General features: G+C 39.1%; 2 protein-coding genes, 1 long non-coding RNA gene and 1 other non-coding gene across 13 annotated transcripts in view; all 4 read left to right on the top strand.

Annotated features, from left to right (window-relative positions):
- Positions 1-16,602, top strand: part of ZFN2 (zinc finger nuclease 2) — an 18,388-nt gene extending 1,786 nt beyond the window's left edge. For 3 of the 7 annotated variants that reach the window (XM_006829436.4, XM_020661785.2, XM_011630866.3), the window contains 4 exons: positions 846-962; positions 1,109-1,426; positions 15,577-15,867; positions 15,962-16,602. In XM_006829436.4, coding sequence (XP_006829499.2) covers positions 846-962; positions 1,109-1,426; positions 15,577-15,867; positions 15,962-16,258 — 1,023 coding nt within the window. In that variant the 3' untranslated portion in view covers positions 16,259-16,602. Of the gene's footprint in view, positions 1-845; positions 963-1,108; positions 1,469-15,576; positions 15,868-15,961 lie in introns of all 7 variants that reach the window. The other 4 variants (XM_088849811.1, XM_088849810.1, XM_088849809.1 and 1 more) reach the window with 2 other exon arrangements.
- Positions 16,603-32,938: 16,336 nt separating this feature from the next.
- On the top strand, positions 32,939-58,854 carry LOC148780097 (uncharacterized). Its single transcript, XR_016042844.1, has 2 exons — positions 32,939-33,656; positions 58,231-58,854. It is a non-coding gene; the product is annotated as an uncharacterized LOC148780097 (long non-coding RNA).
- A 4,781-nt stretch (positions 58,855-63,635) lies between these two features.
- LOC148780096 (U6 spliceosomal RNA) lies at positions 63,636-63,743 on the top strand. The gene has a single exon (XR_016043474.1). It is a non-coding gene; the product is annotated as a U6 spliceosomal RNA (small nuclear RNA).
- A 3,980-nt stretch (positions 63,744-67,723) lies between these two features.
- LOC18424859 (inositol diphosphatase DSP1) overlaps positions 67,724-72,089 on the top strand; it is an 11,882-nt gene continuing 7,516 nt past the window's right edge. The window contains exons 1-3 of one of the 4 annotated variants that reach the window (XM_011630864.3): positions 67,724-67,956; positions 68,247-68,420; positions 68,692-68,785. In XM_011630864.3, the coding sequence (XP_011629166.1) occupies positions 68,254-68,420; positions 68,692-68,785 (261 nt within the window). In that variant the 5' untranslated portion in view covers positions 67,724-67,956; positions 68,247-68,253. Of the gene's footprint in view, positions 67,964-68,246; positions 68,421-68,691; positions 68,786-72,089 lie in introns of all 4 variants that reach the window. The other 3 variants (XM_020661814.2, XM_088849806.1, XM_020661813.2) reach the window with 3 other exon arrangements.

Genomic DNA, 72,089 nt, shown 5'->3' with positions numbered 1-72,089 from the left:
TGCAATATGATTTATCAGACTAGAACATGCAGTGGCATTGGAAGCAAGTGTTTTGTATTATTTTTGTCTTAGATAGTTACCTCACTAGTGGTATTCTTGATGCACAGTTTGAGAGTTTCATCAAGCCCCTTATGTTGTATACTTTGTATTCTTGAAATAATTTGCAGTATTGTCATTGACTTCATAACTTTTAGCTCCCAATATTATGATTTGCTAAAAGACTTCTATCCTCGAGCATATCCATTTCCTCAAACGCATTGTTGGGTTTTTTACAGAATCTATGGGGTTTGGAATTGCAATCAAGCTTCTCTATTGAAACACTAAAGTTGTCTTACATTTCCAGACTGTAGAATGCATTATTTGGTACCCATTGTCCTGTACCCATGCTTATGATGAGACATTTAAATGTTTGCAATTTGGGTTTCATATTTTGTGAAGAAGAAACTCCAAGCGTGGCTGTTTCGTGGATTTTGGCTTCCCCATTAAACAGCTATTTCATAAGAGTTGCAAAATGATTGTTGTGCAGAGCAAATTTTGCCAAGGAAAACTTTCCTTTTCATTCACTTTGAGACAGATTACCTCTCTTGTTTGCCTGGCCCGACTTATGTTACCACTTCAATGCTTAGGTTGATCCATTCAGACTTTTGAACATGCTTTCTGAACTTCAATATTGGAACACATTCAGCAGTATGCTTACTAGACTGCAAAAGTGTGCTTCAGAGTTAGAAGAGCATTTTTGAATTAGGTCTATCTATTGTCTTGTGACATTCTTCCAGGTTGGGGTTTTTCAAAATAAAAGAAACAAATGGGCCTGTACTGAAATCTATTTGTTGTTAACTGAGCAGTATTTCTTAAAGACTGGAACTTGCAAATTTGGGCCAACATGTAAATATCATCATCCAAGTGACAGGCATGAATCAGGACCTGTTCCACTGAACGTCTCTGGTCTTCCCGTGCGCCAGGTTCCCTTCCCATTTTTATTTGCCAATTTTTCCTCAAGAACTTTTCTTTCCCCATATATTTCATGAAATTAAGAAGTAGTCATGGTGTTTTCTTATTAGAAATGCTTGACTCTTAGCTTCATATGAAGAAATGATGTTCCTTGCAGGGTGAGAAAGCCTGTGCATATTACTTGAGAACTGGTTCATGTAAGTTTGGAGTTGCCTGCAAGTTCAATCACCCCCAACCTGCTGCACTTTCACCTGTTTTGGCAGTTACAGGATCCTCAGGCTATGGATCTGCAGGTTCATCTCTGTCTTTGCCATCAGGTCCGCCACCATATGTGGGTGGACTTTCGGCATGGACTTTGCCAAGGGGACCATATGTTTCCAGTCCTCGTTTACAAGGCTCACCAACTTATATGCCTATAATTCTGTCTCCTTCACAAGGGATGATATCTTCACCACAGGGTTGGAGCTCATACCCTGTGAGTTCTGATACTTCCAACTCGTAACGTATCTTACAAAATGTATGCATTGTATTGATCTTTCACTCTCTCTCCTTCTCTCTCTCTTCTCTCTCTCTCTCTTCTCTCTCTCACTCACTCTCACTCTCACTCTCACGCTCACTCTCACTTCACTCTCACTCTCACTCTCACTCTCACTTCACTCTTACTCTCACTCGCACTCACACACACACATACACACACATTTATTTTTTACATTGCTGCTTGAGGTCCTCTGTATAGGTCATATGTGCACCTTGTGGTGAAATTGTTCCTGCTTTCATAATAAAAAACTCCCTCTTGTGATACATCATACCCTTATCTAAAATTGGAATGTTAAAGGGTTTGACTGTGCATGGAATCTATATTATAGAAAAGAATCCAGAAACTTTATATCTTATAGTTTCGTGTTACTTGTTGGGTGTGCTAGCTTCCTAAATTACAACTAAGTGGTAGACTCCTCCAAATGTTCTGGATTCATGTTCATGTTTTTTTGATACATGCTCATGGATCTTGGGAGGATTTCTTTTAAAAGATTTTAGGTTGCTCTAAGTTTTCATATTTCAAGAATTGTACCATATTCATGTGAAGTAGGACATGTTAGACAATAAAGACAGCCCTGAAGTAAGAGCTAGATTTAATGGAGGACCCCTATAACATTTTTCTCTATTCTGCTGATGACCTCTGGAACGCTGTGGTCTAGTTTAAACGGTTCAGTGGTCAATGGATATCTTGCACAGTAATGTGCCTTGTTTTCTGTGAAATTTGATCATTATAACTTTCTTACACTAACTTTTCCTCATGCCCTTGAATTCTGGTTTTCCAAGATCCTGTTATGGTAGTGGCTCCTCTTGAAGCTAATTTGAGATTCAAAACATTTTTTGTATTGATTGGTTACTGAGAAGCTGTTTTGGCCTTGAGGGACTGCGTGAGATAATAAATACCATGAGTGCAAGGATGGAATTTTTTTTTTCCATGGCGAAATTGACGTTTTACAGTCTGTATTGGTATCTTTGTTTTCTGTCTAGATAAGTGTTGGTTAGATATCTTTTAGTTTCTGGATATTGTTACTTGAGTGGTTTTGGGGAATGGCACACAACAATAGAGCTGATAATGAAATGTGAACATAATTGCTGATTTTGAAATTCCATTTTGCTGTGACAAACCTTAATCATACATTACCACATGTTTGTGTGTGTGTGACTCAGTGACTCTATGTTTTTGGCAAATCATCTAGACTGGTCTAAACTTAATTTAAAGCATTCTAATAGTTTATTCATGGGAAATCATCTATGTGGTAAATAGATGATTGCTACGGTTCTACTTCTGAATACTCATCAACCAAGAGAATTGTATCTGTGTTTTTGGAAATATCGTTCTAAGTTTATATGTTGAACATTAATATATTTATTTATTTAGAAAATGTTTATTTTGATTGATGTGTTGAACATTTAGTTTGTAATAAGAATACACTAATTTCTTGAAGTTCCTTTCCATCCAACATGACATCCTCTATTGCATTAATACGATCAAAACTTAACAAGTGCTAAAATGCATTACTGTATTGCAAGAATGGAAATTTTCTCTAGTGCTATCAGTACCTATTGGAGATTGAACTGGGGAGGGGTCTCGTCTGGTCTAAATCGGTTGGACTGGCTTTAAAACATAAAGAAAAGAGATTCCAAAATCTTTAAAAATTAATTCTTGACAAATCTGACTGGCTCATCACTGCCTTTACTAGCTTTCACCATTTCAGTTGTAAGATAGCATTGGACTGGTTCTAGGCCTGGTCCCCAAATCAACTGTTCAGACCAGCCGCCCAGGTCCAATCCTTGTTACAGTAATATGTACAACCTTCCTCTCACTGGTTCCAAACATGACCTTTTTAGGCTACATGACATGTGCAACCTCCTTCTCTCTTGGTTCCTTTAACTTTTTCTTCCTTTGTTGCAATTGTGAGACATCTTTCAGAAACTTTTAGGCATACCATGAAGCATCCTTCGAGCCTTTTTTTTAGTGTCCCACCGAGTTTGTAAAGTAGAGAAGGAAGAACTTGGTGCTCTTAATGTATCTTACTTGCGATCATCCTCTCTGTTGGAAAAGAGGCAATGAAATGAAAGTGTCTATAAATCATTACCAAAGCAAATATGTTGGTAGATTGGTGGGCTTCACATTTCTAGCTATTGATTATTAGTGGCTGATGACTAAGAAGATAAGTGCATGTACTATTGGAGCCATGTCTACAGTTTGTAAGTGGCTTTATATAGGAAAAAATACTTTTCTTTTGGGCAACTTGCATATGGCCTACATGCAACCCTCTGTAGATTCTTACTTTCGGATACATTTTGGTTTGCAGAACCGGAAGTCCTTTTTTTTTCCCTTCTTCAAAATGTCCTTTTTTTTTTGGTTTGTCACGTTCGTGAGTCTGTGTGGTCTTTAAAACAATAATCAACCATAGCTTGAGAGATAAAAATGTGGGTTCTCCAATCAGGTGTTCTCAGAGTATACACTATTTGTTGATCATTCATATAGGAGTGACTCGTCGTCTGTATCATTGTGTTTTGTTTTTGCATCTAGTGATGATTAGATCCAGACCTTTGGTTCATTGTAAATGCCCATGCCATCCTAAGGATCTGGGTGTTGACATTACTTGGCCTTTAGTGGTGTATTTTAATTCTATCTTGGAACAAATGTGCACAAGATTATCATTCTGCATCTCTTATTGTAAACAACAAAGCAATGGATACTCTAATTGAGTTAAATGCAAGATTTTCTTCTTAGATGGGAAATTCACTAGAGGTTACAACCTATTATAATTTTGATATCCAATGGTTTATTAATGGTTTTATATATTTATTTCATCATTGGTTTCTTTGAAATGTAAGAAGCTAGATACTTCTTCCGAAAACTAATACTAAATGAGAACACAGATCAATGTCTATGACATGCAGCCGATGATTTGACTTTGAGTACCAATAGTGGGTATTTGTGTCCATATGAAACATATAGAGATGCTTAAGTTGTTTCTAATCCGAATGGATGACCTGCAATGGGATTACTTTGCTTGATCACTACTGAAGGATATTGTATGTACTTCTATCTTCTTGAACTCCTTTCCATGGTGAGTTGGTGATATTGCTCGTGTTATTCACATGGCTTCTAGTCCAGTTTTTCGTGAAGGGATGGAGCATTGTGTGAATTTGATTATCATTTCACTGGAAATAAGATGTTGATGAGGGTTCTAACACCATACAGCAATACAAAAGTTAACTTTCATCAAAAAAAAAAAGAAGATGTTGATGAGGGTTATGACTCTTGCTTATGTTTAATCATGTGACCAAATCATATAATTATTTTGCTGAAGCTGCTGTTTATTATTGGTTCTTAGTGGGCAAACTTTCCTTCTTAATGTTATTCATCCAAGTTGCATTGAGGAAGGGGCATTTGAATCTCTCTTTTATGGATAACATTCAGAATCTGTCATTTTGTACCCGAGTACTTTAGTTGATTCTCCAAATTAAGTTGTATGTAAACTGTGTTAGCTCCCGTCACAGTTTAGTGAAATTATTTTTGCATTATCTCTAATTCTTATGGTAAACTCTATTCCTTATATTTTCCCATCGAGATCCTCTGCCTGATTTCAAGTTGTCTTTTCCATTTCTTATTAAGAGGGAGGGATTGGTCTTCATTGTGCATTCTCTAATTCTTGCATTAATATGTTCTTCCTTATCGTCTTCCTGTCGAGATTTAAGATACAAAGCTCTGCCTTATTGGAATTCTTCTTATCCTAGCTGAGAGTGCATATGGTTACGTCTGCACTTGAATTGCAATCTGCCCATTAAATTTATGGTAATGTGTCGATTGAGCAGTTACAAAGTGAGCACAATTCAATTACGCCGTTAGGAAGTCAGAAAATGGGTGACTGTTGGCATAAGTTCCTTTACACTTTGTACTCCAGATCAAGTGTGTGCTATGGGTGGCAATCCTTTGTTTTACTTTCACTAAGATCCCTTTTCACTAGTTACTCCTGTAGTGCACCTTCCTGTCATGCTAATGGCTGCTTTTGGCCAGCCTTGTCCCACGAAATAACAAACCAATTTATTGGCTTTGCTGATACCTAGCCAGGTGTGTATCCTGGATCTGATGTGCACTGCCAGTTTCTTTAGTCTTCTATCCTTATAGACATAGTTTCAAAAAGCGCTAGGCGGCACTCAGGCGGCCATGGGGGTCCGGGCCGCCTAGCGCCTAGATAGGTGTCTAGAACCTAGGGGGCCCAATTGAAAAAAAAAAAGAAAAAAAGATAGTCTAATTCTAATAATCCATAAGAATTTTGATAATCTATAAGACCATAATCCATAAGAATTTTAATAATAGATAAGACCATAATCCCAGTTGAAAAAAAAAAGGATAGAAGTCGAGAAGAGAATTTTGATAATCCATAAGACCAGAATCCATATTTTTATATAATATTAAAAGCCTAAAACAGTAAAACCATACAAGCACACGCTGATAGTCTGATACACTGTAGACTGTACACACAAAAGTTAGATAGTAGAACTAGAAACTAGAAACTAGAAACTAGAAACTAGAAACTAAAAATAAGAAAAAGAAAATATATAGAAATTCAAAAAATATATAGACTTACAGTCTAGGACACAATAGTCAACATTCAACAATCAACAGTCAATACTCAACAGTCAACAATCAATACTCAACAGTCAACAGTCAACACCAAGAGTCTGCAGTCAGCATCATCATCATTATCATCAGAAGGATTAGGGTAAGCATCATCATATGCATCAAATTCGAGGCCATCATAATCAGAGTCATCTCCTTCTTCAATATAACGCTTGTCTTCCTCTGTTTCTTCTAAATCGACATCTTCTTCCTCCTTTTCTACCACCCTTTTACTAGTATGGGCAGATGAGGCCCTAGGAGTCTTGGATGCTCTACCATTTTCTATCTTTTTGTGTTTCTATGAACTCAAATATTGTATAATCTCCTCTCTGGTAGCCTCAGGAACATTTTTACATGGGGCAACATCCCCTTTAATAATGGCAAGGTGTTTTTTAAACTGGTAAATGCTCCCATTAGTATCATTTACACAATAATTACATTTAATACGACTTTTATCATTCGGATTCGGGTAATAACCATACTTCCAACCCGGATCAACACTTCTAGAAGAACCTGGAGAAGATATTTCCATAGAACAAGACTCATTTTCATCATTTTCTGGTTCTTAAATTCAGAAATTGTCTAATCTCATCCCGAATAGCTTCAGGAACTTTTTTACAATAAGCAACATTCCCTTTAATTCCAGCAAGGTGTTTCTTGAATCGGTTAATACCCTGGATCACTTCTTCTAGAAGAAGCAGAAATAGATCTATTCAAATGACAAGGATTTTGTTCTTGTTTTTGTGTTACAGAACTCATATATTGCTTAATCACCTCTCTAATAGCTTCAAGAACATTTTTACAAGGGGCAACATCCCCTTTAATAAAGGCAAAATGTTTCTTAAACCGGTTTATGTCCCCATTTGTATCTTTTTTACAAGAATTGCATCTAATGCAATTTTTGTCATTTGGATTTGGGTTATATCCATATTTCCAACCCGAATCTCCACTTTGACTAGATCTTGAAGAAGACATCTCAAGATAAGCAAGCAATCTAAAAAATAAGAGAAATGATCTAATGCAACGGTTGTATAGTAGTATAATGCAACCACACCTCTAGAAAACCATATTTTTGGCATTAGTATGACCCCAAATTTTGCACACACATTCTCTTCATCCTCATAATAAATCCGGCAAAAAAAAAATTCAATTTGCACCCTAGATATGGTCAAAATTAGTACCCATCCAACAATGAATCTCGACCATCCATTTGGTGAATTTCAAGATCTAGGCCTTAACAAATTCAAAATCACTTTTTTCTTTTTTAGCATTATTAATCTAATGATGATAACGCCATGTAAAAATTTCGAGAATAAAAAAAATCATTCTGAGGCCTATATCTAACCATCTCAATAAAATGGACGACTTATATTAATTGGACTAGAATGAAAACTCTCTAGAGCATTTTTACAAAATTTTCTTTTTTGTGATTGTTCTTCAAAGTGAAAAGAGTGTACATTTAAAAATTCGTGTCAAACAAATGCCTTTAACATGGTTTTTGAAGATGGTTGCATTATCTACTATACAACCATTGCATGAAATCATTCCCCAAAAATAAAGTTTTGCACTTACTTTGATTGCTCGAACTCCAAACTCCCACCTCTGAGATGTTTTCAAGTGCTAAAATAATAAAAAACACCTTGTAATAGGATTATAAAACTCTAAAACTAAATCTAATACCTGGGTGATGTTTGGATCCATTTTTTGAAACTTTGAGAAACACTTCGATCCAATGCAAATCACAAAATTTAGTTTCTTAGAAGTTTCTCTCTCTAAAATGAGTTCTTGTGGGTTTAGGTTTTAAATGAACCTAAACCCCATCCTTAAAAGCCTTTATGTTTAAAAAAAAAAGCAATAGAAAAAAAAAAAAAAAATTCCCCCCCTAAGCTGGGCGTTGAGCGCGTCGCCTAGGCGGGTTCTGTACCGCCTAGGGACTGCCGCCTAGTTTGACTGGCTAGGTGCTGGGCGGTCCGCTTTTTTTAACACTGCTCATAGAAGAAAAGATTCTCCTCCCATGGTTTCTAGATTGTTGATTTAATAAGCATGCCCCATACTTAGTCCTTGTTTTGCGATGTTAGTAAGAGTCCGCCTTTTTTTTTCTTTTCTTTTTAGTAATATAATTTCTGTAGCATATTTCTATTTAGATGTTGCTGGCCTAATTAGTCATAGCTACGTTCACTATGGGAATTCATAGTCTTGCTTGACAAGTTTGGCTCATTTACTGAGTAATAATTGGGGAATTTGCTCATGTTCACCTTTATAAATAGAACAATACTTTGATTAAATGTATTTCTTTTATTTTAGATAAAGAATATGTTGGAACTTGCCTAAGTAGGAAAATTGCTTCAATTGTTGACCTTCCTGGCATAAAACCGAACTGATTTTATGATACGATCACGAGTTTCATATCCTAGTCGTCGCTTAATCAACAATTACTGAGCTAGGGAGGTCAACAATTGAGGCTATTTTCCTTTTTAGGCAATTGATTAAGAACTTTAGGGAGAAGAGAAAAGACCTCCACATGGTCTTTATTGATTTTAAAAAAGCATGCGATAGGGTACCTAGGGAGTTAATTTGTTGGGTGTTGGAAAATAAATGAGTATCTAGAGGATATATTGACATGGTGAAAGATATATGAGGGCATGTAAATTAGTGTGAGGACAACTAGTAGAGAGACAAGTGTGGTTTCAATGACAATAAGCCTACATCAGGGGTCAATATGTAGCCCATATCTCTTTGCTTATGGACGAATTAACTAAGCATCTACAAGATGAGCTACCATGGTGTACATTATTTGCAGATGACAGTTTTGATTGATGAGACTATAGACGACATTACTGTAAAGTTAGAAACTTTGAAGGGATACTCTAGAGTTAAAAGGTTTTAAAATTAGCCAGACTAAGACATAATATATGGAATGCAAGCTTAGTAATAATATAAATAAAAACAAAAACAAGGAATTAGTTACGATTGATGACCAAGAAGCACCTAAAAGAGATTATTTTTTATATCTTGGGTGATAATCCATGAGAATGGAGAGATTGAAGAAGATTTCGCGCATAGAATTAGAGTTAGGTAGATGAAATAGAGATATCCTTCCAAAGTCTTATGTGATAGTCGCATACCAATAAAATTGAAGGGAAGTTTCATAGGATGGCTGTAAGACCAACCATGTTGTATGGGATGGAATATTGGGCGGTCAAGGAACAATCATGGAGTGAATGTATCTAAGATGAGGATGTTGAGATGGATAAGTGGCATGGCAAGAAAGTTTAAAATTCGGAATAAATACATCTGAGGGAACTTAAGGGTGGCTCCAATAAGCAATAAGATGAGAGAAAGTAGACTTAGGTAGGCTGGCCATGTATAACATCGACCTAGAGCAACAATGGTTAGGAGGGGTGTCAAGTGGAAGTCTCTAAAAGAACAAGGGGAAGGCTCAAAAGGACATGGATGGAAGTAGTGAGAAGAGGTATGGTGACTTATGAACTGACTGAGGGTATGGCCCCTGATAAAGCAGAATGGCAGAACAAGATTCGTGTAGTCGACCTCAAATAGTTGGGATAAGGGGTGGATAATGATGATGATGATGATGACGACGACGACGACGACGACGACGACGACGACGATGACGACGACAACGACGACGACGATGACGAGTCACAGACACACACTTGAAAGCGTCAAACACATTTTTCAAGCCTCTAACACTTATTGGCAAACTTTTGCTTGCCATACTTGGCACCTCGTATGCTAGTTGAACATGCATACATATGCAATTGTTTCAATGAAAAACTGAGTAGGATAAGCAAACAAAGCAACCTTGCTAGCTGTTGATAGATCCCTAGAGTTCAGTAATCTCTCTATAATGAGAACTGATTGCTCATGGGCATCAACCTCTTTCTTCTAATTTATTTGGCGTAGAATGCAATAGAGGATACTCATTACAAAATGATTAGATGTGACCATTTTACGGTTAGATTTTGTGACAAGTGATATGATGCAATGCAGAGAACTCTCGATAATCTAATCCACCTGTCAACGACCTAAAATATTGCAGGTCGGTCTTGTGATCATCCAACTTATGAGCAGGGTCCCTGCATCTAGTGAAGCTTGAGGGGTTCAAATGGTCAGCTTCATAGGAAGAACTAAATGAAATCTGGATTTAGTTTTAACTACTTTTTCAAGTTTTAATAACATGCCTTTAAAGACTTAAATTTTTTTTTTGAACCTTCCAAGTGTCACAGGCACAAATAAGAGTCAAGCTTTGGATTATTTGCCTGAAAATGTATTGTAAGGGTACTTAAAATATGCTAGTGATACCATCACTAATTTGACATCATGAGAATGTAATTTCCCATTGAAGCAATGTTATTTTGCAAAATTTTGTATTGAAGTGAATTTTTGGGAAAGTTGCTTTTTCAGAATTTACGATAGTGATCGCATGCTTTGATTGTGAAATTCTGGAATGCAATTTTTCTTAATGACCTTTGGGTGAATTGTTGCAATTTCCCTTTTGACAGTTTTCACTTGTTAAGTGGATCTGTGAATTTACCTGTCAAACTTTTTCTGTAGCACATACTAAAAAAAAACAAAACAAAACATTTTTGGTAGTTGTGTGACAAATTTATTAGATCATGATATTCCTTGATACAGTGTTTTGAAACCTGCCTCCTGCCAGTTCAGGAGGGCCCCAAACTGTAAATGAATCTTCATATTCCTAATAGTGATTTGGGTGATTTTGTATTGGACTTGGGTGAGTCCAAGAGAATTAGGCGATGCCTCCAAGTCTCACGGGGTCTCTTACTTCCCTGTTTATGCAACCCTAGTTCGATTCACCCTTGAAAATTTTCTCCCAAGCATAATTTTGTGCTCTTAATAGAAATTCAGCCAAAAACAAACCCTTGAAATCTTGAATTTTTTATATTTGAATATCGTAATAGGGTTTGGCCGAAAATTTCATGGGCTTTGGATCAACTAGATAGTGAGTCAAGGAAAAAAATTACTTTTCAGCATTTATAATCTTTTTGTATTTTTCTTTTTGTTGATTTTCTTTTCTTATTTTTCCTATTCTTTTCCAGTATTCTTGAACCTTTTTCTTCAACTTGGTCAAGACTCTGCTAGTCAACTCGTGGCTTAACGAGCTGATTCTAGTCAGTCACTCGCGAAGTCCCATTGGTGCTTGTGTTTTTTAGAGTATTGAATGGTGATCATAACGACATGTTCATCATAACTTTCTTCTATTGTTTCTTTTTTTTTATATAATTAACGATTTGATTAAAATGATACGATAGTGTGTAAGTTCCACAAAGTGGGGTGAAAAAGTTGAATAAACAAAATCTCTACATAGTATATGACTGAATTGTTTGTGTTGAAGGTTATTAGTTGCGTATGGCTGGGTGGGTGATTAGCTTTGTCAATTGGGTGTTGGGTCGATCTGGCCTGTGTTCAAGTCTGGCCCCTCCTTTTAGACCCAGCGATAGGTCCCTGTCTAGCTATAATTTGGTCCCGGCCAAGTTAGGGTATGGATCCAGGTCGGGTCAGCCGGAGCCCTATGGGTAAGGGATGTTAAGTCTGTCCCTTTCTTTGCTAGGGAGTCCACTGCTTGGTTTGCAAGTATGTTTGAAAGTGACCAACTGACCATAGGTCCAAGCATAGATGGTGTAATTCATTTAATGCTTGGTTGAGCATCTATTGAGTTGAGGTTTCACTTTTTCCCATGAGATTGTGTTGGCTGAATCGCCTTCAATGACCAAGTAGCTTCCCCAACTTCTGTTAAAGTTATGAATTCCAACAAGAAGGATGAAGCAGCTTTCATAGAGTCGCATATGCCAAATTCTCTAGCGTACATTTGTAGTATATGATCTCGGTGATCTCTAAATTGACCTGCACACCCTGCAGGTCCTGGATTGCCTCTTGACTTCCATCAAAGTTTAGTTTAGCTCTTATTTGATACTCAATTTTTTTTTTTTTTTTTCATATTCATACATCTCGATTTCGAGGTGATTAATTAGAGGGTTTTTCACCATTAAAACAACCTTTTCTGATGAATTTTCGATGTGCATCTTTAATTCTACATTTTAAGGTTGCAACCATATATAAACTAATTCTTTATATAATATTTAGATTTTTGCATTCTTTTAGTGTAGTTTATGACTTCATGAATCATGTCCATCCTACTTTGTTGAATAATAGTATTCAGAGAAGTCTTAAGTTCTAGTTCTTGGTCACTCGTCATGTGGTAAGAGCCCAAAAGGGACAATATAATTCACCACCATTGGAAATTGTGTGAAGAAAACATGCAACCAGTGAAGAAAAGGTTAGCTGCCTGGCCAACAAACTGCCTAGGCGGTGGAGTCCGGGCGGGCATGCCTAAAGCTAGCACCTAGGCGGTCAAGGCGGGCACCCACCTAGTGCCATCCTTCAAAAAAAAAAAAACGAATTTCAAAATCTACCCGAACGAAAATGAGGCCTGGTCTTGCCTCTCTGTCTCTCTCTCTCTCTCTCTCAGGTCCATGTGCTCCCTCTACATATGAGAAGAAGAAGAAGATGGACTCGAAGTGTTCGATGTGTGGCCTCTCTCCCTCTCTCACACATACACATACACATACACATACACATACACATACACATACACACACAAAGATGTACATGGACCCATATGCTCCCACTTTACACGTAAGAAGAAGTGACCTCCAAGTGTTCTATGCGAGGTCCCTCTCTCTCTCACTCTCTCAACATATCCTCCAAGTGCGAGACCTGTCTCTGAAAAATACAAATCCAAAAGAAAAAAAAAAAAAGAAAAGAAAAAAAGAGGATGGATCTTTAAGAATTTCCTGCGCAACCTCACGCACACACATACGTGCGCATGCACAAACACACACTAAACATATACACATGCATTCACAAAACACACACAAAACAACATATTGCTCCACCCGAACCCCCTTCCCTTAGGGCCGCCCAGGTATCTGGGCTTGCAGCCTAGGCGGTCCAGGCCATTGGCCCTCTAGGCAGCTGTATCTGCATTTTTGAACATTGCATGGAACTAATATGATACATAATAACTTAAGATTAAGCTGAAGCTCAAGCTTCGAACTCATGACCTATCAAAGAGATCAAGAGGGACAATAGAGTCTACCACTAAGGGAATTTTGACCTCATATTGGTGGTACCGCAGTTCAGTTTACGCATGCACCCTATGATATGATGCAAAGGAATTTGGATCCTCATAACTTAGGATCTCTATTCCTGATAGTAAGGATCAAGATCCCAAAGTCTAAAAATTGTATAGGAGCAAGATCCCCCACCCTGGAGCACAGGAGCGAGCTTTCAAAGCATGATTGACCCATGGGTGGGAGATCATGGTAACTATGAGTAGCTTGTAGATATGTCTTCTTTTTGTGGGTGAGTCTTTTTGATGGAAGAAGTGGAGTCCATATGGTTTGTGTCACTACAATTTGCACAAAGTCTTGGATTTGTCCATATAGATTGACTGTTAACTGATAGAGTCTAAGATAAATGGCTTCCCATAGAGCATATCCTTGCCATAGGTCATTCCAAAATCTAATATTGTTTCCAAGTTTTGTTATTGCTCTAATCCACTTGGAACCTTGGTTTGGAGCTTTTGGTAACGATCCCAAGTGATGAATCATCTGATGCCAGAGGTGGCCCTGATGGATAGATAATTTCCATAACCATTTTCGAACAAGAGCAGAGGCTGAATCTCTTAATTTTGTAATACACATTTGACCAACCACCTTGTGTTTGCAATAGGGGTATCTCTCCTTTCATTGCTAGGTAAAGGCATTTCCATAGGGCCAATCTTCTCTCGATCTTCTAGAAAACCTTATCCCAAAGCGATTTTATGGGTTTTCCAATGCAAACTGGGAACCTCAGATATGTGTTTGGAAAGCGATCAGTAGTTCGGGAACACACCTGAGTTAGGAAGAGCCACAATTTATCGGAGCTGTATGTCTCAGAACTCTTGAATATCATCTACGTATTGGAGGTGTGTGATAATTAGCTCTCTACTTGAGATGGTGAAAGCCTCTAGGATGCCAGTACTGCATAGACCTTTTGTTGCTCTGCTGAAGACATCTGAGACCAGGCATCTTTTTGAACTGTTCACTGTGTTGGCCCAGGTACGTCATTGAGTATAACATCAGGCAAAAGGATAAGAATTTAGTTCAAGAACTTTATATTGTTAAAGCCTGCACTTCTTCTTTTGTAGATCCATTATTTGGGGTAGTTTGCTTTCATTTGAAATACATTTAAATAAATGTACTTGGACTGTTGGAATACATAAATTGGACAGTTAGGCTGTATATTGAATAAATTAAAGAAATGCCTTGACTATCTCTATTTCTGCTTACATACATAAATTGGAAATTTGGGACACCTCATTTTTTGTTTTTGATTTTGTCTTTTGCTCAATTGCGAGAGAGAGAGAGAGAGAGAGAGAGAGAGAGAGAGAGGTTGCATTCCAAAAACAGAAATTTGGGATCTCAACTAGATGTACCATCTAGAAGTGTTTTCTGGTAATAAAATATGTTGTTTTAAGCATCAGTATGGATTATGTTTAACATTGTTACTTGTTACACATAATCGATCACTTTTTTATTTTCTACCATCCCTGAAGCATGAATCTTGATCTTTGAGGAAATGTGGATCCCCAATCAGAGAAATGATCAGACGTTTGACAAGAGATTTGACTACATGGGTTGCTGAGATATCCAGAATCTTGAAGACTCACATGGCTCCGATTGTTGCACCTAAGAGTACATTTGTTCAACTTTAGAGAATTTGGTAATTGTTCATCTGAACCAGCATTCGAAGGCTACTAGGCATTACACTTAGATTTGGATTTTGGTGGAAAGCATAGGATGTTAAAAGTTAAAAGCAAGCCTTAAAGGCTAAGAAGATGGCTTATACTACAAAGGTTACAGAGCTTGATCGATCTCTATGTTGGTATTAACTGAAACTGTAGCAATATAATTCTTTTTACTGCGATTGGACTTATCTTAATTTACCGTTGGTGCTTCGTGTAATAGCAACAGTGCTTCGTGTAATAGCAACAGTGTTGGTGACTTTTCTGAAGTCTCGGTTGACATGACACTATAATTTACATGGGGAGACCTCTGTTTGATAAAATAAAGGAATTTTTGTTGATCAAGTTATCCATTTGTTTATTTACTGTGCATCAATGTGCTGGTTGTGCCCTATGACCTGCTATGTCCTATTCACTTGTCAGTATCTCATGATAAATGGTTCGTGGGTTCCTCTCTTTAATCGTTGTCCAAGATTTATGGTGTTGTGGACAGTCCATAGCATGCTATCCGTTTTTATCTTGGAACTGATATGAGGCTATGAATATCTTAGAGGTTCATGCATCGTGATAATTAATTTAGAAATTTAGATTTTTGAGTTGCGTGTTGCTCTTTCTTGTTATTCAGAATCCTGGGAGCCCCTTGGCATCTTCTGATGGATCAAATGTGGTATACATGCAATCCACTGAACCAGCTTCGAGTGGCCCCATGCGCATGCCTTCACCCTTTGTGCACCAACTTCTTCCTGCATTACAAAATGGACTTTTCCCGGAAAGACCAGATCAACCTGAATGTCAATATTACATGAAAACAGGAGACTGCAAATTTGGAGCATCTTGCAAGTATCATCATCCCTTAGAAAGAGCTATGCCATTGACTAATTGTGCTCTTGGTCCCCTTGGCCTTCCTCTGAGACCAGTAAGTTTGTCCTAACTGATTGATTGCTCAATTATTATCATGGCATCAGTTTACTTACTCTCTCTCTCTCTCACGATTCGTGATACCAATGCAGGGCCAGCCGCTATGCACATTCTATAGCAAATATGGGATCTGCAAGTTTGGACCCACTTGCAAGTTTGATCACACTGTTGTGGCACCTCTCAATTATGGATTTCCAAATGTATCCACCCCTGAAATGCCTCCGGTATATCAACTATCAAGAACCACTCACACTGAGCGCCCTTCATCAGAAAATTCTTCCCCAAATGCCTCCAATCATGAACAAAAACGACAACGACAAATATTGAGACCGGAGCCCTCTGAAGTTGATCAACTAAAGGCTTCTTCAGATGATGTCATTCCTCAATAAGACCAGTTGTAGTACACACCTGATTATTTGGCATCCCTTCCAATCAGATTAATGGTTTTGTTGTTCTTCCCTTTATGTTGTTCTTTTCTGGACGCCCCTTATTTGATGACAATTTTGCTGATGTGCTCGCTATGTCCCTGAGAGTGAGGGGGCTGAGCTAATGCAGGAGAGTGGTTGACTGTAGTTTTGGAAACCTCAGAAGCTAAGTCTGAGGTGGGAGAAGCATGGAGGGGTTTCTATGAGGAATAAAGGTGGATCTCGATCCTTTTCTTTCATTTATTTATTCCGGAATAATTTGTAATATTTAGATGTCAATTGCCAGTGAATGAGAGAAGTTTTGGGCCTGAGTTGTTTTGTAAATGGTAAAAGAAAAGAAAACCTCTTGCCTTTTGCTTTTCTCCAGCAAAATTCAGTAGCTACTCAACGACGTCAGTACACAACTAGGGAATGGTTTGCTGCATATAATTGCTACAAGGGAATGTAGTCTTAATAAAAATAAATCGATTTGGATGTGTGTATAACTTTCAGGTCTTCCTTATATTTCGCTTTTCTTCTTGGCAATTCTATTGGCTCGCTTTCTTATCAGATGAAAACAATGATAAACCAGACGGTCTCCTAACAATGTAATAATTAGCATCAATTGCCAGGTTTGTGAGGTCTAATAAATTGGATGGTGTAGATCAGACACAAAAAAAGAACATGTATACAATGATAATTAGCATGGATGAGCTATAATTGCGAAATATCATTCAACTACAAATATTTCATCAATGATAATTTTAATGAATAGTTGAAATTGGTTAATTTTTTATTTCCGGATGTTTAGAATTTCAAATTCAATAAAAAACAAAGTTCCCATGCGAGAATTTGTTATCAAAAGCAGTATTTTCTGATTCCAAATGTGAATTCGTATTGGTTATAAGCCCCTAAACCTCCTAGTTTTGGGAGAAGTTCTAGCTTCCAGTTGTCAGGCCTTGAAAGCGCCAACAACAAAATTTATTTATTTTTCTTTTTGAATGCTAGTTTGGGCCCTGACTAAAATTGAGGCCAAAACCATGTTTTATGGCACCTGCCACTGTGATCACCTCTACTTAGAACCCATTCTCAGGGCAACATAGCATGCGTTGTTGCCAGTGTTTAAACCTCAATAGTTGGGTCAGACCAATCATCCACCAGTCCAAGTTGACCATGGAGGCTCGGCCTACAGGGCTAATTCTTTATTACCAAAAATAGAAAACCGAGAAAAAGGAAAAAAAAATGTAAAATAAAAAATTGAAAATCAATTATTTGATTTCATATAATACGGGGTATAAATCAAAGGAAAAAAGTTTATATAAGGTTGATACCTTAAAATATATAACTAAGGGGTATCTCTAAAATCTTTCAAAAAATGATGTTTTGATGTTCTAATTGATGATCTCAACATCGAGATGTATAGATATGGGGAAAAAAAAGAAGAAAAGATTTCAAGTCTTAAAAATAGTACATTTTGCAATGCATTACATGGACCATCAATTTTCAAGATTTTCATGGGCTTATCGATCTGCTTGATTTGAACTATTTGAGGAATATAAAATTTTAAAATTAGAGATAACAATAGATTTTCGCACCATCTTAATATATTTTGACACCAAAATTGCATCTCAGTACAAAGTTTGGACATGCACATTAATTTAATTTGATTGTTTAAGGTTGCAACTTTATGCAAATCATACCCTAAATCAAATCATAAAAAAAAAGTTCAATATCGAAAGAAACACTTGGGGAAGAAATTGGCAAAAATACCAAAAACCAATTATTCAGATTTTTTTTTTGTTTGGTTCAAAAAGCTTTGTTGGGAATTTTGTAGATCAATTTCTTAGACAAATGTAAATGAATTTGATGAAAAATGAAAGAAAAGTTTAAACAAAAAAAAAAACTTGATTTCTTCCACGTTGCTTTTCTTTCCAACTTATTACTATAGAGGTTTGTTAAGAGGCTTAAATAATACCAATTTGAAACAAATTTCAAATTGTGTGATTGAGATTTGAGGGAGAAATTAAGAATTGAGGATTAGGGTTTTGGGGCTGTAAAAACAAAATTTGGACTCTTGATTTCTTTTAATTCTGCATTTTGACACAACAAATTGTTATTGGGGTTCAAATTCAATAGAGAACTTAAAGAGCAAGAAATTAAAATAAATTTCGAAGCATTTAGTAGAGAAAATTGGGAAAATTGAGAGTCAAAAGTAAAAAAGTGACTAGTTTTTTATCTCCCAATCTCATCAAAAAGATGTTTTATCCGAAAATATTTTTAGGGGTATTGTAAATCACCTAAAAATGAATGATTTGCAACAAATTTGAGAGGATCTAGTGAAGAAATGAGAGACATCTGAAATTTCTAAATTTTGGTTTATAAAACAAAAAAATATAAAAAAGTAAAAAGCCTCTAGCATACTATTTGGAACTGATATATCATTAGTGTTTAGAAACCCAACTCGGGTGTGGCTTCTGGGTATGAGTCGGCGACCCAGCGAGCTGGCCCCAATGACTTGGCCAATACATGGAGAGAGAGGGAAGGAGCATTGCCCAAAAAATTAGAAAAATGCATAAAATCAAGTCTTATAATTAAGAAATAAGTCTTATAATTAAGAAATAATTTGATAGTATAGGAGGAATAAATCAAAAAATAAAAAATACAAATAAAAAAAAAAAAGAAAAAAGTTTATATAAGATTGCAACCTTAAAATGTAAAATTAAAGATGCACCTCAAAAATCCATTGAAAATAGTCGTTTTAATGCTGAAAACCCTCTAATTGATCATCTCGAATCAAGATGTATGAATATGACAAATAAATAAAAATTTGACTATTAAAAATAGTGTATCTTGCAAAACATTATCTAGATCGTTCATTTTCAAGATTTTCATATGTTTATAGATCTACTTGATTTTAATTGTTTTGGGAGTTTAAACTTTTATAATTAGAGATAAAAATAGATTTTTAGATAATCCTAAGAATTTTTTACACCAAAATTATATGTTATGATAAAAGTTGGAGGTGCGTCTTAATTGGATTGTTTAAGGTTGCAACCTTATACAAACCACACCTATAAAAAATTACATTTCAGAGAGTAAATAGTGGGGAAAATGCTGAAAAATAATAAAAAATCATCTCCGATATTTTGGTTTTAACTTAACAAACTTTGTTGGGCCTTTTGTAGAACAATCTAATAGAATCATTTTTGGATAAATTTTAATGATTTGATGAAACAATGAAAAAGGGATTGAAGAGTTTTTTATTTTGGGTTCGTAAAATCTGTGGAATCATAATTTATCTTATTTTAGTTGTCGATCCAACAAATTGACGTAGGAATCAGATTGAGGGTTTACATGTGATTAATTTGAAAAAATTTCAAGTTATTTATAAAGAATGATGCTTTGATGAGAAAACCTCATCAAAATTTCAAATTAATCCAAATAATAACGATCAGATGAAGTATAAGTAACATGGGGTCATTTATTGATCCAAACAACAATGAGAAGACTTGAAACTCTATTATTTGTAGTTTTTTCCAACTAAGACTGAAACCGGGATAATCGACCAAGTCCGATTGAGAACCGTCCTCGTACCCCACCGGCATGTGTTCACCGAGCTGATCCCATTAACTCAACAGCTTTTTAATCCCGTTACTCGATCTACCTGACCTGAATTTTGGGCCGGAAATGCTCAAATTATAGACCAAACCATGGGCTCAACTTACTGTTCAAAAGTGGCAGCGATAAGGAGCAGCAGCCGTTTGTTTTGCTCGTCTTTGATAAAAATGAAAAATGCAGATACGCCATGCGGGTTGCTTACTCTCTCCATTTGTTCAGTTTTATATATAAACTCCTGATTGCTTAATTAAAAGCATGAGGAACATAGCCATGTCCCCCTATTGTGACATATTGCTGACTCAGCTGACGCACTTGTGTGCTGTGCAGTTGATGATTGAGGTCTGAAAGTGATACAATGTGGAAAAATTAAAAGGATGAGATAAGTGATTTGGTACGATATATGGCTTACGCTTAAGACCCTTCGGGAGTTGCACGTTTGGCGCGTGATTTCTATCTAAGTTCTTGTTCTTTTGTTAAAATATGAAAGATTAAATTTTTAAACGGATAGAAACGTAATATTTTATAATGTTGGTATTGATCACTATTCATTATGCATAATATAAATACATAACATTAGTATTATTTCATAATATTATATTATATAGTACATATCAATTATATATTATATGTAATATATATTTATTATATTATATATAATATCTATATTATTATTTATTATATTTATATTATTATATTATATATTAATATATAAATATCTTATATTATACTATAAATTATATATAGAGTAATGATCCTATGAGACCCTCCCACACCCATCGGTGTAGGACCCTAAAGGATCACTATTAAATTTGGCACATATCTCTAAAAAAGTTATCACATGAGTATGGGACTTGACTCTTTTAGAGATCTGTGCCAAATTTAATGTTGATATTTTGAGGTCCTACACACATGGGTGTGGGAGGGTCTCATAGGATCATTACTCTTATATATATATATATATATATATTATCAAACACGATACCCAGAACTTATTTAGACCCTCAAGAACAAAACATTCAACTTTCCAGAAGATATCTTTCAAAAAACAAACGCACCTTTAAATGTTTGATATTTTTTAATTAAAAAACTAACAAAGTCAAATTAAACAAATTTAAATAAGAATATTAGCATACAGTCAAGCCTGCACAAGTAGAAATGCGGGCTTGATAATAAATATATCTTTTAAATATAATTTGATCTTAATTTTTAGATAATATATAATCTTTAACATGAAGATTATGAATATGAAAAAATAAATAAATTTTGAAAACTAGAAATAATAATTATATTAAGAAAACATTTGGACTGCTCGTTACAATTGTTTTTAGATCGACCACCTATTTACATCCATATTTAAGATGGATGCTTTATACCTCTGGACCACATATTGTAGAAATACAGTGCAACCTGTATGAAACAATTGTTCTTTAAATAATAAAGGTTTTTTTGTCTCTTTTTTATTGAGGGGGAATTTTCACAGGAACCCTCTCCTACTACTTATTTTGTTTTAAAACATCCCTCCTCTGCTCTCTCCCACTCTCTCTTCCCACCCTTACCCACAATAGATCTCTCTCTCTCTCTCTCTCTCTCTCTCTCTCTCTCTCTCTCTCTCTCTCTCTCTCTCTCTCTCTCTGTTACAAGAGACCTCTCATAGTAGCTCTCTCTGTCAAGAGTGCCCCTTTCTCTCAAGATCCCTCTTTCTCAATGCTCACTCTATTCTTGACTATCACTCAATGCTCACTCTATTCTTGACTATCATATTGCTTTGTTTTAGGGCACGTTGGACTATATAACCCAAGTAAGAGCAAGTGTATATCGATTAAATTTTTTTTCTTCGTTTATTTTCACCACTCAGATTACTTACAGATGTCCAAATACATAATGAAAAAAAAAAAAAAAAATCACAGAATTATAAGGACTCTCACTTACTGCCACTTTAACAACTCTTTTATTACAAAATTTTTTTTGCATAAACTTGATCGTGGGACAATGAATCACATAATAATCATAGGAATCAGAGATCGTTAAAAAGCATAAAAAGAAGATGACAGAGATTACCTCAACCGGGTATAGTACATCCTGGACCGGGTCTCCAATTGTAAACGAAATTGTTTGAAGACATTTTTTAGCATCATGGGTCCCCGAATTGGAATAAAAAAGAGAAGCCGGTCAATAAAGCTTGATAAACGGTGGAAATTTTGACAGTCTCAAAATGACCTAAGAACTGGTCCAGATCTTCATAAGGATTCCAAAAAGTCTTCTACCAAGTTTTCTCACATTCCAACATGTTTAAGGCAGTGCGGACTAAGAAATAGTTCCAATAGAATCAGCCTCTTGCACGCTGAAACGGATCCCTATAATTGGAACCCTATATTTGCTACCCCAAACAGTTGTGGGACCATCGCCATTGGATCCGGAATGGTTCAAAACCCCCTAGGGTCAAATTTCAGTTTAAACGGACACTCCAAGAAGAAGTTAGAGGCAAAAGATCAAAACAGGAAGAGCCGCATACTATTCCCATGCCGCTACCTTGCAAGTAATCACCATTAAAGGGACAGTCACAAATAGTGACCTGCAATGCTCATATCTCACTCGTTCGAGGTCGGATCATTCCCAAAATTTGTGAGCGTATTCGTCTCGTCAAGACAAGCGTTTCGATATGTGGCACGTCCCATGACGACGCCCAAGAGCGAAGAAAAGCTAGGGAGAAGTTACCGATCTGTGAAAGAAATTGCAGGAAAATCAGCAGCGACACGCCTCACTCGAGCGGTAAAATCACAGCACTCGCGAACCCGATCGACGTGAAACTAGTTGGATCATATGCATAAGGTCCATGGCTATCACTGATCCGATCCCCACACATGATAAACTGTCAGATTTCACACACGAAGCCGATGAAGTAGATGTAAATTTCGACGCCAAAATTTCAGATTCCGGCCAAAACTCAAAAGGTACGAAATCTTCTTCTGGGCACAAAATCGAGCTGCGTTTATTGCCACGCGACCGTGACGGCATGCTCAGTGTGGTCCAGTGAAGAAATCACGGAAAAACATCAAGGAACAAGTACACTGTCGATCCGAAGTTCGAAAGATCCATCCAAATTTCTAGTTGTATGATCGTGGCTTAAAAACACGATCCATGGCTCGAAGTTGATATCAAATTAATTGCTATGCCAAGTCCTATGAGAAAACAATCATCTTTCGGACAAACGGACACCCAGAGCAACCCCAGATCATTCATGAAAAATCATGCACGTTCTAGGGTAGCAGCAGGGACTGTTCTAAAATTTTCACAATTGTTAAGAAGGGCAAGTAAGTCATTTTGCACCCTATTTTTCTATTTTATTTAATTAAGTAAAATCTTAATTTTCAGAAATTAGGTTTAATTTTGATCAATCCACTCATGTTTGGGTAAAACTCTATATATATCACGTACTCTCATTGTACGAAGTGCGAATTTTGCTTAATAAAATGTCCATCTTTTCTCATTGTTGGGTCACGACTTGAGAGAGAGAGGAAGAAGAGAGAAACTTTTGGGATGGTATCCATCGGCTTAAGGTAAATCTTTTTCTCGCTCTTTTCTTATTTCCTCTCTTCTTCTCTTTCTTCTTCTTCGTTTGAGTTTTTCTCAGAGGCTATGCGCTGCAGTGGCAGTGCCAAGCATGCCTCTTTCTTTCTTTCTTTCTTTACCCCTCCTGTGGTTTTACAGGTCGTGCATAGTGATGGTAGCGTCATGCCGAGCTTCTTTCTTCCTCTCTTCGTTTGTCTCTGTGTCTCAATAAGGAGTGCCGATGGCGATGCTTATCGCCGCCCACATGAGTCTCACCTTGTTGCGCGCCTATCGCAGACTACGATACCTATCACTACCTTCGAAGGGTCGCTATAATACCTATCGTCGTCCATAGGTTTCTCTCTCGCCCACTGCCTATCGCAGACGGTGAGGCCTATCGCTGCTCGTAAAGGTCGCGGTGATGCCTATCGTCGTTCGCAAGTTTCTTTCGTGTGCTCGGCATCTATCGCCGTTCATGAGCTTCCTTCGTGCGCTCGGTGTCTATCGCCGTCCGCAAGCTTCCTTTCGTACGTGCGATGTCTATCGTCGTCCGCAAGCTTCCTTTCGTGCGCTCGATGTCTATTTTCGTTCGCAAACTTCCTTTCATGAGCTTGGTGCCTGTTGCCATCCATAGGTTTCTCTTGCGTCAAACGTCCACCACCGTCTGCTTCATAAGGAACTATCGCCGCATGCTTCGCAGGAGGCTATCGACGCGCGCTCCATAAGAAGCCATCTCCGCTTATGAAGGGATGTGCTGCCTTCTCATGTTGTCAATGGCGATGCCTAACATCGTCTGTAGTTCACTGCTCACCCTCTAGCTGTGAGCAGCAGCGTCAAGCGCCGTCCAAAAGCTGCGACACTGTTACTCCACGGCTGTGGGTGGCGATGCCTAATGCCATCGGGACGCCATCTCTTCGCCGTCTCGCGCCTTCTCTTCATTTTCTTCTCTTCTCACTTGACTGAGGGTAGGCTTAGTCTAGCACACCATTGAGGTCTGATTGTCGAACAGTATTGCCGTCGTGCTGGTCTTGAGTATCATGCTCGTCTTATTGTTACACCAGATTAGGACAGTCATATCGGCCTTGGTTTCGAGTAGTATTGCCATCGTACTAGTCCTGAGTACCTTGCCCGTCTTGCTACCACTCCGAGTCGGTTACTGTCCAGTTATCATGCTAGTCTTGTCCCTTCATCAAGTTCTCTTCTCTTTTCTACCTTTATTTGAACCTTCCACTTCATCACCCTAACTTCACCATATGAATGTGCATTTTCCTAAGACAAGGATGGGTCCTTTGGCCCACTTGTCTTGCATGTTAACCATGATAATGTTGTGTAGAAAACAAGTAGATTGCAAGTCAAGGGAGGTGATTCCAAACTAGTTGAAGTAGCTGGGGGGCTTTCCGTTGTGATCTAAGAGTCTGCCCACGCGAGTCAGCCCGAGAAAGTCACGGACCCAGGTGAGGTTGGTCCTCACCTCACATATCAAACTCCTCTCTCACTAATTGGGCACCTGCCCTTATTTTGCAAACAAGGTTTCCGAGAAGGGACATGAAGGTTCTTAACTCCCCACTTCCTGGCCTTGGTAGACCCTCCACCAAGGCTGTTCGCATTGGTGGCACACATGCCACCACACACAGCACGTACCCTACTACTGGCAAGTCCCTTGCTGGTCATAATGCTGAGGTATGCCGAAAGGCTTCCCTATGCACTTTCTTGAAAGGCAAGCAGGTTTCCATCACTCCTGAGGGTCGCCGCAAAGCCACTCTCCATATTCCTTCACCACCCCGAATCTCTATTCCTCGAGGATCAACACACCAAGGGGGAGATCCTATGGCCTCCACCTCTCGCACACACAAGATGGCTCGTTGTCCAACCACTCGAGCCACACATCGAGGCAACATTCATGCTGCCTTGAGCTCGCCTCCAAGGCTAGGCCTTCTCAAGCCAAACCCTACGCGCGCCATGCATTTGTATCCCACAGCTCGGGGCAACGCCAGTGCTACGTCAGCTCGAGCACATGAGGGTCGGCCACTTCGTCTTCCCTCTCAGCACACACAACTCCACCCTGTGAGAGATGAGCTCCCACTCGATTCCTCACAGACACAAACTCGTGGGTCTCGGCCTCCTAAGTTCAAGCCAGCTGATTGAGCCAAGGTTGACCCCCAAGTCACCTGGATAGCTAAAACACCACGACGGATCTCACCACTAGCCCTCTAGCTCGAGAAACAACCAGGGTAATGGAAATTCTCGCTCCAACAATCGGGGCAACCAACAAAAAGCAGTGATAAGTGCGGTCGTCACTGTGACTAACACTAAGAAAGCCACCCCTCAAACTTTGGACCTCTTCAAGGCATAGACACCTCGAGCTGGAGGCAAACATCAACAGTCCTATAACAGGGTCCGGCCCCTAAAAATATAAATCGAAGTGACTACTAGATCCAGCACCAGAATAAGGTTTATCCCTTCGAGGGGGAGTGGGTTCCTGCACTACTTCGACTACTACTAGAGCAAAACATGATCCAGCTGCCGGACGTCAACACCCCAAAACAGGCTAGACAGGAGACACAGGAGAGGTATTGCACCTATCACAAGAGAGTAGGTCACCCCACTCAAGAGTGATATACGCTCATAGACAATATCGAAGCCCTTATTAACAAGGGTCAGATAAAGCTCGAGGAGCTAAAGAAAGCATTCAGGGCAATTGAAGCTTCCCACATAGTGACAATGCAAGAGGATGACGAGGCACCCATTGTCCTCTGTGCACTATTCTCGATGATGCTCGAAGAAGGTCTTATCACGCCAAAGCCGACAGGGCAGCCCAAGTTCCTGCCCCTAGGAACCGAGAATCTCTGGTATCTGTATCATATGCAAAGAAGATGTAACAGCACCAAGAACTTCATGGTAGCCCAGAAGGACACCCTCAAGCCCCTGCTCTGCCAGTGCAAAAAGATCTCCCGACACAAGTTCGGGAAATTCTGTGCAAGTCCTCTTTGAGGTGATGCTCCATCAGGGTCTCGTCAATCCCAAGCCCGTTAGACAACCTAAGCGTCTTGCCTTGGGTACAGAAAATCTATGGTGCCCATATCACCAAGTATGGGACCATGAGCTCGCGGAATGCTCTGGATTCAAAGCTATAGTTTCCAAGAAGGTACATAAAGGCCACATTGTCTGTGTCGTTCTCCCTGAACACTCCCAAGCTATCGCTTCTGTCCAAGAGGAAATCCCACTACAGGTCCCCTATGAGCATGCCCTAGACCGTTCAGAGCCCTTGACTTCTCAGCCTTAGGAAGTCTACCATGGACGAAGTAGGCTCAAATCCTTGAAGCGTGAGGTAGTCCACCAAGCTAAGGCCACTCATCAGCCTGATAGGAGGGTCCAAATACCGCCCAGGGGATCCAAAAAGAGGTGAGCACCTAGGTCAGCTCGCCGAAGGAACCATATTCCTCAGCCACCTTTCGAGGAAGAATTTCTCAGGCCTCTTCTTCCACTGCCGACCTTACAGGACTTCATCCCAGGCGTAACTCTCCTTATCCTTTCGTCCGATCAAGTGGATAACTGCTCGGGACTCGTCCAATACAATGGTCATAGCCGGGGCAAGACCTAAATCACCCCCTGCACACGTCCAATTCTAGCGACGACATCAAAAGCTATCTAAGACATTCTAACTCCACTTCTTCTTCTTCTCCTCCCTCCTCTTCTATCTCTTTTAGAGGTGCAGGTCGGCGGTGCCCAGACTTCGACACTCTAAATGGAGAGCTCGAAAGCACCAACATCAGTAGATCGCAGTGGAAGTGCTTAAGAAAGATGCTAGCTAAGGTAGCTGGATTCTTGACAGTCGTCGATGCCCTTACGGCCCAAGCCAAGACCGAGCCATCTTCAAGTTCCTGTTCCAAGGAGGCCTCCCATATGGTGCAGAAATTGGAAGTACCATCCAGCATGAGGCAAATGAGCCTAAGATCAAGGAAGAAGCTACAGCCCACACGTCAGAAGTTCAAGGTCTTCAAGTTTCCTGATCCTTCACTATTTCCTAAACATCAACCTCAAACCTCTACATACCTAATACAAATCCCTATTGCCTCCCCATCAGCCCAGACCGCACCGGCCGAACAACAAAGTCATCCAGTGTCACAAACCAAAACTCAACCAAAACCTGCTCCTAAACTTACCCTACCATCCAAACTAGTGACTGGATCAGGAACACAGAAGGTTAATGAGGATAAGGTAAAATATGACGTAATTGGGCATTTGAAAAAAGCCTCCAGCCCTTGTAAGCATCTATGATGCCCTTATGTTGTCCAGATATTACCGCATGGCCCTGGTTCAAGCCCTTTCTAACCTGAAAGTGTACTAGACTGAAGTGGAGCCTATTGAGGTAGACCCAGCCATCCTGGGTGGGTGCTAGCAATCACCTTTTCTGAAGATAACCTGTTGTTGGGAGGCAAATTTCACAATCGCCCCCTCTTCGTGAATGGTGAATTACACGCCTGCCCTATCAACCGGATTATGCTGGATGGAGGTTCAGTAGTCAACCTGATCCTAAGAAGGATCCTCACCCAACTGGGATTAGGATTTGACGACCTCACTCCTACCCACATCACTGTGCAAGGGTTCATCCAATCAGGAGAAAAGCCAGCTGGGACAGTTCTTTTTTGCCTTAAGATCAGTGACCTGAACGATTATTCCCAGTTTCATGTAATCGACACCGATACATCTTACAATATCTTGCTTGGCCACCCTTGGCTTTATGATCAAGGAGTGGTCCCTTCCACACTCCACTAATGCTTCAAGTACAATGGAGATGGGAGACAACACACAGTCTATGATGATAAGAGACCGTTCCCTGTAAGCATGAGTCTGAGGTCCTTCACAAATCGCCACTCACACGCGTGTCTCGCTCGCATGTTCCACTCAATCGCCGTGCGTGTTCCCTTCAACTGCCGTGCGTGTTCCTTCCTCACCGCGGCAGGTGTTCCTTACCGCCCCACATGCTCGTTCTTCATTGCCGAGCATGTTACTGCCATGCAAGTCTTTGTGCTAGGCTCTATTACCGCCGTGCATGTTCAACCACTATCCCCAGTGGAGTTACATGCATGCCTTAACCCTTCATCCTCAGGGAGTCCTACTTACCCCTAGTCTCCGAGGAGTCAGCATCATAGCTATCCCTTCATGAACCATACTGGTTCAGCCACTATATCCTCGGTGAGTCAGGCCGTCATCCATGAACCTTATTCCCCCATGGTGTCTCCCCACGTGGCAATGGTCTACGCTGCACGATCCTAAACTGCATAGCCATGGTCCTAACTGCACGAACTTAAACTGCATAACAATGGTCCATGCTGCACAACCCTAAACTGTATAGCCACGGTCCAGCTGCATGACCCTAAACTGAAGTGCACGTCCCGACCGCATGACGTTAAAAGGATTAGCACAATGGTCTAGCTGTATGACCCTAAACTATAGTGCACGTCCTGGCCGCATGACGTTAAAAGGCTTAGCACAATGGTCCAGTTGCATGACCCTAAACTATAGTGCACTTCCTGGCCGCATGACATTAAAAGGCTTAGCACAATGGTCCAGTTATATGACCCTAAACTATAGTGCGCGTCTTGGCCACATGATGTTAAACTGCTTTGCCAGGTCTCAGAGGCATGACTTTAAACATGCCCCCACATACACGCATATGCCTTTAACCATCCCATCCATATGCGCGTACTTCACTGCCTCCCCAGTGAGCCCATTTCCATCATCACCACCTTCGTTGCCTCCCCAGTGAATCCATTTCTGTCATCACCATCCACAAATGCCTCGTGAGTCTCACTCACTCTCACAAAACAATAGTGAGCCATCCCGCCATCCATACTCACCGTCAGCTAGTGGGTCACCATTATCCATCTTCCGTACAAACACCATCCATCATTCATAGGCAGGCTTGGGCCATACCCCCATAGGGAGTCAGACCACCACCATACTCACTCCATGACCTCTACATACTGCCATCCATCACTACCATGGTCCAAGCTAAATTAACTTAAAACTATAGGATACGTCCTGGTTGCATGACATTAAACTGCTTTGCCCAGGTCCCAGAGGCATGACCTTAAACACGCCCTCGCAAAAAAAAAAAGGGAACAGGCATGGTATAAACCTAAATAAGGGAACACATTAGTAAAAATGATGGACGGGCAAGGTCACGAAACCATGAGTAAGAGCATTTCGTAAAATAAAAGGCGGGCATGATGAAAACCCAAAAGGGCACTGTGGGTAAGAATGGAAAAAAGGTGGATGTGGCCACAAGATCATGAGTAAAAAAACCCCAAATAAAAAGGAGGTTGGTGAAAACCATCTCTACGGCCCCACTTCCTCAGTTCAAGTAAAAACCTACAAAGGGCGCTTGGACTAAAAAAGCAGGTTGATGCAGCGCTCTCTTCCATAGGCGGCTTCAACTGGCATTTTAAATGCCCGGTATCAGAATGCCCTGTTATTGGGACCCAAAAAGAAGAGCTTCAAGGAAGAATTCCATAGTTTGAGTCCAAACACAAAAGGTCCAAAAAGTCAGAAGAATCGCTAAGAAGGCAAGTCGAGTTCCACGCAAAAGAGCCCCATTCCCAAGAAGTCACTACGGTGAACTAGGTGAAAGCCAAACTAGCCTCCGTAGAAACATGAAGCCACATTCCGATATGTCGAAGACGCCCCAAGAAGGCAAAGATGACTGTCAAGCCAGACCTAAGACCTGTTATGCAACAACAAGGATTGAGCCCCCTGAGGTTGCCTCGCTTAAAAACAAGAGGTATTCTACTTGTCGAAATTGCTAGTAGAAAGCAGGGTCGAGCCCTAAGTGGTAGCCTCGAAAATGAGGTACCCTGCTCGTCAAGGTTAAACTGGTGTAGTAGTAGACGACCGTCAATCGAAGGCTCTTCAGTTGTCCATCCCAAAAACAAATAGACAAGAAAAAAAAACCCCTGACTGAATGGGAAGAATGCCCTTAGGCATGGCACTCGACCACTAGACATGCCTGATTTTGATCAACGAGGTCCACACAAATCCTCAGCTATTGGAATCATAATTATCATCCCACAGGGTGAGAAGACTTTAAAAGTATCCTTCATCATTACAAGATCATCTGATAGGGTGAGGACTTAAAAAGCAAACCCCTCCAAATCCCAAGACCGTCCAATAGAGTGAGGACTTTAAAAAATACATCCCTCAGAAAGTCCAATGAGGGTGAGGACTTCGACAATACCCCTCAATGTCTCTTATTCCCCAAAGTCTCCACGAATGGATATGCGACAAATGCATCTAGACGTCTGAGCATCCTGGTGATAGCGTTACACGGATATCTCCTCGACGTTCGCGTGATCCTGTGGTCAGGAAGAAAAAATGTGAGTAATAAAGATTAAGGAAATTTTTAGAATGTTGTCCTTCTTGCTTCTCTCGAAGCACAACATTCGGTGGGGCAAGTTGTTTGAAGGCATTTTTCAACACATTGGGTCCCCGATGCAGAATAAATAGAAGCCAGTTAATAAAGCCCTGATACACGAGTCGAATTCTAGATAGTCTCAGAATTTTCCCACAATAAGTGAAAATGTTCCTAAGGACTCCAAAAGGCCACCTGCCAACTTTTGTCGCAATCCGACATGTTTAAGGCAGTGTAGACAAAGAAACAATTTCAAAAAAATCGGCTTCTAGCACCCTGAAATGGACCCTATAACTTGAACCCTATTATCGGAGCATTAAATGGTTGTGGGACCACTGACATTGGATTCGCTATAGTTGAAAACTCTTATGGGTCAAGTTTGGACTCAATCGGACACTCCAAGACAAAGTTATGGGAAAAAGACAAAAAAGGGGTAGGCCACACGCTATTCTCGTGCGCCTCCCTACACTAGTCTCCATTAATGGAGAATGGTTTTCACAGTTTCGAGCAGTAACTTTCGAGAGCCATATCTCCATTGTTCTGAGTCGAATCGAGTCCAAATTTTGGGAGTGTGTTTGTCTTGTCAAGACGAGCGTTTTGATATGTGACACGGCCCATGACAATGCTCGAGTAGGAAGAAAAGCTAGAGATATGTTGATGATTCATAGCAAGAGTTGTAGGAAATTCAGCAGCGACACGTCTCTCTCGAGCAGCAGTATCACGACGCTCGCACAACCGATCGACGCGAAATCAGTTGCATTACGTGCGTAAGGTCCGAGGTTACATATGGCCCAAACATCACACGTGATGAACGGCTAGATTTGGTGTACGATGGCGTTAAAGTTACTGTAAAATTTCGGCCACCAAAATCCAAATTTCGGCAAAAAACCCAAAAGTAGAAAATTCTTGTTTGGGCACAAAATCGAGCTTCATTTGTTGCAAAATGATCGTGACGGCATGTTCAGTATAATTCAACGAAGAAATTATAACAATATGTCAAGAAACAAACGCAATATCGATCCGAAGCTTCAAGTTTCTTACACATTTCGCATCACATGATCGTGGCCTAAAAAAGTGATTCGTGGTTCGAAGGGAGTATCAAATTGATCGTCATTTCGTGCCCAACGAGAAAACAATCATCTTTTGGCCAAACGAGCTCTAGAGCAACCCCAAATCAGCCTTGGAAGATTACACACGTTCCATGGTAAAGATAGGGACTGTTTTGGAATTTCGATTATTGTTAGGCAGAGGCAAAATCATCATTTTGCACCCATTTTTAGATTTTATTTTAATTCAAATAAATTGTATTTTTTTTAGCAATTAGGATAAATTTTAGGCATCTACCCATATTTTGGGCTCACCTCTATATATATCATGTTATACCTCAATGTAAAGGACCCCACTTTGATTGAATAAAATTTCCATTTTTGCTCACTGTTGGGTCATGTTTTGGAGAGAGAGGTAGGAAAGAAAAAAATTTTGGGCTGGTACTCCATGGCTTAAGGTAATTTTTCTTCTCTCTCTCTTCTTCTCTCTTTCTCTCTTTTTTTTCTCTCTCCTCTTTTTGTCAAGCTCAACAGTACCGAGCACGACATGCCGTTTGCCTAAAAACAAACCTTCACTTTCCTATGGTCTCTCGTGTCCACCTTTGTTTCCTCACTCATTATGCTCCTTGCATGTCTACGTCAACACTATGCTCCCTCACATAAAATCACTTTCCATCTTGTTTTTTCAAAAGAAGACACAGGTGGCAAAGTAACCTTCACATCCACCTACTCCCTATGCACCCTCGGGTCCACTTTCTCCTTTTCTTTATGGTGGTCCCTCAAGTCTACCTCCCCTTTTTTTTTGCTATGTTCCCTCACATTGTGTACCCTCACATTCACTTTTTCCCTCTCACTATTTGTGCTCCTTCCATCCATCCATACCTTTCTTCTTATCGTTGTGCATGACTTCTACCTTATTGTTCTTATCGTTGTGCATGACTTCTACCTTATTGTTGTGCACAACTTCTACCTTATTGCTGTGTATGACTTCTACCTTATTGCTGTGTATGACTTCTACCTTATCGTCATGCACGACTCCCACCTTATCATCATGCATGACTTCTACCTTATCATCGTGTACGACAACTCCCGCACACCACCTCTGCTGTGTGTCATAGTCAAGCCAACTTCCACCCTCCACCATTGTCATCTCTGCCAGCTTGCTACCTGAGCAGCCATCTCCACCTCCCTCTTCACCCCATTTTTGTAACCTCATGCAACCTCTCGTAGCCCCACCTCTCTTCACCTACAATCGCACCCACAACCAGGCAGCCACCCTCTTCTCTCGTCACCTGCCTGCAACCTCCGTCTCCCCCAATCTCAGCCCTTTCTGTTGGTACGTGTGTGTGGCCATGGGGTCTTTAAACGTGCAATATTTCTCTCTCTTATAATTTAATGCTTATCACTAAAAAAAAGAAGCTTTTTAGAGAGAGAAAGTGCCGTTATCTAACGGCTAGAAAGTAACCACCCACTTCCCAAGATTACACGGCCACGTTTTCTCAGAGATTTCAGCAGGAAGCCGAACGTTGGAGAACGGTCTCTTCCATCCCTCTTTAAGAAGGGTTTCATGGCCATGGAGAGGTACACAGAAATTTAAAGAGTTCTCAAAGTTCTGGTAAAAGCTTGATCTTTGCGATTGATAATCTCACGACACTGCCCCTAATCCTAGGAGTGGGTCCATCTCTTCCCTCAAGTTTTTCAACATTGGTATCAGAGCGGGTTGTGGAAGCGTGGTGGACTCGTAACCTACTGTTCTTAGGTTCCATTATTCATTTTTATTTATTTATTATTTAATTCTTGCTCATAACCCATAGGTCCCAGGATTGAAATCGATTATTTGGTTTCTCGTGAGTTTGTACTTTATTGAACAATATCTCTCTTAATTATTTTTTTTTATCAATTCTCTATTTACTCTGTTGAAATTTGTCATCTTTGAGAAAGTTGATTTCATAAGCTGTGAGTCAATTTATTATTTATTCGTTATTATCTCTAAGACAATTGTTCCATTGTTGGATTTATCTTATTGTTGTAAAAATTAGTTGAAATCCTTTGATATCAATTTGTTGCTATTTTCTCTGATAAATTATTATACCTTTTGCAAGTTAATAGGCGTACTTTGTTAAAGCAACAAAAGTAGACGCACTTTGATTTAAACCATCTTCACTTTTGATATACGTACTTTGTAAATAGGAGATTTCTATCGAAAGGTAGAGAGAAACAAATCACATATTTTTTATTCTCTTGGCCTTTATTTCTTGCTCATCATCAAGGTAACATATTTTTTTACTGTTGAAATTTTTTTTTTTTTTTTGTGCCAATGTGTAACCAATATATATTTTTTTAGGCGAAGTTTTTCAATAGAAATCGTTGTTGATTGTTATAAAAATAATAAATAAATAAATAAATAAAAAGTTGAAATTTTCGAGAGAGAAAGATAAAGACACACGTAATTTGCCGAAAATCAGTTGGCTTGCACTTTTCTTTCTTCCATATTTTATTGCTGAAAATTAGTGCATAAATTTATTGGATTATTGAAAATTGTTATGCACATAACAATTATTCAAGTAAAGGATGTTATGTCAATTGCATGCATTTTTTTTTTTTTGTGGCCTATAATTTAGGGATTTACTACATATTTTATTTGCATAATAATTGCCATTGCATTGCATAAGTATCCTATGCTTGGGTCTTTTTAAGTTAGAAAATTTCATGATCTTGATTTTGTGAATTCATTATTTCTATGATTATGCAATGCCATATTTTTGTTGAAAATATCAAAATATCATTGTAGACTCTCTCTCTGTGCTAAAACATATTCGTATATTTATGAAACTTATTTTTATGCAAGATTTGACATAAAGTAGTTGTTGCCTTACTTTATTAATTTTTTATTGCATCACAGCAATGCGAACATAAAGTGTTCGAGAAATTTTTTTTTTGAGGTCTCAGCTCACTGAGAGTCGGCAAACCTATTGAGTTAACTAGCAGGCAACCCTTTCTTAAACACAATTATTTTTTTTGTTTTTTTAACTTTTAGTTATTATCTAAAAATTTAAAATGGCATCTAGGCTAGTCATGTCAGAACTATCCAAACTTGAAAAACTCAATGGGACTAATTTTTCTATGAGGAAAAGAAAAATTGGATATATTCCTTTCAAGATATGGTAAATTATGTCCTAGAAACAGAACTACCAGTTTTAGAGCTTAAGGCCAATGGTCAAGCCAGAAGGCGACTTGAAAATGGTTAGAAGATGATAAAGTAGCTAGGACTACTATGTTGGGTTTTATGGAAGATGATTTAATTAGAGTCTTTGAGGATTATACCACAACTCATAGTATGATGGGCGCCCTATTTGAAAACTATGGGACCACTTTTGAGACCCATGTACAATTGTTGTTAGAAAAATACAATTCTTACAGAATGAAAGAAATGGACTCAGTGACCGAGCATGTCAATAAAATGACAGTACTCGCAAAAGACCTTGTTGCAGCTGGGAATCCAGTCCACGATTGCATGCAAGTGTCCATTGTCCTTAACAATCTCCCTCCATCTTGGAAGTCTGTTGTAATTACATTGAACCATTATGTACAAAGGATAATCATGTTAAATCTTCCCATGCATCTTAGTATTGAAGCTGAGAGAAGAATGAGGAAGAAGTCAAATGAGCTCTACTTTGCCCAAAGTTCGTCTTCTCAGATCCCAAAGAAACCTTTTAATTATCAGAAAAATATTGGGTATAAGGAAAATTGGAGAAATTTTAAAAATCAAAAGAATAAGGTTGAGAAGACCTATTTTTATTGTAAGAAAATTGGGCACATCAAGTTTAATTGTTATAAGATGAAAAATAAAAATAGGAACCAAAATAACAACCCTACTTGAAATAATCAAAATAAGAGAAAGACCTTGATCTGCATAGTCCTAGAATCAACAGTTGCCGATCGTGACCTGAGAAATTGGTGGGTCGACTCAGCCTCCACTCGACATGTCTCGAGGACCAAAGACGGATTCACAGAATTTGAAGAGATTGCAGCTGGTAACCAACTGATTTATATGAGAAATGACACCTACTGCGATATACTAGGTGTTGGTACTTTCAGTTATGTTTACTAGCAGGAACAAATCTCTTATTGACTGATACATTGTATGCAACCAATATGAAGTGCAATTTGATTTCTATCCCTAGGCTAGACGACAAGGGTTATGAAATAAGGTTCAGCTCTGGTCGGGTTACCGTTGTGAAGCATTCTAGAGCTTTGGTGTACGGTACTAAAATTGGCAATTTGTACAAACTGAATATTAATGAAAGTTCATCATTTTCTAGTTATATTGATACTTCGTTTGATGCTTTTATGTGTATGGATGATCCATATTTATAGCACTTAAGATTAGGACATATAAATAAAGATAAAATGAATTAAATAGTTTAAAGAGGCTTGCTCCCCAATTTAGGAGAAATTGTGTTCAAAATATGCGAGCCATATATTTATGGTAAATTTACTAAGAAGTCTTTTTCTAAAGGGAAAAAGTCTAGTGAACTACTTATTATTGTTCACTCTGATTTATGTGGCCCATTAAATGTAAATACACATAGAGGTATAGAATATTTCATAATATTTATAGACGATTATTCACGTTATGAATATGTATACCTAATTAGTAAGAAATCAGGTGCATTAGAAACATTTAAAGAATATAAAGCTAAGGTAGAAAATAAGTTAGGTAGACATATTAAAATTCTTCAAACAGATAAGCGAGGTGAATATTGCTTTGCCTTATTTTCTGAATTTTGTAAGGAGTATGATATAATTCACCAAACAACTATGCCATATACACCACAACAAAATGATGTTGCTGAAAGGATAAATAGAACTCTAATGGACATAGTTAGGTCCATGATGAGCCATTCAAATTTATCATCTCATTTTTGGGGTGAGGCTCTCAACACTGCAATATATATCATTAATCGTGTTCCAACTAAATCTATAAACTTGACTCCATATGAATTATGAACAGGTAGGAAACCTGACCTTACTATCTTGAAAGTTTGGGTTCTTGGGCACACGTACTTATACCACCATAAAATAGAGATAAATTACAAAGTAAAACTATAAAATGCTCTTTTATAGACTATTCAGAAAATTTTAAAAAGTATAGATTCTATATCCATGGTACTAGATCATTGGTAGAGAGTCATGATGCTCATTTCTTAGAAAATATAGAAGATATAAAAATTTTAAATAAGCCTATTGACTTATATGAAATTGATAAAGATAAGGGTCTGAAAGACCTTGTTTCTCAGACTCCCTCTACATTTGGTGAGAATGATTCAATTGAACCAAGTATAATAGATAGGCTGAAAAGAACTAGAGCCCCACCTACGACTTTAGAAGAATTTTATGTATTTATGAATTAAGATAATTACTCTTCAATGAGTGATGATACAATAGATGAATCTCGAAGCTACAGTGAAGCTATTAGCTCACATGACTCAGCTGAGTGGACTCAAGCCATAGATGATGAACTTGATTCTATTAAAAGAAATCAAGTCTGGGAGTTGGCTGACCTCCCTAAAGATAGAAAAGCTAGCGGTTGCAAATTAGTCATAAAGAAAAAGCTTAATGCAAATGGATCTATTGATAAATATAAAGCTAGGTTGGTAGCTATGGCTTTAACCAAAGGGAGGACATAGATTATGTAGAAACTTATTCTACAGTAGCCAAATTTTCATCTATTAGGATCATCCTTGCATTAGTTGTATATTATGATCTAGAATTATTTCAGATGGATGTCAAAACAGCTTTCTTAAATGGAGAATTAAAAGAAGATATATACATGAAACAACCAGAAGGATATGTAATTAAAGGTCAAGAAGACAAAATATATAAACTTAAGAAATCTTTATATGGTCTAAAACAGTCTTCTAGGTAATGGTACTTTACTTTTCATAATGCAATCATTGAAATTGGTTATATTGTCACTATATGTGGATGATATTTTGATAGCCGGTAATGATATTGGCATGATTAACCATACCAAATCATGGCTAAGTTCCCATTTTGAAATGAAAGATATGCAAGAAGCCTCATATGTATTGAGCATTAAGATAACAAGAGATAGAAGTTCAAGACTTCTATGTTTATCTCGAGAAAATTATTTAGAAAGTGTTTTAAAGAGATTTAAGATGGAAAATTGCAAGCTCATAGATATACCTGTTTGTAAAGGCTTGAAATTATCAAAGAAAATGTGTCCATTAAATGATAATGACAAAGTTGAAATAGAAATAATTACATATGCTCAAGCTGTAGGATGTATACATTATGTCATGTTGTGTACAAGACCTGATTTGAGTCATGCATATGGTATTGTAAGTAGATTTCAGAGTAATCATGGGATGACTCCTTGGTAAGCTGTAAAAAGGATACTCAAATATATTCAGAAAACTAAAAATTATAAGTTGTGCTTTCAGATTGACAACTTAGAGGTTACTGGGTTCTCTGATGCAGATTTTGCGGGAGACCCAGATGATAGAAAATCAACCTCAGGAATTGTATTCTTCTTTAGAGGTAGATGCATTTCTTGGTCTAGTAAGAAACAAGGTTGTGTAGCTCGGTATACTATGAAAGCCGAGTATATTGCTTGTAACATTGCTACAACTTATGCCGTCTGGATTAAGCGCTTCATAAATGATTTAAAGCTGGATATAGGCGACAGACCTTTTAAAATTTTTTGTGATAATCAAGCTGCTATTTCATCAATTAGAAATGGAGCTTATAGTTCCTAAGGTAAGCACATTGAAATTGATTATCATTATATTTATGATGTTATTGAAAATAATGAAATAACTGTAAGTTATTTACCATCTTCAGATATGATTGCAGACCCTTTAACAAAGGGATTGAGTGCAGAAATATTATCAAAGCACGTAGCTTTGATGGGACTTAGAAATATTTAAGTCAGGAACTCCCAAATGAGATATTTTTTGATGTCTTGATCATGAGAGGAAAACTTGCATTAGTGTGAAAAACCATGACATGACTTTGGATATTTTTTGTTATGAGATGTATAACTGCACTTGCGTGAAAACCTCACGACAAAAATATGCACATAAATGTTAAATTCATTAAGTGGTAAAGACTTAATAATATTTCAATTTATCTGGCCCTCATGGCCAAGTGGGAGATGTTGGTACGTGTGTGTGGCCATGGGGCCTTTAAACGTGTAATATTTCACTCTCTTATAATTCAATACTTATCACTAAAAAAGAAGGCTTCTTAGAGAGAGAAAGTACCGTTATCTAACAGCTAGAAAGTAACCGCCTTAGAGATTTCAAGAAGACGCCGAACGTTGGAGAACGAATTTCTCTATCACTTTTAAGAAACGTTTCATGGCCATGGAGAGGTACACAAAAATTTACAGAGTTCTCATAGTTTTGGTAAAACCGTGATCTTTGCGATCGATAATTTCACGAAACTGCCCCTAATCCTAGGAGTGACTCCATCTCTTCCCTCAAGTTTTTCAACACTTTCTTCCCATGCAGTCATCATCTCATCCGCCTCTTCCTCCATCTCCACCTCTTTCTAGTCTGCCACAATCTTTCACTCCTCAATCACAACGACCATCACTCTCCTGCTACAGCCACGTCCGCCTCTCCATCTCGCATCCCTACCTTTCTGTAGCCACGTTTGCCTCTCCATTTCGCATCCCTACCTTTGTTGCAGCCACCTGCCTAGTGCACTCAATCACTCCATTCACCGCCATGCTCCACCCTTTCCAATCTTTTTCACCCATCCTCTTCTCTAACTTGCAACTTCCACCTCTCACCATCGCAGCCTGCTCCCTCAGCTCTGCCGCCCTCTTTCTTCCCCATCTTCTCCGCTTCTGCCAGCCTCTCTTGCTCACCTGAAACTCCTATCCTCCTTGCTCTCTCTCTCTGATCACCTGCGACCAACCCTCCCTTTCCTGCCTGTAGTGCCCGACCATCCTTTCACTCTCCCATTCCCTTGTTCTTTCTCTCTTTAGAACCTTCAAACGAAACCCATTCTTCCCTTTTCGTCTTTCTCTTTTTGTTTGGGTTTTTCTGCAGTTTTGTTTCATTCGTTTCCTCACTCCATTTCATTCAAACCCAATTTCCAACTCTCTCTCTCTCTCATCCAAATAGTCTAATAATATACCCTCCCCCTCCCTTTACCAATTTACCATGCTTTTTATTTATTATTATTTCATTTTGGTCAACCTCATCCATTTATGTTATCTTAGTTTATCTTCATTCATTTCTTCTTATTTTTCCCTACCCTATTTTATTTTAGGTACTTTATTGATTTTATTGTCTTATCTTATTTTATCTCATTTCATTTTTATTTTAATTATTTATTTTACTTTATTTCATTTACCCCATCTCATTTTATTTTATTTTCTTTCATCCTTCTTATTTTATTTTACTTCACTTCATTGTATTTTTTTTTTAAATTTATTCCCTTCCCTATTTCATTTCACTTTAATTTCATTTTCTAATTTTATTTTATTTTTACTCTTTCATTTTTATTTTATTTCACCTCATTTTCTATTACCCTTATTTCATTATCACTCTTATTTCACTCTCGTCTCTTTTGGAAGACCTAGCAGAGTCAAGCTAGTCTCCACCTCCCCTCTTTCTCTCATTTGCTTGTTTGACCGGAGGGCAGGCTGTGCCACCGTCCTAGTCATGTCATCAAGCAATTTAGCCGTCGTGCCAGTCTAAGTTACCGTTCCTGTCTTGCTGCCGTGTCAGACTAGCCGTTGCGCCAAATTAGCCATCGTGCCAGCCTTGTTTTCGAACAGTATAGCCGTCGTGTCGGTCTGAGTTATCGTGCCCTTCTAGCTGCCACGTCAGACTAGCCATTACACCAGACTAGCTATAGTGTCAGTCTTGTCGTCGAGCAGTATAGCCATCATGCTGGTCTGAGTCACCGTGCCCGTCTAGTTGCCACATCAGACTAGCCATTGCGCCAGGATGGTCGGTGTTGGTTTTTTTCGTTGAGTAGTTAAGCCGCCATGCTTGTCTGAGGTACCGTGCCCGTCTTGCTACCACGTCAAATCAGTCAACGTACTGGTCTAGCCACTGTGCTAGCCTAGCCGTCGGGTTAAACTTCTTCTCTCACTTTCACTTCTCTTATCTCTTTTCTTCTCTTCTCTTCTCTCATTCTTCTTCGTCTCTTCTCTCCTTTGGAAGGTTTTAGCGAGAGTCAAGCCGACCTTCGCATTCTCTCTTATTTTTCTTCTTCTCTCCTTCAAAGACAAACACTTTATTTCTCTCTATCTTCCCCTTTTTTAATTCTTTCTTGTAAAATATGCACTGAGAGTCCCTTGTCAAGAAGATGTCGTAAGGCTGTCGATTTGACACAGATTCTCCTGTGTTATTTTATATTTCTTCCTTGAGTATACACACACATGTGCCCTCGACTTATAACGAGGTGGGGGCCTATGCCCCACTAGTATGTACTTTTAATATGTGTGTATGTGTTTGCAAGAAAGGAAAAAACATGTCAAGGGAGGCGATTTCAAACCGGCCACATGCCAGGGAGGCATTCCAACGTGATCTCAGAGGGCGCCCATGTGAGCTAGCCCGAGCGTGTCATGGGCCCACGTGAGGTAAGTACCTCACGACCTTAATTCCTCTCTCACCAGTTGGTACTCCTATCCATATCTTCTTTACACAGTTCTCGAGAGAGTGATCTCAAGTCCCGAGTCCATCTCCAACTCGAAACCACGCCACCAGATCAACCTGGGGGCGAAATCGAGGCACTTAACCACCCACTCTATCTACCTTTTCAAAGTTAACTCAGTTTTTACTAAGATTTGAGCAGATCTCATCCCAGAGATCAGTGTAGATTAGAGCATAAACAACTTATGGCATCCCTTTGGGTCATGGTTTTCATTTGCCCGAGCAAATCTTGAACTTGCTCTTTCAACTCATTGATGTGGGTTTGTCTATGTCATTCTAACTGATGATCTTGAGTGTTGGTGAAGGTTTTGATGGAAGACAAGGGGGTCATTGCCTAGTATCCCTTGTGAATGGTGTTTATAACCGGCTGGGTGAGTGTGGTAAGCCTTATCTTCCTCCCTAGGCAAGACTTGGATTGGCAAAACCTCGGAATTTTCAAGACTTTTTGGTAAGGCGTTTCAAAATAGTGGTTATCATTTTGAGTTTGGAAGACTTTAGGTATTTGTAGAATTGGAGGGAAGGCTTTGGGTATTTGCAGAGTCGGAGGATAATAGTGCGTGTACCTGGTCTGAGAAGTTAGGTGGGAATCACCTTCCTCCTTATAAGGTATTGAGGTGTGCAAGAACCTTTGTCTAGGTATTTCTTTAGTTTGGGCTCTTTGGGCAGCATCTGTCTTTAGAAAGGAGATTGGGAGATGGAGTATTTTCTTGTTATCAGGAGTATAGGTGACCACTAGAGTTTGAGGCAAGGGATCAACTGGTTTTTCTTCTTTTGGGATTCGCTCGACTTGAGTTATTATGGGGGACTGGTTCTTGGGAAAGCAGGGAAGATGATGAGATTTCTCCTTCATTGAATTTGATTCTACAAGGGGTAAAGACAAATTTGATTCTACAAGGGGTAAATGAAGTATCTTGCCTCCCTCTTTTCCTCTTGGAACATGCCCACCAATGACCTAGCCATATCTTCTCCATCCTCATGAGAAGAGGTACTGGCAGTCCTCATGGTATGGCTAGTCATAGCTTCTCTAAGTGGATCTGGCTTTGAAGGTCGCACTAGATCCATAAAATTGTATTTCGCATCGACATAATGCGACTTAGTAGCAGAGAAGGGTCTCTTAACCGCAAAGATCGTACCCTGCCTACTCTCGTGATTATGTTTGAAGCATTTATAGAGTGTGGAAGGAACCAACCCATGATCATGAAGCCAGGGCCAGCCAAGCAGGATATTGTAAGAGGTGTTAGTTTCAATAACGTGAAACATGGCATACTTATTTAAATCTCCGATCTTGAGCCAAACACAAACAGTGCCAGCTGGCTTTTCCCTGATTGGTTAAAGCATTGAACCATCAGATGTGTGGATTCTAAGTCTGCATCACTTAACCCAATGCAGGAAGAATCCTCCTTAGGATGAGGTTTACGGCTGAACCTCCATCTAACATGATCCGATTAATTGAGTGAGCATGTAGATCTCTGGTTACAAATAATGGCCGGTTATGATACTTTTCCCCCAATTAGAGGTCATCATCTGAGAAAGTGATGGCCATATGTGTAGTGAGAATTTCCAGATCTACTTTAATTGGCTCCACCTCTGTTTTATAAACTTCTGGACATGAGAGAGCCTGTATTAGAGCCATACGAAACTTGCTTGACGGCATTAGAGTATCATAAACACTCAAAAGAGCCGAGAGCTCCCGTAGATGCCCAATTACGTCATATTTGACCTTATCTTCATTTGGGAGAACAACTCTTGAGGTCACCATTGGTTTTGAAGGAATTGGAGGTGGAGTGGTTTTTGGAATTTTTGGTTGTATAGTATGTGATGGAGGTAAGGGAGTGACTCTTATTACGAGAGGCTCAGATGCAGGTGCAGAAGAAATAGGGGAAGGCTGGCTGGGTTGCACAATCGGGGTAGGTTTTGAAAGAATGGAGTTTGTGGTGGTTGAAGGGTTTTCTGGTTCATTGAGGAAGGTAGGAAAAGGATTTGGGTAAGGGACCAATGGTGGGGTGGCTGTCTATAAGAAGCGGTTGGTGGGTTTAGATATGGGACAAGTGGTGGCCCTGGATACTTGAGGAGTTTTGGCCGTTCAAGTTTTTTGTAAGGCTGAAGTTTTTTTCTTGATCTCAACTCTAGCTGATCCACCTCTACTGTTGCATTTCCCATGTTGCGCAATACCATATGGCATGCCTCTAAAGAAATTTTTCCCTTAGAGTCTTTACACTGATGCTTTCTCTTAATAGCAAAAGCCATGACATCTTCTACATTCAATAATCTTGCTTGTTGGGCAACCATCTTCTTCACCTATTTACGATGTCGTTTGCTGGTATTGCTAAGCTTAAGCTCTGCATCAAGGGCATCTAAATCCACACTTTCAAGGATAGGGTGGGGTATGTTGGGAAAAGAGGTTTGTAGGGAGTTAGAGATGGAAGCAGAAGAAGAAGAGATTAGGGAAATGGGGTGAGAGAAAGACTAGGGGGGGCGGGTAGGATTTAGAGAATTAGAGGAAGAAGGGTAAGGGTTTGACGAATTGCGTTTAGAAAAATAAGAGGTTGAGCTTTTGATTTGTCACTAATATTAGTCTCAAATAGTAACGTCTTCATTCATTGGACTTAATCGAGGATCTTTTTACATCGTAACCCTTATCGGATGTTTGCAGGAAATTTTTAAGGTCTTCACCCTGCATGGACCATTGAAGGGTATTTTTAGAGTCTTTGCCGTCATTGGACTGACCTAGAGGTGCTCTCAGAACTTTTCCCCCTTGTTGGAACATCCCAAACGATTTTAGGGACCAAATTTTCCTATAAGGTTTCTTGGCTTATTTTCTAACTCTCCCCAGCTAAAAGAATTTGCTTTGGGACAAAGTCATACAGAGTTGGAAGAGGATGAATGGGAGAAATAAAAACTTCTTCAATTGAAGGTTGTGGTAACCTTCTTCTTCGACGTTGAGCCTTTGAATGGGTTACCCTTTCCTTTTATTTTTAGCTGGTGTGACCTTACGAGGCTGATGCGGCATGGGTATAGCTCTTGCTTGCCGGATTGCCTCTCTCTTAAGACTCTTCATTAAATCCCGCCCATGATACACTTTTCAAGACCACAGGTTTAGGAGAGATCACTTCTTCAACCGTTACCGTTTGAGGAGACAATCCACTGGTCTCTTATGTTATGGCGGCGGCGAGTCAGTAACTTCCACATCACCATCTCATATAAGTTTCTCTAAAATTGCTTTGAGCCCATAACATTGAGTTAAATCGTGCCCTCTTATCCGATGATAGGTACACCATGACTCCCTTTTGGCATGAATGGTGTATCTTTCCTTTCTAGAGGAACATAGATGAATCATCTCTTGTGCCACTAGCATGTCAAAGATAACAGGATGGAATTTTGAAGATATTTCATCTCGATGTACCCCTTGAAATTGCCCTTCAATAACTGTAATTACATTTGCGGTTTCAGCTGCTTTAAATACTTTCTTAAGATTCCCGAGGTGAACCTGTCCTCTTTGAATTAAAGCCTCAATGTGATCCTTGATATGGAAGCAATCCTAGACCGGATGACTCAGCATTCGATGGTAAGTGCAATAGTTCTTATTGTTGTTAAGTCCCAATTGATCTGGTCTTTTAGGCTCTGGTAATAGTATCATCCCTTATTCTAGTAGCATGTGAAGGATGGTTGGGACCCAATCCCTATGAAAATTAAACTACTTGCTCATCCTTTGCTCGAATGAGATGGGTTGATAGAGGTTTGGAGGTGGGGGATGTTGTAGAGTATTTTTACAAGCTTGTATCCTCAATGCAAATAATGTAGAGGCCAATGGTAACACCTAGACTCACAGGTACCAAAAATACCTGTGGACTACGGAAACCCTGACCAAATAAGCCTTATTTTGGAAAGCCATGATAGAGACATCATTTCACTCCCAGATTGAGCATGTGAGTCGCCATGATGATCTAAGGATCCCCTCCAAGTTTCAGTCAAATCAGATGTAAATGGACGAGATAGGTACAAAATCCGTTTTTAGCTTGAGCTCGTGTCATGCTATGATGCACCATACTTGGAACTGTACTCTAGATACCTCTAGTTACTATGGGACCACTGCCAATGAATTCAGAAGGCCGAAAACAATCACCGTACCAAGTTTCATCCCAATCCGACCTAAAAAGGGCAAGTTTCTAGTATGATACAGTACACCATAACTAGAGCTCTACTCTAGAGACCTCCAGTGCTTGTGGGACCACTGCCAATGGATTCAAGAGGCCGAGAACAACCTCTATGCCAAATTTCAGCTCATTCCAACCTTTTTAGGTAGTATTTCCCAAAAATAATAAAAGTTGTACTATTCACTTCATCTTCTTGAACCAGTTACTATTTATAGTAACTGCTTTTTTGTTTTTTTTGAAAAAAAAAAAGGTGAAACTTTGAAGGCCTCAATCTCCCTCGTCTTGAATTGGATCGTTCTCAAATTTGGATATGTTGTTCTTCTCATTGAACCCTTTGATTTAATGGGTGGAACTCACCATAGACGTCACGGTTTGGGAGAAATATTAGAGAGAAGATCATCGAAATCCATAAAAATGTATAATTTTACAATCACGTATCTCCGCACTCAAGGGCTTGTAACCTGAGATTCCGGACTCCTATGGCCTCAAGACTAGATCCGTTGCAGCTTTAACTCAAAGAGCTTCAATTTGAGTACTTACTCGCTCAAAATAGAAATCGGGAAAGTGTTTTATTATGGTGTACAAAAAGAGGCACTTTTTCGGTGGCCAGAATCCCATTTTCTGGCCACCTCCCCAATTTAGAAAGTGATCATTCGACATCAAAACGAATAGATTTTTATGGAAAAATGACTGGTAACTAGGGTAAACTTCCCATCGATTTATGATAAAGAATGTGACCCGAAATGACGAAGAACAAGCAAGATAAAGAGTTCAATATCGCATGTTTATGGGTTTGGCTGGATTTTGAGAACACACTCAAAACTCCGCCCCAACCCTAATAATGCATACAAAAACAATCGCCACGTCATGACGTTATTATTTCGGTGGTTGATCGTCAGAAAACCCGTCAGAAGATGCCCAAAAGAGCCTCAAACAACAAGCAAACCATGAGGCCCCTTTTTAGGAACTATTTATTCATTTTCGTGAAAGTTATGAGGGGCAAAAATGTCATTTTTTGCATAAAACGAATTTCACTTTTATTAAAAAAATATGTATTTTAGTTTACTTTTCTCTATTACCCCATGTTTGGGGTACTTTCGATGTAAGGTCTTTTCATGCCATTTGCAACTAGAAGGTGAAAGGAGGTAACAAATTATTAAGAAAAGCTTTGTGCTAGCTTTTTCTTTGTGTATGTGGTTAGGTGCCTCAATCTCGCCCTCCGGATCAAGATGAATAGGCGGCACGTATCTCGGGTTTCTAGTGAACTCGAGATTTGCTATCGCTGTCTCAAAACCTTGCCCAAGAGCGAGGGTAGGTGTACCAATCGATGAGAGAGGAATTTAAGGTGGGTTTGGGACTCACTCGAGCTGGCTCACATGGATGCCCTCTTAGATCATGTCGGAAAGCCCCCCAGCTACTTTCGCTGGTTCCGAATCACCTCCCTTGACTTATAATCTCCTTGTTTTTCTGCACAACACTTCTATGGTTAATTTGTAAGACAAGTGGGTCGAAGAGACCCACCCTTGTTTTAAGGCAATGCACATTCATGTGGCAAAGAATGTGAGAGGTTGGGATGATGGAGTGCAAGTTTCGAGCAAAGGTCGGAAAAAGAATAAAACTCGATGAAGGGATGAGACTAGCTTGATAGCCGGATACTGACCGACTTGGAGTGGTAGCAAGACGAGCATGGTGCTGAGGACCAGCACAACAGCAAGACTACTCAAAACCGAGGCCAATATGAAGAGAAGGCACGAGATGGCGAAGAGGGTCCTGATGACGCTAGGAGTCGCCACCCATGATTGTGGAGTAGCAGTGTTAGGGCCTTTAGACAACGCTAGACACTACTGCTCATGGCTTGCGGGGAAGCAGGGAACTACGGATGGTGCTAGGCATTGTCAATGGCAACATAAGAAGGCAGCACACCCTTACGTGGGTGGCAATAGCCTCTCGTGAAGCCGCACGGCGAAAGCCATTTACGAAGCACGCGATGATAGTTCTCATGAGGCGCACGACGATAGGCGTGGGACGTAGGGGGGAGCTGCGATGAGCACTGAAAGCACTGAGGAGGCTCGCGGACGGCGATTGGCACCGTCCACGGGAAGAAAGCTCGCGGGCAGTGATAGGCATTGTCGAGACCTCTCGCGGGCGGTGATAGGCATCGCCGTCTGTGATAGGCGCGCAACAGGGGAAGACCCCAGTGGGCGACAATGAGTTTCGCCATCTGCACTCTCCACTGAGGCGTCGAGGACGCGTTTGCGAACAACGATGAGCAGCACCACCTACAAGCATCGCTGGGGGGAGAGATGAAAGAACAGAAGGAGAAGGAAGCTCACGCATGGTGTTGCCATCGCTATGCGCGACCTGTGAGACCACAGGAAAGGCATGCACGACACTGCCACTGCCATGCATGACCTCTGAGGGAAGCTCAGATGGAGAAGAGGAAGAAGAAGGAGAGGAAGAGAGCGAAGAAGAAAAGAAAAAGAAGAGAGAGAAGGTTTACCTTGAGCCAAGGGGTATCGGTCTAAAAGTTTCTCTCACCTTGCTCTCTCTCTCCAAACGTGACACAACAATGAGAAGAAAGAGAAACTTTATTAAGTAAAAACTCTCTCTTTGTGTATTATGTGTGTGTGTATGTGTGTATTGCCCCCTGCGTAGAATGATGGTACATGGTATACATAGAATTTTCTCCAAACATGGGTGGATGATCAAAAGTAACCCTAATTGCTGAAAATTAATATTAAATTGAATTAAAAGAAATTAGAAAATAGGGTGAAAAATGACATATCTGTCCCTTCCTAACAATTTGTGGAATTTCAGAACAGTCCTTGTGTTGCCCTAGAGCTTGTGTGATATTGCATCGATGATCTGGGTCATTTTGATACTAAGTTGATCAAAAGATGATTGGTTTCTTGTGATCTTGCATGGATGATTGTTTTCTTGTGATCTTGCATGGATGATTGTTTTCTTGTAGGGCATGCTCATGTAACTTGAATTTTGGTTGAATCTTGAAACTTTGGATCGATAGTGTGCTTGTTCCTTGATGCTTTTATATGATTTCTTTACTAGATCACACTAAGCATACCGTTACGATCGCATGGCAGCAAACACAGCTCGATTTCGTGTCCGAACGAAGATTTTGCAACTTTGGAATTTTGGCAGGAATCTAGAATTCTAACAATGAAATTTACAGTCACTTCGTCAGCTTTGTGTGCAGAATCCAGTCGTTCATCATGTACGGTGTTCGGGTCAAAGATAGCTTGAGACCTTACGTACGCGATAGAATTGTTTTCGTGTCGATTGGGCTCGCGAGCGATGTGATTTGGCCGCTTGAACAAGGCACGATGCTGCTGATTTTTCTGCACTTTCTTCACGGATCAGCAACTTATCTCTATCTTTTCTTTGTGCTCAGGCGTCGTCATGGGACGAGCCACATATCAAAAATCTCGTCTTGATGAGATGAATACACTCACAAAATTTGGGCTTGACCCGACCTCGGATGAGTGGGATATAAGCATCAAAATTCACTGGTCGTGACTGTCCCTTCAATGGTGTGGAGTTGCAGGGTGGCCGCACAAGAATAGTATGCGGTTCCTCCTGTTTCACTCTTTTTCCAATAACTTCTTTCTGTAGTGTCCCCTGGGGGTTTTCAACTATATCAAATTCAATGGTGATGGTCCCACAGCGAATTGAGATACCGAAAATGTAGCTCTAGTTATAGGGTCTGTTTCACGGTGTTAGAGGCTGATTTTGCTGGAACTGTTTCTCAGTTTGCACTGACTTAGACATGTCAGAATGCGATAAAACTTGGCAAGAGACTTTTGAGAGACCTCATAAAGATCTTGGCCAGTTTTGGGGCTGTTATGAGACTGTCGAGATTTCCACTGTTTGCTAGGCATTTATTGAGCGGGGGCCCCATGTTGATGAAAAATATCTTTCAACAGCATGCTCCACCGAATGTTTTGCTTCAAGAGAATCGAGAAGTGCAATCATTTGGGAAGTTTGAGGAATCTTGTCGAAGTCCTCACCCTCAAGGGACTATTTGCGATTCTGAAGCGTGAGGCTTTTGTAGGGACCTCCTCGGACAGAATCAGACTTACGCGGAGGCCAAGTGCTATAAATCTTTGGTCGACATTGTTCGCTGCTACACTAGGTTTTCTTTTGATATTCAAGGTATCTCTGTAGGTCCTGTCTAGAGCGGTCTAGTAGGGGGCTTCTAACCTATCTCGAAAATCTGGGCCCATGCTGTCTAGGGGATTTTGACGAGGAGTACTCTGAAGTCTCTGGCAGTTTAGACCCTGACTTTGTCAGTTTCTTACCTTCATGATGGTCTTTAACATTCCGGAGGGATCTTTTGGTCATCATCCTCACCCTCAAGGACTCTTGTTGTTGTTGATGTTGGAATGTGGGAGATCTTATGCGGCTCTCACTCCCTGATGAGCCAATTTGTGTTGTGATTGGATGCTAGAATTTGAGGATTTTAGGTAGACCTCATTAGCTAAGCTTGTGATTGTTTGGAAATTGAGTGTCAGCTGAGGAGGTGGTAGTGCGTCAACCTGTTTTGTCGGTCCAAGTGCCCTTTCGCGGGTTTTCACTTGAACATGGGAAATGGCGCCGTAAACCTCGTGGTCATGTCTACCCTTGTCATCTGTTTTTTCTCACGATGCCCTTTCGAAGTTTTCACCATGTCGGGTTTTGTTTTCGTGGAACTCTTTACTCATGGTTTCGTGACCATGCCCGTCCGTCATTTTTACTCATGGCATTCTCTTATCCAGGTGTACACCATGCCTGTTTATCATGTGAAGACGTGTTTTTAGGGTTGTGCCTTTGAGACCTGTGCGAAGCCTTTTAACGTCATGCGGTCAGGACATGCACTATAGTTTAGGGTCATACAACTAGATCGTATGGTGATGAATGACAATCTGTAGAGGCCATGGAATGAGTATGGTGGTAGTTATAACTCACTTTCGGAAGATGGCACAAGACTACCTATGAAGGAAGAATGGTGGGTGAAGAATGGTAACCCACTAGTTGACGGCGAATATGGATTGTGAAATGGTTCGCCGTTTTGTGAGCATGGGTAACACTCACTGGGGGAATGATGGATGGTGTGCACACATGAACGGGTCGGTTAGGGAAGGCATGCGTGAAGATGCACGTAAAGGGCGTGTGCACGTATGTGGACTCACTAGGGACGTAATGAAGGTGGTGTGCACACATGAATGGGTCGGTTAGGGAATACGTGTGTGAAGGTGCACTTAAAGGGCGTGTGTCTGTCATGCCTCCTGAACCTAGGCAAAGCAGTTTAACGTCATGCGGCCATGATGTGCATTATGGTTTAATGTCATATAGCTTGGACCGCAGTTATGCAGTATAAAGTCATGCAACTAAGACTGTGTAGTTTAAGGTCGTGCAACTAGACCTCCGCTACAGTTTAAGGTCATATAGTTTGGATCGTGGTTGTGCAGTTTAAAGTCATGCAGCACGGACCATGCAGTTTAAGGTCGTGCAACTGGACCTCCGCTACAGTTTAAGGTCATATAGTTTTTAGACCGTGGCTGTTCAGTTTAAAGTCATGCAACACATACCAGAGTGTGGGTCATCGTGTAGGTGAAGCTGCATGGGGGATAGGTCTACGGATAGCCATCTGACTATCTAGGAATAAAGATAGTCAAGGCTATACACAAGCAGATAGATTTAGATGAAGATGGTGGCCATACAAGGAGTGGTAGGTGTAAGCAGACTTCTCTAGGGATTAAGAGGGTAAGTGTGACTCCAGGGGGATAATGAGTAATGGTATACATGTAATTCCGCTAGGGATGATGGAAGGAGCACAGGTTTAACCCCACTAGGGATTGAGAAGATAAGAATATCCTTGACTCCATGGGGATAGTGGGTCTCAATAGGATGTGACTCTCGCTGGGATGTTGGTGCGAAACAAACCTATTGGGGATTAAAGGGGTAGGAATGACCTTTGCATACATTTAACTCCACTGAGGATGCTGATGAAATACACCTTTGCAAAGAGGTGGTTCATCTCTCGGACCATTTACAGTTTTAGGGTCTTATAGTTTGGACCATGGCGATGCAGTTTAAAGTCTTGCAGCTAAGACAATGCAATTTAAGGTTGTGCTACTAGACCTTCTCTACAGTTTAAGGTCATGTAGTTTGGACCATGGCACTAAGCCTTTTAACGTCATGCGGCCAAGACATGCACTATGGTTTAAGGTCATACAGCTGGACCATAGTCATATAGTTTTGAGTCGTGCGACGATGACTAAGCAATTCAAGGTCGTGCAGCTAGACCTCCACTACAGTTTAGGGCCATATAGTTTAGACCATGGCTGCGCAGTTGATGGTCATGCAGCACGGACCATAGCTATTGTGAGGGAATGCGACTCCATAGGGAACATAGCCATCACTGGGGACTGGACTCCCTGAGGAGTGAGGCTGTAGTGCAGGGAATGAACTTTCCGAAGATGCGGGACAATGGTCCAGATGGGAGTGTCATGGCATGCGTGTGGCACTAAGTGTCGAATGGTGCGCGTGGCATTGGGCCTAGATGATGTGCGCATGGCATTAGGTCCCTTGGTGAAGCGCTCGGCAATAGCCCCTGACGAAGCACGCGACGCTAGCCCCCTGATGAAGCGCACAACGCTAGCCTTGACGAGGCGCAAGGTGATAGCCCTATGACGACGCAAGCGGCGATGACCTTTGAGTGAAATGCGTGGCGATGACCCTTTTGGGTCTTAGGCTTGACCCGCTCCGGTCTGGTCTTAATGCCATCAAGAACTGAGGACTAGAGTGTCATTTCATATTTATCAAGGGCAGTTTGCGGCACTACTGAGTATAAAAGGGGAAAAACCCCATTTTACTATTTTACCAAAGGGTAAAACAATTGAATAGGTTTAGAGAGAGAGAGAGAGCCAGAGCTTCTGGTAAGAGATTTTCGGTGACAACTTCCCGGCCAAAATTTGAAGAGATAGGCGATTAGGAGCTTTTCTGGCAAGCTTCAGGCAGTCGCAAAGCTTTGTACCATGATCGTGAACATTTTCGAGGAGTGCCAAGGTTCTCTAAGGAGGAAACATGGCTTCTCAGAGCCTTAGCGGGTTTTGAAAAGGTGCTTTGCCGGAGCTCGAGTGTTTCTCCGATAGTTCTGTGGCTACTGGCAAGGTTGTAGAAGGTTCAGGGGGCTCTGTCGATCCTCTAGTTGTTAGAGGAGAAGGAGGAGCTGCAGTAGTGGACTCACCAAGAACTCAGTTGAATTTCGATGAGTTTGTGGCGAACGGTTGAAGTGGGAAACCAGGGAGAAGGGAAACGCGCAGTGTCACAGGGCAGCTTTCTGAGGATTCCAGTTGTTTTCTTCTAACTGCAGTAACAAGTAGAAAGTGGGGAAGGGTTTTTCGGTGAACAGGAGTAAGTTCTCGGCTAGAAGGGCATGCCCAAACTATGAGGGACGCACATGTGGCACATTTGAACAGCTGGAGTGCAGGCATTTCTAGACGACGATTCCTTCTTTTGGTTACGAGATGGCGATAACCTTGCTTTTTGGGCACGATGATACCATCTCAGTGAACAGACGGCGATAGTCCTAACCTTTGCTGTGAGACGGCGATAGCTTGTCCTTCGTGCACGATGATACCATCTCAGCGGGTAGACGGCAATAGTCCTACCCTTAGCTGCGAGACGGCAATACCTTGCCAGCATTACACCCTAAGTGCCCAGCCTGCGATACGCCTTTGTGAGCGTCGTCCCTTCCCGACCGCCTAGAGTTCTTTTCCAGTGAAGCTTCTGATCTAATGGCTGAGTCTTCAGGCGCCATTCTAGATGTGAAGAATCTCCCACGAGGAGGGAAGCTTGATACTGACGAAAGCTTGGTGAGAGGTGAGCCAATCTGGCTTACTGAAAGCTTGTGTGAACCAAGGTGGCCCTTGAGTGTCACCTTTGTGAGTGACCCCTTTCAGTTGGTGACGAGGGAAGATAACGATGGAAATGGGAGTATAGAGGAAGGGGTATGCTTTCTGCATTGCCTACACCTAAACATAGCTTGTAACAAGAACTTGTCAACTCTAGGCAAGCGAATGGTAGAAACCCCGGGCATGAAATGGTCTTCTGGTGGCTTGCGGGTACAAGGGGACCACCAGTACTTGAAGGGGTACTCCTCATGGACCATGAAAGTTCTGAGGCATTTTCGAAATACTTTGAGACGGGCTTCCTTGCCGGCTGCTATCCAGTGCTCGGTAGGCTACTATAACCGTTGCTCAAACACAGTCAAAGTGCTGTTGGAAATTTGGAGCCATGTTAGCAACACATGGCTGCTTGGTCATGGGGAGGCAGGGATGTCGCTGATGGACCTACACTTCGTTGGTGGGTTTCCGCTCCTTGGTGCTATGTATGACGAGTTTATTCCCTCAGACTCAGTCATTTTTGGAAGGGGAAAGGTAGGCAAGGAAGCCCCACCGGCTGGGCATCAAGAATTGTTCGGGATCTACTAACGAATGTATGATGAGCCCAAAAGTGGGCGAGTCACCTTTGCCAAATAGGTAGCATTCTTGTACGACAACTATACAGTTGAAGCTGGTCCGTCGCCAAGAAAAGAAGGGAAGGAAACCCCACCAATTTTTGAGTTGTAGAAGGAAAATGAGCATATCTTCTTAGCAGCTTATTTGGTGCTCTTCTTATGTAAATTTTCCTTATCAGGAGGGGCAGACGTTATTCGTCCTGACATATTCGTCCCGACACCTTTTACGTGATAAGGGAAGGAGTATGCACTCGCACAGCTCATTATGTGCAGTATTTATCATGGTCTGGGAGCCATTTCCAGGGGGAGATAGTATCAAGGGGATGAAGGAGGGAATGGCATCTCAGCATTCTAGTTACATCATTACATGGATCTCCTCAACGTTTACGTGGTCTTGTGGCTAGGAAGAAAAAATAAATAAAGCTAGAGGAAATTTTTTGAATGTTGTCCTTATCGCTTCTCTTAAAGTACAACATTCGATGGGGCATACTGTTTGAAGACATTTTTCAGCACCATGGGTCGCTAATGCGGAATAAAACAGAGAAGCCGGTCAATACAACCTACAAACAGTGGAAATTTTGACAGTCTCATAATGGCCCCAGAACAGTTCATGATCTTCTTAAGGACTCCAAAAAGTCTCCTACCATGTTTTGTTGCATTCTGACATTTCTAAGGCAGTGCAGACTGAGAAACAGTTTCAGCGGAATCAGCCTCTAGCACCCTGAAACGAACCCCTATAATTGGGACTCTACTTTCGGCACATCAAACAACTATGGGACCACCGCCACTGGATCTGACATGGTTGAAAACCCTCAAGGGACAAATTTCAGCTTAAACAGACACTCCAAGAAGAAGTTATGGGTAAAAGATCAAAACAGGAGGAGCGACACACTATTCCTATGCGGCCACCCTGCAACTAAACTCCATTAAAGGGACATTCATGAATGGTGATTTATAATGCTCATATCTCACTCGTCCGAGGTCAGATCATGCTCAAACTTATTGGAACACGTTCGTCTCATTGAGACGAGTGTTTCGATATGTGGCAAGCCCCGTGATGATACCCGAGCAAAGAGAAAAGCTAGAGAGAAGTTGTCGATCCGTGAATAAAGTTGCAGGCAAATCAGCAGCGACATGCCTCGCTCGAGCGGCAAAATCACGGTGCTCACAAATCAGATCAACATGAAACTAATTTCATCACGTGCATATCGTCCATGGTTATCGCTGGTCCAAACATCGCGCATGATAAACGGTCAGATTTCGCACACAAAGTTGATGAAGTGGATGCAAATTTTGGCCCCGAGATTCCAGATTCTGGCCAAAACTCAGAAGTTGTAAAATCCTGGCCCGGGCACAAAATCGAGCTACGTTTATTGTCATGCAACCATGACGGCGTGCTCAATGTGATCCAAAGAAGAAATCACTGAAAAGCATCAATAAACGAGCACACTATTGATCCGAAGTTTGCGAGATTTATCCAAATTTCAAGTCACATGATCGTGGCTTAAAAACACGATCTATGGCTCGAACTTGGTATCAAATCGATCGCCATACCGATCCCTACAAGAAAACAATCATCTTTAGGACAAATGGGCACCAGAGCAACTCCGGATCATCTATGAAAGATCACGCACGTTCTAGGGCAGCAGTAGGGACTGTTCTGGAATTTTTCCAATTGTTAAGAAGGGGCAAATCGGTCATTGTGCACCCTATTTTCTTATTTCTTTAATTCAATTAAATCTTAATTTTCAGCAATTAGGTTTAATTTTGATCAATCCACCCATGTTTGGGAAAAACTCCATATATATCACGTACTATCATTGTACAAAAAAGAAAAAAAAGAACTTTGCTTAATAAAATTTTCATCTCTTCTTATCGTTGGGTCAAGTTTCGAGAGAGACAGGAAGGAGAGAGAAACTTTTAGGTCGGTACCCTTGGGCTTAAGGTAAATCTCTTTCTCTCTCTTCTCTTTTTTCCTTTCTCCTTCTCTTTCTTCTTCTCTTTCTTCTCCTTCTCTGAGTTTTTCTCAGATATCATGCACGGCAGTGGCAGTGTTGTGCATGCCTCTTTTTTTCTTTCCTTTCCTATGGTTTCGTAGGTCGTGCATGGCGATGGCAGCACCATGCAAGAGTTTCTTTCCCCCTCTCTTTATTTGTCTCTATCTCTCAATGAAGTTCGCAGACGACGCTGCTCATTGCTGTCTGCAGGCGTATCCTCGGTGTCTCGCGTAAGCGCAGACGACGATGTCTATTGTCGACCGTAGGTCTTGTTGCGAGAATATTGCAGATGGCTATGCCTATTGCCGCCCGCGAAGGATTGCAGCAATACTTATTACCGTCCGCAGGCTTCTCTATTGCAGATGGCGGTGCCTATCGCCGCCCATGAAGGGTCGCGGTGATGCCTATCGCCATCTGCGAGCTTCTTTCTTACGCCCTGTGCCTATCGCAGACAGCAATGCCTATCGCCACCCTCAAAGGATCGTGGTGATGCTTATCACCATCCGCATGCTTCTTTCATGCGCTCGGTGCCTATCACCGTCCGCAGGCTTCTCTCACATCCCACGTCTATCGCCGTGTGCTTCGCAAGAAGCTATCGCCGCTAACAAAGGGATGTGCTGCCCTTTCGTGTTGCCAATGGTGATGCGTAATGCCGTCTGAAGTTCGATGCCTCCCCCTTTCACCATGAGCAGCAGTGTTCAGCGCCGTCCAGTAGCCGCAACACTATTACTCCATGGCCGTGGGTGGCGATATTAACGCCATCGGAACCCTCCCTCTTCGTCATCAGGCGCCTTCTCTTCGTTCTCTTTTCTCCTCATTCTTGCTTGACTAAAAATGACAGACTCAGTCTAGCACTGTCATAGCGGTCTGGCTGTCGACCAGTATTATCGTCGTGCTGGTCGTGAGTATCATGCCCGTCTTGATGCCACACCAGATTAAGATAGTCATATCAACCTTGGTTTCGAGTAGTATTACCGTTGCGCTGGTCTGAGTTACCGTGCCCATCTTGCTACCACTTCGAGTCGGTCACTATACTGGCCCAGCTATCATGCTAGTCTCATCCCCTTATCAAGTCCTCTTCTCTTTTCTTTATTTATTCGAACCTCTTCTTCATTACCATAATTTCTCATCTTCTCTATGAATGTGCATTTTCCTAAGACAAGGATGGGTCCTTTAGCCCACTTGTCTTACAAGATAACCATGATAGTATTGTGTAGAAAACAAGGAGATTGCAGGTCAAGGGAGGCTATTCTGAACCAGTTGAGGGGGCTTTCCGTTGTGAACAAAGAGGGCACCCGCGCGAGTTAGCCCAAGTAAGTCACGAACCCAGGTGAGGTTGGTCCCCACCTCACGAATAAAATTCATCTCTCTCTAATTGGGCACCTGTCCTTATTCTATGAACAAGGTTCTCGAGACAGCGATCTCAGGTCACGGGTCTTCTGAACCTGAGACATGTGTCACCTGATCACCTAGATCCGAGGAGGCGAGATCGAGGCATCCGACCAGATGGTTGCGTAGCTGTTCCTACAAGTGCGAGCGCATTGTAGACAACCACATTCATAACGGTGCTTATATGAATATGCGTGTTATCATATTATATTTTTCATTTGTCATGAATTATTTTCCATTACTACTCTAAGCTAAACTAGAGTTATATGCAAAACAAACTCTCCCTATCTCATGTCTTCTATGTATGCGGACCCTCGTTGCATAATTACTCATTATTCAGTTTTGGAGTTTCTTGTATGAGATAGGTGTGAATAGAATAGTACTTTTTTGTATTGATTGTTACAGGTTTTGAAAACTTGCTTCATGTACTATAGTGATTGTTATAGGTTATTGATCAATGGGGCTGCATGAATTGAAAAACGTACTTTCAAAATAGTTTTTGGGATTTTGATTTTGCACATGTTATTTATTAATGCAGACATATATTTGACATGGAATACTGTTAAAAATCCAGGATGTTGTTTCAATTAGTCTACCAAGTGGCGATGTTTACACGCACATCAATTGGGCTCCTGAACATGATAAAATTATATTCGAAACTATGGTGGAAGTGGGTGCTATGAACCTTAAAAAGGACTAGAGAGAAATATCTTATATTATGCATGAAGCGTATGGGACTATATTCACCATAGACTGACTCAAATCTAGGGTTGATGGTTGAAGTTTTTGTATAGAAATGTTAAAGAACTCCTTGATCAAGCTGATTTCCAATTTGATGAAGGTACGAGGAAGATATTTTGACCCAGTTGAGAGGAGTATATTCAAGGTAATGAAGTAGCTGCAAGGAGGTTCGGCATTGTTTTACCACCTCTGCACCTCATGGACCTGGTTTTTGTATATGGCGTGGAATAGTGCAATCTATACAATATGTTTAAAATGATGGACTCTTGGCCTTCACATCCATTTAATATTGAACTACTAAGATCTGAAATGAAATAATTTTGTTGTGGTTTGAATTTGAGCATAGTAGATTGCAAGTACTTAACTTATATAGAAGGAACTGTATGAGTTTTGATGTATTATTTGGATACAAAAAAGTAGGCAACAATTAACTTCAATTCACATCTAATTTTGTCCACTCTATATCCCTTCTCTTCTCCCTTTTGGCTTTCTCTCATTGTGATTGTGCTACCATTTATTTTAATAATTAGAAATTTATTACAAACAAAATTCAATTTTCTAAATCTCCCATTCAGAGAGAGAGAGAGAGAGAGAGAGAGAGAGGGGGGGGGGGTCTTTTGGTTGATTGAGAATCAATAACACTTTTTAATCATGTTGAGAGAACCACAATTTTTGTTTAGGGAAAATTATCAAAATATGTATCCCTTAAAAAATCGATCATGTGTTTTTGTGATTGATGTTTTGCAATTAAATATAACATTACCAGTAGAAAGTTTAATAGTTCATCTAATAGAAAGCAAAAAAAACATAAAGCGCAGGGGGGGGGGGGGTGTCTTAATGGGCTAGGCTACGCTAGCAAAAAAAACAAAAAACGCGAGGGCGGGGGGAGGGTATCTTAATGGGCTGGGCTAGGGTAGGCCCAGGCCTAATAGATTCTTTTTTGGCCAGGCCGGGCTTTAATATTACGTATTTGGGGGTGGGGTGGGCTTTTCGAATACAGTTTCGGGCTGGGACAGAATATTTCCGTGATTTGCCTGGCCTCAGGCCGGCCCAGCCCAGTAGCAGCCCTACACCCCTTCCGCCAATTATTTTGAAAGAAATTGGAATTATACCTATATGGTTGTGATTCTAATTTTTTAAATTTTGGACACTTTTTATGGAAATTAATTTCGAAGGCAAAGAGATTTGTGAATCTTGTTACGAACCAAACATGAGAAAAAGTTATGTTATAAGAAAACAATTTTTAAAAAACCATCTTCATGCGAACCAAACGGAGAAATCAAGTTTCATATTCGTATTATTAAGGAATGGAACTATTTATAAATACCAGTATTTCTATTTTTCTTTATAAATAAATATGGGTGGCGTTCACCTAGCCCATGAATGCTAGAAGATCAAATATGTTATTGTAATATTTAATGCAAATTAATACTTTAATTATAATTATATTTAAAGATTATAATATGTTTTTCAAAAAAATTATAAATTTCGCACATTAAAACGTGGTATTAAGTTGTACTTTTTTAAGGGAAAAGTTTATATAGAGCCTAGGCTCTAAACAATCAATTTAGAGCCTACCTCAAAAACTTCATTAGAAGAGGTTGTTTTAATGCCCAAATATCCTCAAATTGATCATCTCAACATCAAGATGCATGGACTTGAGAAAAAAATGGATTTCAAGTTTGGGAAATAGAGCATCTTGTAACGCATTTTTGGACTGTCAATTCTTAAGTTATTCAACTTTTCAGAGATTTGCTCGATCTACACTATTTTTGAAGCTTTAAATTTTATAATTAAAAATGAAAACATATTTTAAGGCTAGTCAAAGATTTTCAGTATTGAAACCACATTTTTCGATGGTATTTGAAGGTAGGCTTTATCTGATTATTTAGAGCCACGACTCTATACAAACCGCATGCCATACCATGTATTCATATCCATGAGTATGGTATATTTCTCTTTTTATGTGATGTGAATGTACCTGTAGACAATCAAAGAGAAAAAATCTCAATATTCATGTATTTTTAAAAGATAATGAAAATTCATAATTCACTTCCCTATTTTTCTTAAAAATAAAAAATAAAAAAATTTATGACGATTTGTAATGATTTTTTTGAATTTCTTTTTAAGGCAAGATCCGAATAGTCGATCGATCAATTTTTTAATTTTTTGAATGCCCGACCTGGGTTTCAAACATTGAACCCAACAATCTATAAACGTTTGTACGAGAGGTTTGTGGCATGTACCCTATTAAATGAAAGAGCTTTTGCGTTTGCAAGTATCTTATATTTCTCACCAATCCAGGTAAAGTTCTATAACCTATTGGTGGAATATCAAAGTACTTGATAATCTTCCTGTTCTTTAACTTTAAACCCCATTTTCAAGTAATATTGTGGCAAAACAGAGTGCTTTTGTGGCTACTCCACCAAGCTGCAATACTTTCTCGTGCGATGCCTACAGCATGCAGCAACTCTTAACTCCGAAAAACTCAAATCTTTCTTTACAAGTACCATCAAATCCCCATACATAACTCATGTGCTGTGGAAATATAGAACTCAACACTTATTTTTTGGAATAATTTTTTTTTTCTTTTTTGTGTACTTATATTAGGAAAGTGGTTCATTACATATGTTAGTTTTTTTATTGGTACACAATTTTGTAACGATATAAATTGAGGACAAGCTTTCTATGGTTCTCCTATGGTATAGAAGTTCTATCTTCCCCTTTATCCAACCGTCCATTCTGAATGGAGGGTTAAGATTGCTTCAATCACAATGTCACGTCTCTATACTATTTTATTTTATTTTTTTTCTTTATAAACTACTTTGCCAGAAAATTTTGGACGTCCATTCCTCTATTAAACTCGCACTAAAAAAAAACATAAAAAAATATTTTTAATAAAACAAAATGATCAAAATACCTTTAAAAATTTTAAGGGGTATTTTGATCATTATATTTTATTGAAAAATTATTTTAAATATTTTTTATAGGTGCGCTTAAATGAGAAGATGACACTTACCAAATTTCATATTCATACAATTTGTATAAAAAAAAAAAAACTTTGAGATGTCGGATCTAAGATCAAACGTCTCCCTTTCCAATTTCATTACAAATTTTCCCTGTAAATTTCGTTGAAATTTTCTCCACCTTCGTTGTCTCTCAGCAAAATCTCAGCCCCTTCAACAAGTGATCACCGCCTTTCTTTCCTTGTTTGCCTCCTTTCCTCTCTTTTTTTAACAACTAAAGGTTTGGTTTCTATTTTTTGAATTTCCATTACTTGCACCTTGTGCTATCTATTACTTTTGTTTTATCTTACAGGACAAGGTTTTCTACTACACAACGAGGGTTTTCTCAATGTTCTTATTCTCCCTCTTCCCATTGCATTTTCTTTCTGGGTTATGTCCTTAGTTGTTTGCTTGATGCAGTCCTCATAGTTGAGGGTTTGTACTATAAAAAAATAAAATAAAATTTGGGGTTTTCCAAAGTGGGTTCTTTTTGTCTTTCTTGGAGTTGGTTTGGAAGGCATTGCCTTGATGATGTTGGCATCGAGACAATTTGGTTCGGATGATAAGAACGACGCCATAAAAGGAGCAGCTTGTAACCAAGCACCGTCCTCACCGACATAATTTCAACTGTCGGAATCTGTGAAGAATTCGAAAAAAATACGTGATCGTGGTTAAAGCCGTTACTTTCTCTCACTAAATCCACCGTAGCCACGGTCATGGTTTTTTTCATACATAGCCCTAAAGAATATCCGACTGTAATTTTCACTGCCTTTGCTCTTTGGTTGGTTCAGATTGAGGCATTATCCATCTTTTCTTTTCTTTTGCTCCTAATTAGGAGCAGCACCTCGTAGGATTGCTAAATGCGACTAGGGCTTACTCCCTTCTGATATCGGACCTTTGGTGAGCCAAATTTAAAACCTGCCTCTAAATCCACTTTTGAAAATGGCTTCTGAAAACGGCCAATCTGCACTATCTGTAAAATAGTCATCGAGTCATATTTTGAATCTGTGATTTGTCTATCTACCAAGTCATGTTTCGACTCTATGATCTTTTTGGATCTTATTGTTTTCATCTCCGAATCCAAGGTCCAACTATGCCTATTGATCTGCCGTTGATTTCTGTTGGCACTTCCAAGTGCCTCCTGTTTGATGATAGAATTTCTCGACCCTGGTTGATGATTAAATCTTTCGTTACTTGATCATATTTGATGATCAAGTTTTTTGTTACTCGATCATGTTTAATGATTGAGTTTTCCATTACTTAATCCTATTGGATGATGGACTTTTCCGTTACTCTATCCCGTGTGATGATCGAGTTTTTTTTTTTTTTTATTACTGGATCCTGTTTGTTCTAGAGGCTCGTTGATTTGTTGTTATGCAGGACTTTTGTTCGAGGCATCGGTTTCTGAAGATCGCTAATTAGCAGTTGCTGAAGCTTCTTTTATTCATTTTTTGTTACTAAAACTTTCCTTAGTTGTCCAAACTTAAGTTACTCTTTCTTAATGCATCTTGAGTTAACTCATCTTGAGTTTGAGGGGGAGTATGGAAATATAGAAACCAGTATGGAAATATAGAAACCCGTACTTATTTTTTGAAGCAATATTTTCTTTTCTTTTATACTTACCCATATTAAGAAGGTGGTTCATTACATATGCGAGTTTATTTAATAGTACACAACTTTTTAACTGTATAAATTGGGGCACCTGTTCACATATTCTATAAGCTCAGTAATACATCTTCCATAGGGGCTGAAGGCCCAATTATACAAAATTGCAGTTATTTAACATGTGCAGCGCATACCCAATACAATACTTGTTAAGAGGTGCAAGTTGGTTCAAGTGGAAGGCTAAAAACGGAAAAAGAATAAACCCAAAAAGACATAGTTAGAGGTACCGAGAAAGATATGTGGGTCTTATGACTTCACACGAGTGTAACTCTTAATAGACCAGAATTCGTATAGCAGATCCAAATTAGTTGGAAAAAACTTCGATAATAATGATGATATAAAAGCGATCATTCTCGGTGGACCAGGACCACGGCTTTCTTATGTTCCATTTCAACGACACGTTTGGTAGGATCCACGATGGAGATGACAATCATAGCCATATTATCACCATGATCACATGAATTATATTATTGATTTCCTTCACGATAAAATTTACCGCAGAATAACCCTCGACTGTGGTGCACAACAGGAGACATCCATCCTCCTTGACCACGATAAGAGAAGATTAATTATTAGTAGGAAGACATCCAATAAAATTGGCACGATACAGAGGAGATTAGCATGGCCACGGTACAAAGATGAAGACGTGATAAATCCATAAATAGTCAAAAATTTCCCTGTAAAAACAAGTTCCAGTTGCCCTCACTATGTTTAATCTCCACCATCCGGCATCATCTTAAATGGTGGATGCCACGTTGTAATACCCAGTGCTATGCACTCACATGCAGTGGAGATGAGCATGTCATTTATGACCAAAGGATGGTGAATCGTCAGCACCGTTATTTAGGACAAAAGAAGGTGGATCTGCTGAACCATATACAATACACATGGTGCATAGGAAGGGCAGAGAATATCATTCCTTCACTCTCTGGGTATCGTTAAAAATCACTTTTATCATTCATTTACTCTCGGGTTATCATCAAGGATTATTTTTAGGGCCTCAAATAATGGGTTGTAGCTTTCTCAACCAAGCAACTAACATAAAAAAAGCAAAAAAAATAAAAAATCATATGCATTTTATAGGCATGGGAAGAACATAATTACCTATTTTAAATAGGGACTGTCCAAGTTTTTAATTTTTTTTGGAGGATTGTATAAAATGATGCCATTCATCTTTGCTATAAGGAGGTCACAATTACTTATCACTATCTGATGTGAAATATGATAGTTTTTGTGTGCCATAAAGTTTAAGAAAATTTCTATTGAACTTTGAGTTGGCAATGAAATAAATACAACCACCCAATTTCTAGTCAAGATTAATTGTGACCATTTTGTAACAAAAGTAAATTGTTTAATTGTATATTTTTCTCTTTTTTTTTTTTTTAGAGAAAGGTTTCTATGCTTGCCCTACAGTATAGAAGTTCTATCCTCTTCTTTGTCTAACCGCCCACTCTAAATGGATGGCTAAGATTGCCCCAATCATGTCATGTCTTTACACTATTTTTTTTTTATTTTTATTTTTATAAACTGTTTTGACACCAAATTTTGGACGTCCATTCCTCTATTAAACTCTCATTAACGAAAAATATAAAAAGAATATTTTCAATAAAATAAAATGACCAAAATACCCTTGAAAATTTAAAGGGTATTTTGGTCATTATATTTTATAGAAAAATTATTTTTAATATTTTTTATAGGTGCTCCCCAATGAGAAGATGGCACATACCAAATTTCATATTCATACAATCTGTATAAAAAAAACTAAAAATAAATACTTTGAGACATCGGATCTAAGATCAAACGGTGAGTGACTCTCTTGATCAAAATTGAACGGCTGGATGGTAGGGGGAGCCCTTTTTTTAATAGATAGATCTAAGCAGTGTTTGAAAAATCGGTGATCTGATCCAGAATCAGGCGATCCAGTATCGCTCTAAGCCATTCTAGATCCAAGAAAAAACAAGATTCCCATTTTATTATTAAAAACCTTTAAAGCCATTTTGGTCTTGCGTAGACCTTGCACATCATCCTACTCCCCAACATCGTCAATGTTGTTTCAGCTCATTTTATATGGCTTTTATGTCCCAAATCTCTTCGATGTGGGACAATTATCATTATCCAATTATCGCATTAAATAAGTATATAGATTAATACTGAGGTAGGGATGGCTGTGCCATCAATAAGAGGGTGTGTGCGCGGTATTAAATTACATGATAAAAAAAGAAATAAAATTATGAAAAATAATAATTAAGTGATAAAGCCCACCACCCCTATTTTTTACGAAAAAAAAATTAAATTTACTTACAAAAAAATCAAAATAAAGAGACTAATACTATTAAGCTATTATCTTATGAGATTATTTCATTATATGATTAATATTAGGCTATTAGCTAATTACAATTAAAAAAAATAGTACTAGCTTATAGGATATTAATAAAAAAAAAAAAAAATACTAATATTAGTTTATTGAATATTAAAAAAAATTAGTTTATGGATATTTTAAGAGAGAAAAATAACACTAACTTATACCACTTAATAAGTTATTTTTAAATTACTTTATCAATTACCTCACATTGCAAGTATGAATTTATTTATTTATTTTTAAATTTTATTAAAATAATATTATAAATTTATATTTTAAAATTTTATATTTTTATCCACACTAATTATTATATATTACATTTATTTATTTGTGAGGGTCATACCGTTGTATTTTGAATCATGTTTATTATAATATTGTAATTAATAATTATACTAATTACAATAATAACCAAATCTTATAATTTATTTATTAATTTATTTACATTATGAATTATGCAATGTATTATGTTTTGTTATGGTTGTAAATTAGATTTTTTAAATTAAATAATATTTTAAGACAAATTTCTAATTTATTCTTATTTATATAGTAAAATGATGATAAAATAATAAAATACAAACCAATTAATTCTAATTTCAATGTATAATATTGTATTTAGTTAGGTTTTAATAAATGTTTGATGAGAATCTTCATACAGGAAAAGAATATCTCAATATTCATATATTGATGTAAAAAAATAAAAGTTATTAATGTAATACCCTCATATCTTATTGGATTCTTAAAAACCAACATTTATAATGATTTTTAATAATTTTTTTAAATTTTTTTAAGGTTGAATTCAACCGATTTCCGATCTGAAACGCCGATTCACCGATCAGGATGGGTTTTTGGGATACCCGATCGGGAGCACCGATCCGTTTTTTAAACCACGGAATCTAAGTGTTTAGGAATTCAAAATTTAAATTTACTTTATTGATAGAAAATTTAAATTTACTTTTCCACAAATACTCTAAAGTAATTTCTCTATATTATGGTAGTTCTTTTTGGGCCGGGGCCGAGCCAGTGGTGGCCTTGCCCGCCTAATACAAAACACTAAAAAAATGAAGGGGAATTACAGGGGCAGACAGACCAACCTGGACCTGGCGTAGGCCCAAACTTCGGCCCACATTTCGTGGCCCAGGGCCAATTTTTTTAAGTCCGGGCGGCCCTTGTCAGCCAGAATTATTTTCCTTGAAGACAAAATTGTGTACAGTGGAAGCAGACTATACGGGCCCAAAGAATTTGCAAAGGATATCCATTTTGCCATGTCAGAAACACAGAGGAGACGCTGACACATGATGCCAAAAGGGAAGGATATTCGTCGAATGTGCTAAAAATCTCCGTGACATATGAAAGACACCATACCTTTTTTTTACTTTCTCTCTCTCTCTCTAACTCAATTTCTCCTTTCTCTCTCTAACAAACAAAAACCGAAGCCGCTTTCTGCCTTTTTGCTTATTTCTTTATGATTATTACGTTTAGGAGAAGTTTATTTTAACAAGAGGCTCTAAACAATCAAATTAGGGCTGATCTCAAAAATTTCATTAGAAGAGGTTGTTTTGATGCTTAATGTCATCAAATTGATCACATCAAGATGCATAGGCAGAGAAAAATATAGGTTTCAAGTTTGAAATTAATGTATTTTGTAATGTATTTTTTAACGGTTAATTTAAAGATTTTTAAGTTTTTATAGATAGTTCGATTTATACTTTTTCATAATTAACAACAAAATCATATTTTAAGACTGCCATAAAGATTTTCAGTATTGAAACCACATTTTTCCACGCTATTTGAAGGTGAGCTTTACTTTGATTGTTTAACGCTCGGCTCTATACAAAAATCTACCCATGATATTTTTTTCGAGCCAAGGCTCTAAACAATGAAATTAGTGCCACCTTCAAATAGTATTGAGAAATATGGTTTTAATACTAAAATTTTTTGCCTACCTTTAAAACATATTTTGATTTTTAATTATAAAATTTAAAGCTTAAAAAATAATATAAATGCCTTAAAAATTGACAGTTTAAAAATGCCTTATGAGATACACTATTTCCAAAACTTGAAATCTATATTTTTTTCAAGTCTATACATCTTGGTGTCGAGATGATCAATTTAAAGATATTTGATTATTTAAACATCAAAACAACCACACATCTTGGTGTCGAGATGATCAATTTAAAGATATTTGATTATTTAAACATCAAAACAACCACTTCTAGTGAAAATTTTGAGATACGTTCTAATATGATTGTTTAGAGCCTAGGTCGTATAAAAAACCTCTTCTTTTACCCTCTCTTAGTTGCCGTGAATGCTTAACGCACACTCTCTCCCTCTAAATCCGTCACACTCTCTCTTCTTTTGTAACTCTCGCCGTGTTTTTTTTGGCAGTCTGTTTCATCCGTGACTGCTTTGGTTTTTGAATGGAAAAAGGAGCGGCTAAAAACGTTTGGTCGCAATCAGGATATTCAGTAGTGGGGTGGTTTGATTCCTCGCTTTTATCGTTGCTCTGTGGATTACTTTACGAGGTTTTGTGGTACAAGGTTTCGTTCTCTAGAGAGAGAAAGAGAGGGAGTTCCTAGCATTTAAATTGTGGTTTTTTTTTTTTTTGAGAGAGAGGGGGAGTGAGTTTTGGTGTTTAAACAGTGGGTTTTGTGTAAGAAAGGGTTGTTGAGAGTTCATGGGTGCTTGATTGGGTTCTTGAGAGGGAGTTCTCATTCGCATTCAATTGTGTTCTTGAGAGAGAAAGACTGAGAATTCAGTGAGGTTTGATTGGGTTTGTTGGAGAGTGAGAGAGTTCATCAACTTGTGATTTGGATTGTGCAGAGTGGTGATGAGAGACATGGGGAGAGAGATTGTAGAGGGAGAAAAGGAAGGGGAAGAGCTCTTGTTCGTACCTCCTCTCAACTTTGCCATGGTCGATCACGGTGTCTTTCGCTCTGGTTTTCCAGACATTACGAATTTCTCTTTCCTTGAAACTCTCGGCCTTCGCTCCATTCTGTAAAAAATTCACTTCTCTGTACCCAGTTTTATTTTCTGTGATATTGTTCATTCTTTTCCACTTTCTTTTAATTCCCTTTTAGTTATTTTTCCAGTTGTTGATGAGTTCTCTCTCTTTTTGCATAACTAAAAGATAGTGAATTTTTCTTCCCATTTCTAATTATCTTCTTTCCCTCTTGCTTTTTGTGGCAATCCATTTAGTTGCACTTTCTCTTTCGTATTTATTTTTGCCTCTTTGAGTGATTTCTTTTTCTTTCTTGGGTTTTTGCAGATACCTTTGTCCAGAGCCTTATCCTGAATCCAATGAAGCTTTTCTTAGATCGAATGGGATTAAACTTTTCCACTTTGGGATAGAAGGCTGTAAGGTCTATTCTTCTTCTTCTTCTCCTTGAATTTTGGATATTTAATGATTATCTTGTATTTTCACGAGAATAGTTTTTCAAAGTTCATGTAGTTTTGAATTTGAAATCTCTGCATTTTTATATTATGCATTTCAAGTTTCTTGGTTTTTGTTGTCAGAGATTTATTTAACACTGCCATCTGATGCTTTTCTATTCTCAACAAATGGATTACCAAAAAAAACAAAAAAAAGTCACATCGCTTCAGAATTTACTCATTTCTTGATCTTATCAGTGTTAGTCTTTATTATTTTTTGTTTATATAGATGCGCGTAACTGCGTTGTTGAGTTTGATGTTTGAGGAGTAAATTGTGAGTCTTCCTTTTGACCCAGGGGATGGTTCAATTGTATTGTTAGATGTGTAAAATTGTATCGTTAGATTAGGTCTTAAATGCCTTTCCATCTTTTTCTTCATTACTTCTGTTGTTTGACAAAGATGTGGTTTGATCTATGCTAGAAATAGTTGAGTAGGTTATTCTTTTGCTGGTTCTTCTTGTTGAAATTCATTTTCTTGTCAAAGAAGTAATGTATCAGTTTTCAACATTTCTTATCTTGTTCGAGTGGTTCTTTTTGTTGAGATTCATTTTCTTGTCAATCAAGTTATGTATCAGTTTTCAACGTTTCTTATCTTGTTCTAGTGGTTGTTGTCTCATATTTAAAAGAAGAGAATTATTGCTGTGGGTTGAATCTCCCACTTATATAGGTATAAAAAATTGCAACTGTAAAATTTCACGTAATTCGAAATGATCAATTTCACATTGTCAACCCATATTTCCATTTAAATAAATTCTTTTATCTTTTCTCCCACTGAATGGTTTTACAAACCATATGAAGTTGTAGGGTGATTTGGAATCTGCTGTGTTTTTTCCATATCATGGATCTCATGTTGGCTCTCTCGTTCACTGAAACATTTTTCTTGTTCATGGACCTGCATATGCTTATCCCATCCATCATGCATTAGGTAGTTACTGGGGCATCCGATGTATTAATTAATATCTATAATTTATTTGTAACATGTTCATTATTAGATTACCAATCTACAAACAAATCTTTAACATTTGGTACATGGATGTTAGGATATTAATATATTCGTTCAGTTTATATAGATATTATAGTTTCAGACATACAGTCATGTACAATACATTTTACATATGGAGGAGAAGACAATATAAATTATAGTTGTTGGTGGCCATGCGGCATAGGCTGGCATAGTTGCCAAGTGTTCGATAAAATTATAGTATGGATTTTGCAAATATTAAAGCTGCTGCGCAACTGATATTTTTAAAATTTTATGAACAGTAAGAAATAGGAAGGGTGGCTGCGTTAACCCACTCAAATTTGAACCTCAACTATTGCAAACTAGCAGATAGTTCATTAAAATTACAGTCTTTGGGATAGGTATTTATTTATTAACATAAGCAGTGAGAGAAAAAGAGGAAGGGAAATGGCTAGTTATGAGTGGATGACCAGAGGCTTCTATTAATAATGAAGAAAATGATAAGAGTCAGTTTATTTGCTATTAATGCTTCTATTAACCTATTCTTGACATGATAATTAACAATTTATTTTGTTTATTAACGCTTCTATTAACCTATTCTTGACATGATAAGAGTCAGTTTATTTGCTGTTAATTGCATGAATCAAGATGATAAAATGAGCAAACAGACGCAAAAGTGTCGGATATCTTGAGAATATTTATAGGGAGCTAACAGCACAGGGTTTACTACTCTCAAACCTGCTCAAACTTTCAAGCTTGTAAATTTTAATAGAGCAAAAGTCTCCTCGCCCCTCCCCCTCCCCCTTCCCCCCCCCCCCCCCCCAACCAATAAAAAAACCAAATGTCCCTCCCTCCCTTCTTTCAAATTTAGCGTTGTCTTATTTTTTTTCTTTTTTTTTTTTAGAAGGGAAGGTTTTAAACAAAACCTTTGTTTATTCTTCTGTTTTTGTTTGAGAGGGAATAGAATTGGTTAGTTTTAGGTGAAAGGCATATGGTTGGGAATCATTTGGTTCCATCGCAAACCTTAAATGGATGTGTGGTAAACCAAATAAACCCGCTTTTTATTTTTAGTTTATGCAAGTTTTAGGAGTTGCTTGAGTCACTTGACCTGGCTGAGTCAAAGAAGTCTATCATTTCTCTTTCAATTCTCACTCATACTGGGTCAGTGCACTGATGCCATTTATTTGTTTTTCTAATGAGCTGATCTATGATTTGTCCTGTACATGCTCCTAGAGTCTTGAACAAACTTAAATGTAAATGGTTTCTGACTGGAATGGACAAGAGATATTTATGCAATTTGCATTAGTTTTACTTCAGTTGTGACGTGCTCAATGAATATTACATGTGGAGTGAATACCAAAATTACTTGAACCTACTTTTTCTATGGAAACTTTTGTGTCTCTAATCACAGATTTGAGATACAAATCAATCAGGAAAGCAGTGCTGTAGAAGCCATATGTTATTAAGTTTCAATTATGACTTTCAATGGGTGTTGTATCTTGGTGCCCACCCTTTGCATTATGGAAAATTATCCGGGAATACAATCTTTTCTTGTTACTTTACTTTTTAAGGGGCTGACTTGATGAAAACATTGGTTGAGGGCATGGCGCAAGTGGTTATTATGAATTCTTGTGGTGCACAAGCAAATTCATATACTTAAATAGAAAAGGTGCTCAGTGCTCCCTGGTGGAATTTTGCATGAGAAGGTGCTCAGTGCTCCCATTGGAAAGCCTAAACAAATGCATGTACCTAAATGGAAGCAATTGTAATAGAAGGTTCCCACATATGAAAAGATTTACAAGCTGTGGTTTACTATTAGCTGTCTTACTATTATTTACAGGCTGTGGCTTACTATCACTCAGAACGTCTTTCAGTGGCATGGGGTATTTCCCATGTATGATTGTTTGCTTCGAGTATCTTCTTTGTTCTATTGATTGGTCTTTAATTGAAAAGAGTCTTAGATTGTTGGTTATATTTTGTGACTAAAGCTGTGTCCAGATATTACCTTCTTATTCCTTACCATAGTTCATTCAGACTTGAGGTTGTAATTTAACTTTGTTGGCTTTTAATCCTAAGCCAGTTGCTAATCTGTCATAAGACATTTACTTAATTCCTTGAACATGTTATCTTAATTGTCCAAGGTTCCATGCTTAGCTATCTTCCATTCCTTAGAGAGTGAGAGACATCAAGAACCTATTAATAGACAACCAGGAACTAATTCTCAGTTGCATAGTAATCAAGAATTTGTGTTCAAAGACTGACAACTGAAAAATT

Source organism: Amborella trichopoda, chromosome 10, assembly GCF_054954075.1.
Source record: "Amborella trichopoda isolate Santa Cruz 75 chromosome 10, AtrichopodaSantaCruz75HAP2 v2.0, whole genome shotgun sequence".
NCBI classification, from domain to species: Eukaryota; Viridiplantae; Streptophyta; class Magnoliopsida; order Amborellales; family Amborellaceae; genus Amborella; species Amborella trichopoda.
The sequence above is the reverse complement of the archived record's forward strand: the minus strand, read 5'-3'. Positions and strand labels throughout refer to the sequence as shown.